A 72089-nucleotide genomic window follows, 5' to 3' on the forward strand; every position below is an offset into this window, starting at 1 on the left:
CTCTATATTTTGTTGTGTCATTTGTCTGGTACCTAACAGTGGTATCAGAGTCAAAGGTTGCTGATTGATCATTTTTTTTCTTCCGCTACAAGTTACTACATAAAAAAAATGGCAGCAAAGTATGAAATTCCAAAATTCAGTGGGAGTAATTTTTCTATATGGAAATTGAAGATAAAAGTCATTATGAGAAAAGACAATTGCGTGGTAGCAATTGAAGGTAGACCCACTGAAATTACAGATGAAAAATGGAAGGAGATGGATAACAATGCTGTTGCAAACTTACACTTGGTACTAGCTGACTCAGTTTTATCAAGTGTAGCAGAGAAAAAGGCAACAAAAGAAATTTGGGATGCTCTCACCAAATTATATGAAGTCAAGTCACTTCACAACAAGATATTCTTGAAGAGAAGACTTTATACTCTTCGAATGAGTGAGTCCACATCGGCAACGGATCACATCAACAATATAAATATGATATTTTCCCAACTCTCATCATTTGAATATATCATAGCAGAAATCGAACGTGCAGAGCTCTTACTTCAAAGTCTACTAGATTTATATGATCAGCTTATCATTAACTTAACTAATAATGTTTTGACTGATTATCTTTCTTTTGATGACATGGCTACTGCGGTTCTTGAAGAAGAATCTAGGCGCAAGAATAAGGAAGATAGATTAGAGAGCTCAAAATAAGTAGAGGCTTTGTTGATGATAAGAAGGAGATCAATGGAGCGTGGTTCCAGTGAAAGTCAAAGTAGACCAAAGTCACAAAGTAAGAAGCAGATCAACTGCTACAATTGTGGAAAGAGAGGGCACTTCAAGAAATATTGTTGGAATAAGAAGAGTAAAGAGAAGATTCCAGAAGGATCAAGTTCTCAAGGATGTGTTGCGAGCACCTCTGATGATGGAGAAATCCTGTATGGCAAAGCAACAATTGGTTATAAAGGCAGCAAACAACTCACTGATGTTTGGATTGTTGATTCAGGAGCAATATGGCACATGACTCCTCATCGTGACTGGTTTTGTACATATGAACCTGCCTTGGAAGGATCGGTGTTTATGGGAAATGATCATGCCTTAGAAATTATTGGAATGGGTACTGTCAAAATAAAAATGTTTCATGGTTCTATTCGTTCACTCAAGGGGTAAGACACGTGAAAGGCTTGAAGAAGAATTTGTTATCGATTGGACAACTGGATGAACTTGGTTGCAAGACCCATATTGAATGTGGGATCTTAAAAGTTGTTAAAGGAGCTCTTGTGGTAATAAAAGCATAAAAGATTGCAGCAAATCTATACATGCTTGTGGGAGATACTTTACAAGAGGCAGAGGCATCAGTTGCTTCAGCAAGCCAAGAAGAAATGACGATCACATGGCATCGCAAACTGGGCCACATGTCAGAACGAGGCTTGAAGATTCTTGTAGAACGTAATCTCATTCCCGGGCTCAAATCGGCAAACTTACCATTTTGTAAGCATTGTGTTACAAGCAAGCAACATAGATTGAAGTTTGGTAGATCAACTTCTCAAAGCAAGCACATATTGGAGTTGATTCACTCTGATGTATGGGAGTCACCAGAGATGTCCCTAGGAGGAGCAAAATTTCTTGTATCGTTTATTGATGATTACTCTAGGAGGCTATGGGTGTACCTAATCAAGAAGAAGTCAGACGTGTTTACGATGTTCAAAGAGTTCAAAGCAAAGTTAGAACTTGAATCTGGAAAGAAGATCAAGTGTTTAAGGACAGATAATGGAGGAGAATATGTCGATGGTGATTTTCTAACATTTTGCAAGCAAGCAGGTATTCAACGACAATTCACAGTTGCATATACGCCTCAGCAAAATGGTGTAGCAAAGCGAATGAATAGGACTCTCCTAGAAAGAGCACTAGCTATGTTGCAAACTACAGGTTTAGCCAAGTCTTTTTAGGCAGAAGCTGTTAAAACCGCCTGTTATTTGATAAATCGGTCACCATCAACTGCAATTGGGTTGAAGACACCAATAGAGATGTGGCAAGGTAAGCCACCTAATTATTCTTCTTTACATATATTTGGTTGTCCTGTGTACATGATGTACAATTCCCAAGAAAGAACAAAGTTGGACCCAAAGTCTAGAAAATATATATTCTTAGATTATCTTTACGGAGTTAAAGGGTGATGGTTTCAGTGGCTAAGAGAAGGGGGGGTTGAATCTTAGCCCCCTTTTTATGTTGCTAACACTTGCTGAACTCAGAGGAGACTTTTCTGTTTTAGCTCGTCTCTGGACACGAGACTTGTTGTTTTTGCTCGTCACTTGCCACGAGACATTTTAATTTTTGCTCCTGTGCAGTATAAAACAGAAATGGAGTTGGAGAGAGGAAAGATTACACCCAGATATATCCTGGTTCAGCTGCTAAGTGCAGTGCAGCCTACATCCAGTCTCCATCACAAACATGATGGAATTTCACTATAATCAATCTGATTACAACTTGTAAAGTGCTAACCCAACTTACAAGGGGATTCCCACAGAATCATGAAACACAACATAGATGAACAAAGGAACTCTAAGACATCTATGGCTTTTTCTTTTAATTTTGCACTCTCTGCCTTTTTTCGCTCTATGGCTTTTTCATTACAAACCTCACTGTTTGCCTTTTACCATGAGACTCAAGACATGACAAAATTAAACAGAAAAATACAAAACTGAATACATTGAAGGAGAAGAGAAAACTGTTAGCTCAGGTAGCTCTGAGAACTCTGTGCCTTACACTCTCAAATTTTCTCCTTGCTTCAAACAGTGGCTGTCCACCCTTAATATAGAAGAGGGGAGCCTCCACTTATTGAAGCCAAAACCAAACCAACTTCTTCCTCCCTCAACAAACTGGTTCGGCCACATAGAGAGAGAAGAGATAACCATGCATTAACCAACATGCAATTACCTCTAGTCCTTTCTTGATCATCACCCTTCATCAATCCGAGCTCTCCATCCTTGGCTTGCTCTCCAAGATGGAATTCTGGCCCTTGATGCTTCATGATGATGATGACTTCATCTGCTTCAATCTCTGCCTTCAACCATCACTTCGCCACTCTAGCTACTCCCTGTGGTGGTTGAGCAGAATCAAAGACAAGCCATGCTTCAAGAATCTCCCTTGCTGGCCGAGATCTTCTTCTTCCTTTTTGAGCATGGAAAGCTCAAGATAACCTCACCAAATCTGACCACATTTGGTAAGTATCTTAGCCACAGCTCATTTTTATTTTAGTATGTTTTCTTGCCATCATTAGCTTGATGGTCTTGATGCATGCAGCTTCTTCCTTTTCTTGGTTGAAGAACACTTCTTCCATTGTTTCCTGGACAAGGACCGAAGAAAGAAGAAGAAAGAGATGAGAGAGAATAAGATATTCAATGGTTTTTGATCAAATAATTAATGTAGCAAAGAGAAAGAATAAAAGTGCACTCATGTTTCCTACTCCCCTTTGCTGAGAGGCGTGCATTGTCATAATAGCCATCAAATCAATCTCCTCTCTCTTTCTTATGTTTCCAATGCATTAAATTAACTTTGAATTCCATCCAAAGTGAGAAGTGGAATCCGTTGGAGGCAAGTAGTAATACTTGGTTTCGGACCAAGCTTGGAAACATTTACCAACAATAAGATTGTGCTTTGTAACATTGGATTTTAATCTGGCCCAACTTTGTAATATTTGCTTTCCTGATGGATATTTTTCGGATCAAGCATAGAGCGCACAAGGAAGCATTTGTTTGGGCTTGTAGTAATAATATTTATTCTGGCCCAAATAAAAATTCAGCCTCATGGTACAAGAAACATGTAGCAAGGCTTATTGTTGGGCTTAAACCAGGATTTCATCTTTCGGCCCAACTAAATTCTGCACCACAAAATTATTAATTAACATATGTTAAGTGAAATCAAATTAATAATTTTGTAATTAAATATTTAAATAATGTTTGTTCATCATCAAAATTAAATAAGAGTTTTCCAAACTCATCAATCTCCCCCTTGATGACAAATATTATTAAAATTGAAATGGAAAGAATTTAGAGATTGAGTAAAGAATACTCCCTTTAAATTTGAATTTCTCCCCCTTTCTAAATGTCACATTGCTCCCCCTTGATGTATGTTTATTTTACCATGGGAAGCACTAACCTGTAACATTTTAAATCAAGCTTCAAGTAACAATGTTATTTAGCATGTTTTATGATGCTAAATGCTTGATTTATGAGCAGTTTTAATTGATAATCAAAACTCATTTGATATCATAAACTGATTTACTGCTCAAACTATTTCATACAAAAAATATCAAAATGTTTTTCAAATCCTTTCCTGTTAAAGATATCAGAGCAAAACAACATGATGGAAAAGTATTTGAGCAAACAAACAGGGCAGTTTTATTACATAGTTTAAAGGAACTGCCAAAAATAAGTTTTCAATATAACAGGTTTATCAATGATTAATCAACAGCTGGGCATCTAACATAATTATAAACCAAATACCAAATGACAATTAACTAATCATGATAGACTAAGAACAGTTTGAGCAACAAATGCAATATCAACATGCATTCTTTGATCAAGGGTGATCATGAATTTTCAATTTGAAAATTTCAACCCCTGTTCCCCTGTTTTTCAGCAGCCCCTGTTTCGTTCCAATTTCAATTTTGGAACCTTAAATTCCTCCCCCTTTTGTCATCATGGGGGCACCTGCACAAAACATTGTTATAGAAAACAGAATATGCCATATAACAGTCCAAAACATAACCAAATGGTGTCATCAAAGTATCACCTAGGTAGCTATTGTCAATTACAACCCTAACAAAAAACAAAAGAGCTAATTGAGCCAAATTGTGCCAATATCAAATAGTAACCAGAGAGTTAATCATCGAAAAGATTAAAGTAAGGTTCCTCCTCGGCGCCATCACTGCCAGCTTCTTTTTCAAGACTTTCCAACATTAGACTGACCCTCTCTTGACATTTCTTCCATGCCAATTCATTCTCATAAGCAAGTTTGCGGGCAGACTTGTGAAATTGAACCATGAGATCGGACATATTGGTGAATTCTGTGAGAATTTCTCTGAGGGAACCAGTCGTCTTTGAGGATTCTGGGCGGCCTTCAAAGTCATCATCAGATTTCTTTCCTCTTTTTGCAACTCCGCCTGCTCTGATCATGAAAACACGGTTCTCTACATCCTCATTGGTTAAATCTACCTTAAAGTACTCAAAAATGCATGTAAGAAACATTCCATAAGATAGATTGGCCTTTTTTGTACTTTTCACAGACTCCCACATGTGACGAATCATAATATAGCTAAATGAAATAGGAGTTGAAGTAACTAAAGCAAATATTATGAGACAATCAGATACAATTACCCTATTGTAAGAACCACTTTGAGGAGTGAGAATGTGAGTTATGATGCGGTGCAGCAGAGAGTTAGTTGGACCCAAAGCCTTATGAGTCGGAACAGTTCCATCTAGGCCAGACAGATTTTCACAGATTTGATGAATCACTTGCTTGTATGTAACTCCTACATGTGAGTCCCATTTATCACTCATATAAGCCTTTGGTCCTTCATCAATGTATCCAAGGGCAGAAGAGATTGTTTCAGAATCCAATATGATTTGAACCCGTTTCACATAAGAGTGAAGGCTGCCATCAATAAACCTTAGATTTGCATAGAACTGCCTAACCAGCCCTGGGTACACCATTTTATGAATATGAAGCAGAGGTGACCATTTAAGACCTTCAAACATGGGCTGTAAATCGAGTCCTTTGGATGCCAGAGATTTTAGATTCACTAGATAAGAGAGACACAAATGCCGTTTCTCCAGGACTTCATTGTGGAATTCAAAAGCAGCACACGTAGAGAACCTGGAAGGATCAAAATGTGAGTGTTGTTTGTGAAACTTGTTCTTGAACTCCATTGACCCAAGGTTTGCGGGTTCTCTGGTCTCATGGAACTCGAAACCCTTCGTCTTTTTGGAACTCTTTCCGGATGCATGTGGAGAGGTTCTTTTCGGCGATGATGGAGAAGGTGAGGTATGAGACTCCTCTACTTCCTCTTCAATGCTGGGCTCCTTCGCCTTCTCGCTCTTCCTTCTTCCAGAAGATTTTTGAGCGATAACTTTGCGCCTCATAGTCTCGGTCCGCTTGGAGGGGGTGAAAGAGAAGAGGAAGAGGTGGAATGGATGTGAATGTGGGTATGTGATTGGGGTGTAGAAGGTTTTTGAGATTGGCGAATTCTCTCACTCTTCCTTGGGGCTGTTTTCTTTTTCATAATGAAAGAGATCAATAGAGATGGAAGTTGGAGATGAAAAGGTGGCCGAATAGTGAGGTGAGTGATGGGAGGTTAGAGAAGCATTAAATGCTTAATTGGAGAGAGAATGAGAGAAGTTATTACCCATTAAGAGAGCGGTTATTATCCATGGGGGTTTCAAAGACTGAAAAAAGGTTTCCCTAAATAAAGGGATTAGTTGGAGGGAAAGATTTGATTTGACAACATGCTTCTTCCAACAAGATTTGATGAGACAACCAAGGGATTTTGTTGATTTAATTTTTTTTTTAAAAGAAATGAAACTAACAAAACTGTCATGGTGGGGTCAAGGAATTTTTGGTGGGGCCCATAAAATTTGAATTCTGCGTTGCCTCCCCCTTGACCACAGCTCTTCCATTCTGCCATTTATTGTTTCTCGTCCAAACCTACGAGCAAAAACTGAGCAGAGTCAAATATTCACAAATTTTCAATGAAACTTAAATCAAACATTCCCAAGCTTTTTCTCAAGGTACAGAATCTGTCTTCACAGAGGGGTTTTGTAAAAATATCAGCAATTTGGTCTTCTGATTTTACAAATTGAATATCAATAGTACCCTTTTGCACATGTTCCCTAATAAAATGATACTTTATCTCAATGTGCTTGGTTCTTGAGTGCAAAACAGGATTTTTTGAAATATTTATTGCACTCATATTATCACAAAATAGGGGTATACTATTGATTTTTAATTTGTAATCTTCCAATTGTATTTTCAACCAAATTAATTGAGTGCAACATGCAGATGCGGAAATATATTCTGCTTCAGCGGTGGATAAAGCCACTGTGGCTTGTTTCTTGCTTGACCACATGTTGAGTGAGCTTCCAAGGAAGCAACACATGCCGGACGTGCTTCTTCTATCCACTCTATCTCCCGCATAATCTGCATCACAAAATCCTACTGCACAAAATTCATCAGATTTAGGATACCACAAGCCATAATCACAAGTTCCCTTAATGTATCTAATGATGCGTTTAACAGCCGTAAGATGGGATTCTTTTGGGTGAGATTGAAATCTTGAACATACACCCACACTTTGAACAATATCCGGTCTAGAGGAGGTAAGGTACATGAGTGAACCTATCATTCCTCTATACCTTGTTTCATCCACATCTTGGCCATCATCATCTTTTTCAAGTTTTGTATTAGGATGCATTGGAGTGCCCATTGCTTTGGAATTTTCTAGGCCAAACTTTTTAATAAGTTCTTTTGCATATTTTCCTTGGTAAATAAAAGTACCACTAGGAGTTTGTTTAATTTGGAGGTCAAGAAAGAAAGTAAGCTCTCCCATTAAGCTCATTTCAAACTCACTAGTCATGAGTTTTCCAAACTCTTCACACAAGGAAATATTGGCCGAACCAAATACAATGTCATCAACATAAACTTGAACGAGAAGTATATCATCATTAGATGCTTTAATGAATAAAGTAGTGTCGGTGGTACCCCTTTGAAATTCATTTTCCAACAAGAAGGCACTAAGCCTTTCATACCAAGCTCTTGGAGCTTGTCTAAGCCCATAAAGAGCCTTAGATAATTTAAAAACATGATTTGGAAACTCTTTATGTTCAAAACTGGGGGGTTGTGCCACATACACTTCTCTATCAATAAAGCCATTAAGGAAAGCACACTTAACATCCATTTGAAACATTTTGAAACCTTTATGGGCGGCATAGGCAAGAAGCAACCGAATTGCTTCCATTCTAGCTACCGGAGCAAAAGACTCATCAAAATCTATACCCTCTTCTTGATCGTAACCTTGGGCCACTAATCTAGCCTTGTTACGAACAACTTGTCCATCCTCACCAAGTTTATTTTTAAAGACCCACTTAGTACCCGTTACCTTCATACCATCCGAATAAGGTACTAATGTCCAAACCTTATTCTTGTCAAATTGAGCTAGTTCCTCTTGCATGGCCTTGACCCATGATGGATCTTCAAGAGCTTGTTTGACATTGTTGGGCTCCATTTGTGACAAGAGAGCAAAGTTGCTAGGTTCGGTTTGCCTTTTGGTGGAGGATCTTGTTGTTACACCATGAGAGGGATCACCAATGATGAAGTCATGAGGATAACCCCTCATAGACTTCCATTCTCTAGGTTTTCGGCCAGATGTTGAACTTTGATGAGCTTCTGGTGGTCTTGCTGTTTCATTTTCTCGTGTCTGCTCAGGAGATAAAATGGAGGTTTCTCCTTCAATCTAACGAGACAGAATCGGGCTGACAGATTCTTCATTCTGGACAGATTTGGGATTTTCTTTGCTTGTTCCATCCTCTTCACAATCTGAATCAATATCCTTCACAATACTGGGAATTAAGTTAGAATCACAAAAAGTAACATGTATGGATTCCTCTATTGTCCTATGTTCCTTGAGATAAACTCTATAGGCCTTGCTTGTGGTGGAATATCCAACAAACATTCCTTCATATGATTTTGGATCAAATTTTCCAAGATTTTCCTTATTGTTAAGCACAAAACATTTGCATCCAAAAACATGAAAGTACTTAAGATTTGGAGGAGTTCCTTTCCATAGCTCATAAGGCGTTTTCTTTAACCCTTTTCTAATGATTGTTCTATTCAAAATATAACATGCTGTGTTCACAGCCTCAGCCCATAAGAATTTAGGAATTTCACTCTCACATAACATAGCCCTAGTCATTTCTTGAAGGCTTCTATTCCTTCTTTCAACCACCCCATTTTGTTGGGGGGTTCTAGGACACGAAAAGTTATGAGAAATCCCTAAGTCATCACAGAATTTTTCAAAATCTTGATTTTCAAATTCTCTTCCATGATCACTTCTCAAATGGGCAATTTTTAAATCCTTTTCATTTTGAATTTTCTTACAAAGGGTTGAAAAAGCATGAAAGGAATCATTCTTATGAGTAAGGAAAAGTACCCAACCAAATCTAGAGTAATCATCTACCACCACAAGACCATAATGTTTACCTCCTAAACTTTGAGTTCTAGTAGGACCAAAAAGATCAATATGTAACATTTCCAATGGCCTTTTGGTTGAGATTCCATCTTTTGATTTAAAAGAGGATTTTACTTGTGCCTAATTGACAAGCGTCACAAGTAAGATCCTTATCAAACTTGATGTTTGGGATTCCTCTAACCAAATTTCTTTTGACTAGCTTAGAAATTTGATACATGCTAGCATGTCCCAACTTTCTATGCCAAAGCCATTTTTCAGATTCAAAAGATGTGAAGCATGTTACATTTTGTTCTTTTAAATCCTCAAGAGTTAATCCATACACATTGTTACATCTTTTAGCTTCAAGAAGAACATTCCCAATTTTTTCACACACAACTAAACAAACAAATTTCTTAAAGATAACTTCAAAACCCAAATCACAAAGTTGACTAACACTAAGCAAGTTATGTTTCAAGCCATGTACAAGGAGAACATCATTTATACAAGAAGAAAAGTTTTTACCAACTTTTCCAACAGCCACAATTTTTCCTTTTGCATCATCACCGAAAGTGACAAGTCCTCCATCATAGTCATCAAGCTTTATGAAGAAGGTTGCCTTTCCGGTCATATGCCTAGAGCATCCGCTGTCCATATACCACACATTTTCCTTCCTTTTAGATGCTAGGCACACCTACAAAACAATGCTTAAGTAACCTTAGGTATCCAAATCTTTTTGGATCCTTTTACGTTAAACCATCTTCTATGTCCTAAGCCATTGTAATAAAAAACAATTTCATAAACCTTGTCACCAACCATTCTTTCACCGAAAAAGTATTGAATGGGAAAGTGTCCATTCCGATTGCATAGTCTACAAAACCTTGGAGTTGCATTTTTGTTAAAGTAGGTGGGATCTTGAAATCTTGTGTCATTAGAAGATGAAGCAATATTTTCAAAATGTGAATTTTCAGATTTATAAAACCCCAACCCAGCCTTATCATAAAGAGGTTTTTGACTAGCCAAGATGTGATTTAAACTTTCGGAACTTTGTGTAAACTTGGCCAAGTCTTCCTTAAGTCTTTTAACCTCTTTAAGCAACTCTTCATTTTGCTTAAAACAGTCCACATATGCAAGAACACAATGGTTACTTTCACAGCTCCTAACTTGGGCTCTTAACTGCTTATTTTCTTCAACAAGATCACAAGCAGTTTCAGCCTCTCTCACTTTTTCTTTTAGAAAACTGTTTTTGGCCTTAAGAATGGTAATTTGCTGTTCAAGTTCTTGATTTTCCAGCAGAAAACATCTTATTTTTTCAGAAAGGTGGTCTATCATAAGATGGAGATCTTCAGTGTTAGGGTTATGAAAGACTACCTGATCTATGTGGTCTGCCATGAGACATGTCTGTGACTTGGTCTCGGTTTCTTCATCATCATCATTAGAGTCATTCTCCAGGTCTTCCCATGTGGCCATCAGTCCTTTCTTCTTTCCTCTTTTTGGTTTTTCTTCCTTCTTCAGCTTGGGACAATCAGGTTTGAAATGCCCCATTTCCTTGCAATTATAGCAAGTTACCTTGCTAAGGTCTTTCTTTACTCTCCTTGTGCTGCTGCCTTTGCCTTTGAGCTTAGCCATTTTCCTGAATTTTTTTGCAAATAAAACAAACTCATTTTCAGAAGAGTTATCACTGGATTCATCATCCAGAGGGTTAGTCATAGAAAAAAATGCAATTCCTTTCTTTTTTGTATCTTTTTTCAAATAGGTATTTTCAAAAGCAAGAAGATTTTCTCTCAAATCATCAAGAGTTATGGAGTCTAAGCTACTGCTCTCAGAAATAATTAAAGCTTTAGTTTCCCACTCTTTTGTGAGACATCTCAACACTCTTCTCACTAGCACAGAATCAGAATGTGTAATTCCCAGAGCATCTAAGCCAACAATGATAGCATTGAACCGTTCGAACAGTTCATCAATGGACTCTCCTTCCTTCATTGCAAACATTTCATATTCTCTATTTAGCATATCTGTCCGAGTCTTCTTGACAATGGTGGTTCCTTCATGGGTGATTTGCAATTTGTCCCAGATTTCCTTTGCCGTTGTGCATCTTGATACCCGTCGGTACTCCTCGAAGCTGATAGCACAATTGAGCAGATTTATTGCCTTGGCATTTAACTCCACCTTCTTCCTATCTTCCTCGGTCCATCTTGCTTCTGGTTTGAGAGAAACAACTCCTTCTGCACTTGTGATAGTTGGAAATTGAGGCCCTTCGAGAATAATCTTCCAAAGTCTGTAATCCACTGCTTGTACGAATATCTTCATCCTCTCCTTCCAATAGGTATAGTTTTTCCCATTGAAAAGAGGAGGTCTGTTGCTTGATTGACCTTCAGTTAGATTATAGGACACCACATTTGCGCCACTGTTTTCTGCCATGAGGATCTTTACTCCAAGCTGCAAAGCTTGATCTCTTTGAGACCAAGCTCTGATACCAATTGATGGTTTCAGTGGCTAAGAGAAGGGGGGGTTGAATCTTAGCCCCCTTTTTATGTTGCTAACACTTGCTGAACTCAGAGGAGACTTTTCTGTTTTAGCTCGTCTCTAGACACGAGACTTTTTGTTTTTGCTCGTCACTTGCCACGAGACATTTTGATTTTTGCTCCTATGCAGTATAAAACAGAAATGGAGTTGGATAGAGGAAAGATTACACCCAGATATATCCTGGTTCAGCTGCTAAGTGCAATGCAGCCTACATCCAGTCTCCATCACAAACATGATGGAATTTCACTATAATCAATCTGATTACAACTTGTAAAATGCTAACCCAACTTACAAGGGGATTCTCACAGAATCATGAAACACAACATAGATGAACAAAGGAACTCTAAGACATCTATGGCTTTTTCTTTTAATTTTGCACTCTCTGCCTTTTTTCGCTCTATGGCTTTTTCATTACAAACCTCACTGTTTGCCTTTTACCATGAGACTCAAGACATTACAAAATTAAACAGAAAAATACAAAACTGAATACATTTAAGGAAAAGCGAAAACTGTTAGCTCAGGTAGCTCTGAGAACTCTGTGCCTTGCACTCTCAAATTTTCTCCTTGCTTCAAACAGTGGCTGTCCACCCTTAATATAGAAGAGGGGAGCCTCCACTTATTGAAGCCAAAACCGAACCAACTTCTTCCTCCTTCAACAAACCGGTTCGACCACATAGAGAGAGAAGAGATAACCATGCATTAACCAACATGCAATTACCTCTAGTCCTTTCTTGATCATCACCCTTCATCAATCCGAGCTCTCCATCCTTGGCTTGCTCTCCAAGATGGAATTCTGGCCCTTGATGCTTCATGATGATGATGACTTCATCTGCTTCAATCTCTGCCTTCAACCATCACTTCGCCACTCTAGCTACTCCCTGTGGTGGTTGAGCAGAATCAAAGACAAGCCATGCTTCAAGAATCTCCCTTGCTGGCCGAGATCTTCTTCTTCCTTTTTGAGCATGGAAAGCTCAAGATAACCTCACCAAATCTGACCACATTTGGTAAGTATCTTAGCCACAGCTCATTTTTATTTTAGTATGTTTTCTTGCCATCATTAGCTTGATGGTCTTGATGCATGCAGCTTCTTCCTTTTCTTGGTTGAAGAACACTTCTTCCATTGTTTCCTGGACAAGGACCGAAGAAAGAAGAAGAAAGAGATGAGAGAGAATAAGATATTCAATGGTTTTTTATCAAATAATTAATGTAGCAAAGAGAAAGAATAAAAGTGCACTCATGTTTCCTACTCCCCTTTGCTGAGAGGCATGCATTGTCATAATAGCCATCAAATCAATCTCCTCTCTCTTTCTTATGTTTCCAATGCATTAAATTAACTTTGAATTCCATCCAAAGTGAGAAGTGGAATCCGTTGGAGGCAAGTAGTAATACTTGGTTTCGGACCAAGCTTGGAAACATTTACCAACAATAAGATTGTGCTTTGTAACATTGGATTTTAATCTGGCCCAACTTTGTAACATTTGCTTTCCTGATGGATATTTTTCGGATCAAGCATAGAGCGCACAAGGAAGCATTTGTTTGGGCTTGTAGTAATAATATTTATTCTGGCCCAAATAAAAATTCAGCCTCATGGTACAAGAAACATGTAGCAAGGCTTATTGTTGGGCTTAAACCAGGATTTCATCTTTCGGCCCAACTAAATTCTGCACCACAAAATTATTAATTAACATATGTTAAGTGAAATCAAATTAATAATTTTGTAATTAAATATTTAAATAATGTTTGTTCATCATCAAAATTAAATAAGAGTTTTCCAAACTCATCAATCTCCCCCTTGATGACAAATATTATTAAAATTGAAATGGAAAGAATTTAGAGATTGAGTAAAGAATACTCCCTTTAAATTTGATTTTCTCCCCCTTTCTAAATGTCACATTGCTCCCCCTTGATGTATGTTTATTTTACCATGGGAAGCACTAACCTGTAACATTTTAAATCAAGCTTCAAGTAACAATGTTATTTAGCATGTTTTATGATGCTAAATGCTTGATTTATGAGCAGTTTTAATTGATAATCAAAACTCATTTGATATCATAAACTGATTTACTGCTCAAACTATTTCATACAAAAAATATCAAAATGTTTTTCAAATCCTTTCCTGTTAAAGATATCAGAGCAAAACAACATGATGGAAAAGTATTTGAGCAAACAAACAGGGCAGTTTTATTACATAGTTTAAAGGAACTGCCAAAAATAAGTTTTCAATATAACAGGTTTATCAATGATTAATCAACAGCTGGGCATCTAACATAATTATAAACCAAATACCAAATGACAATTAACTAATCATGATAGACTAAGAACAGTTTGAGCAACAAATGCAATATCAACATGCATTCTTTGATCAAGGGTGATCATGAATTTTCAATTTGAAAATTTCAACCCCTGTTCCCCTGTTTTTCAGCAGCCCCTGTTTCGTTCCAATTTCAATTTTGGAACCTTAAATTCCTCCCCCTTTTGTCATCATGGGGGCACCTGCACAAAACATTATTATAGAAAACAGAATATGCCATATAACAGTCCAAAACATAACCAAATGGTGTCATCAAAGTATCACCTAGGTAGCTATTGTCAATTGCAACCCTAACAAAAAACAAAAGAGCTAATTGAGCTAAATTGTGCCAATATCAAATAGTAACCAGAGAGTTAATCATCGAAAAGATTAAAGTAAGGTTCCTCCTCGGCGCCATCACTGCCAGCTTCTTTTTCAAGACTTTCCAACATTAGACTGACCCTCTCTTGACATTTCTTCCATGCCAATTCATTCTCATAAGCAAGTTTGCGGGCAGACTTGTGAAATTGAACCATGAGATCGGACATATTGGTGAATTCTGTGAGAATTTCTCTGAGGGAACCAGTCGTCTTTGAGGATTCTGGGCGGCCTTCAAAGTCATCATCAGATTTCTTTCCTCTTTTTGCAACTCCGCCTGCTCTGATCATGAAAACACGGTTCTCTACATCCTCATTGGTTAAATCTACCTTAAAGTACTCAAAAATGCATGTAAGAAACATTCCATAAGATAGATTGGCCTTTTTTGTACTTTTCACAGACTCCCACATGTGACGAATCATAATATAGCTAAATGAAATAGGAGTTGAAGTAACTAAAGCAAATATTATGAGACAATCAGATACAGTTACCCTATTGTGAGAACCACTTTGAGGAGTGAGAATGTGAGTTATGATGCGGTGCAGCAGAGAGTTAGTTGGACCCAAAGCCTTATGAGTCGGAACAGTTCCATCTAGGCCAGACAGATTTTCACAGATTTGATGAATCACTTGCTTGTATGTAACTCCTACATGTGAGTCCCATTTATCACTCATATAAGCCTTTGGTCCTTCATCAATGTATCCAAGGGCAGAAGAGATTGTTTCAGAATCCAATATGATTTGAACCCGTTTCACATAAGAGTGAAGGCTGCCATCAATAAACCTTAGATTTGCATAGAACTGCCTAACCAGCCCTGGGTACACCATTTTATGAATATGAAGCAGAGGTGACCATTTAAGACCTTCAAACATGGGCTGTAAATCGAGTCCTTTGGATGCCAGAGATTTTAGATTCACTAGATAAGAGAGACACAAATGCCGTTTCTCCAGGACTTCATTGTGGAATTCAAAAGCAGCACACGTAGAGAACCTGGAAGGATCGAAATGTGAGTGTTGTTTGTGAAACTTGTTCTTGAACTCCATTGACCCAAGGTTTGCGGGTTCTCTGGTCTCATGGAACTCGAAACCCTTCGTCTTTTTGGAACTCTTTCCGGATGCATGTGGAGAGGTTCTTTTCGGCGATGATGGAGAAGGTGAGGTATGAGACTCCTCTACTTCCTCTTCAATGCTGGGCTCCTTCGCCTTCTCGCTCTTCCTTCTTCCAGAAGATTTTTGAGCGATAACTTTGCGCCTCATAGTCTCGGTCCGCTTGGAGGGGGTGAAAGAGAAGAGGAAGAGGTGGAATGGATGTGAATGTGGGTATGTGATTGGGGTGTAGAAGGTTTTTGAGATTGGCGAATTCTCTCACTCTTCCTTGGGGCTGTTTTCTTTTTCATAATGAAAGAGATCAATAGAGATGGAAGTTGGAGATGAAAAGGTGGCCGAATAGTGAGGTGAGTGATGGGAGGTTAGAGAAGCATTAAATGCTTAATTGGAGAGAGAATGAGAGAAGTTATTACCCATTAAGAGAGCGGTTATTATCCATGGGGGTTTCAAAGACTGAAAAAAGGTTTCCCTAAATAAAGGGATTAGTTGGAGGGAAAGATTTGATTTGACAACATGCTTCTTCCAACAAGATTTGATGAGACAACCAAGGGATTTTGTTGATTTAATTTTTTTTTTTAAAAGAAATGAAACTAACAAAACTGTCATGGTGGGGTCAAGGAATTTTTGGTGGGGCCCATAAAATTTGAATTCTGCGTTGCCTCCCCCTTGACCACAGCTCTTCCATTCTGCCATTTATTGTTTCTCGTCCAAACCTACGAGCAAAAACTGAGCAGAGTCAAATATTCACAAATTTTTAATGAAACTTAAATCAAACATTCCCAAGCTTTTTCTCAAGGTACAGAATCTGTCTTCACAGAGGGGTTTTGTAAAAATATCAGCAATTTGGTCTTCTGATTTTACAAATTGAATATCAATAGTACCCTTTTGCACATGTTCCCTAATAAAATGATACTTTATCTCAATGTGCTTGGTTCTTGAGTGCAAAACAGGATTTTTTGAAATATTTATTGCACTCATATTATCACAAAATAGGGGTATACTATTGATTTTTAATTTGTAATCTTCCAATTGTATTTTCAACCAAATTAATTGAGTGCAACATGCAGATGCGGAAATATATTCTGCTTCAGCGGTGGATAAAGCCACTGTGGCTTGTTTCTTGCTTGACCACATGTTGAGTGAGCTTCCAAGGAAGCAACACATGCCGGACGTGCTTCTTCTATCCACTCTATCTCCCGCATAATCTGCATCACAAAATCCTACTGCACAAAATTCATCAGATTTAGGATACCACAAGCCATAATCACAAGTTCCCTTAATGTATCTAATGATGCGTTTAACAGCCGTAAGATTGGATTCTTTTGGGTGAGATTGAAATCTTGAACATACACCCACACTTTGAACAATATCCGGTCTAGAGGAGGTAAGGTACATGAGTGAACCTATCATTCCTCCATACCTTGTTTCATCCACATCTTGGCCATCATCATCTTTTTCAAGTTTTGTATTAGGATGCATTGGAGTGCCCATTGCTTTGGAATTTTCTAGGCCAAACTTTTTAATAAGTTCTTTTGCATATTTTCCTTGGTAAATAAAAGTACCACTAGGAGTTTGTTTAATTTGGAGGCCAAGAAAGAAAGTAAGCTCTCCCATTAAGCTCATTTCAAACTCACTAGTCATGAGTTTTCCAAACTCTTCACACAAGGAAATATTGGCCGAACCAAATACAATGTCATCAACATAAACTTGAACGAGAAGTATATCATCATTAGATGCTTTAATGAATAAAGTAGTGTCGGTGGTACCCCTTTGAAATTCATTTTCCAACAAGAAGGCACTAGGCCTTTCATACCAAGCTCTTGGAGCTTGTCTAAGCCCATAAAGAGCCTTAGATAATTTAAAAACATGATTTGGAAACTCTTTATGTTCAAAACCGGGGGGTTGTGCCACATACACTTCTCTATCAATAAAGCCATTAAGGAAAGCACACTTAACATCCATTTGAAACATTTTGAAACCTTTATGGGCGGCATAGGCAAGAAGCAACCGAATTGCTTCCATTCTAGCTACCGGAGCAAAAGACTCATCAAAATCTATACCCTCTTCTTGATCGTAACCTTGGGCCACTAATCTAGCCTTGTTACGAACAACTTGTCCATCCTCACCAAGTTTATTTTTAAAGACCTACTTAGTACCCGTTACCTTCATACCATCCGAATAAGGTACTAATGTCCAAACCTTATTCTTGTCAAATTGAGCTAGTTCCTCTTGCATGGCCTTGACCCATGATGGATCTTCAAGAGCTTGTTTGACATTGTTGGGCTCCATTTGTGACAAGAGAGCAAAGTTGCTAGGTTCGGTTTGCCTTTTGGTGGAGGATCTTGTTGTTACACCATGAGAGGGATCACCAATGATGAAGTCATGAGGATAACCCCTCATAGACTTCCATTCTCTAGGTTTTCGGCCAGATGTTGAACTTTGATGAGCTTCTGGTGGTCTTGCTGTTTCATTTTCTCGTGTCTGCTCAGGAGATAAAATGGAGGTTTCTCCTTCAATCTGACGAGACAGAATCGGGCTGACAGATTCTTCATTCTGGACAGATTTGGGATTTTCTTTGCTTGTTCCATCCTCTTCACAATCTGAATCAATATCCTTCACAATACTGGGAATTAAGTTAGAATCACAAAAAGTAACATGTATGGATTCCTCTATTGTCCTATGTTCCTTGAGATAAACTCTATAGGCCTTGCTTGTGGTGGAATATCCAACAAACATTCCTTCATATGATTTTGGATCAAATTTTCCAAGATTTTCCTTATTGTTAAGCACAAAACATTTGCATCCAAAAACATGAAAGTACTTAAGATTTGGAGGGGTTCCTTTCCATAGCTCATAAGGCGTTTTCTTTAACCCTTTTCTAATGATTGTTCTATTCAAAATATAACATGCTGTGTTCACAGCCTCAGCCCATAAAAATTTAGAAATTTCACTCTCACATAACATAGCCCTAGTCATTTCTTGAAGGCTTCTATTCCTTCTTTCAACCACCCCATTTTGTTGGGGGGTTCTAGGACACGAAAAGTTATGAGAAATCCCTAAGTCATCACAGAATTTTTCAAAATCTTGATTTTCAAATTCTCTTCCATGATCACTTCTCAAATGGGCAATTTTTAAATCCTTTTCATTTTGAATTTTCTTACAAAGGGTTGAAAAAGCATGAAAGGAATCATTCTTATGAGTAAGGAAAAGTACCCAACCAAATCTAGAGTAATCATCTACCACCACAAGACCATAATGTTTACCTCCTAAACTTTGAGTTCTAGTAGGACCAAAAAGATCAATATGTAACATTTCCAATGGCCTTTTGGTTGAGATTCCATCTTTTGATTTAAAAGAGGATTTTACTTGTGCCTAATTGACAAGCGTCACAAGTAAGATCCTTATCAAACTTGATGTTTGGGATTCCTCTAACCAAATTTCTTTTGACTAGCTTAGAAATTTGATACATGCTAGCATGTCCCAACTTTCTATGCCAAAGCCATTTTTCAGATTCAAAAGATGTGAAGCATGTTACATTTTGTTCTTTTAAATCCTCAAGAGTTAATCCATACACATTGTTACATCTTTTAGCTTCAAGAAGAACATTCCCAATTTTTTCACACACAACTAAACAAACAAATTTCTTAAAGATAACTTCAAAACCCAAATCACAAAGTTGACTAACACTAAGCAAGTTATGTTTCAAGCCATGTACAAGGAGAACATCATTTATACAAGAAGAAAAGTTTTTACCAACTTTCCCAACAGCCACAATTTTTCCTTTTGCATCATCACCGAAAGTGACAAGTCCTCCATCATAGTCATCAAGCTTTATGAAGAAGGTTGCCTTTCCGGTCATATGCCTAGAGCATCCGCTGTCCATATACCACACATTTTCCTTCCTTTTAGATGCTAGGCACACCTACAAAACAATGCTTAAGTAACCTTAGGTATCCAAATCTTTTTGGATCCTTTTACGTTAAACCATCTTCTATGTCCTAAGCCATTGTAATCAAAAACAATTTTATAAACCTTGTCACCAACCATTCTTTCACCGAAAAAGCATTGAATGGGAAAGTGTCCATTCCGATTGCATAGTCTACAAAACCTTGGAGTTGCATTTTTGTTAAAGTAGGTGGGATCTTGAAATCTTGTGTCATTAGAAGATGAAGCAATATTTTCAAAATGTGAATTTTCAGATTTATAAAACCCCAACCCAGCCTTATCATAAAGAGGTTTTTGACTAGCCAAGATGTGATTTAAACTTTCGGAACTTTGTGTAAACTTGGCCAAGTCTTCCTTAAGTCTTTTAACCTCTTTAAGCAACTCTTCATTTTGCTTAAAACAGTCCACATATGCAAGAACACAATGGTTACTTTCACAGCTCCTAACTTGGGCTCTTAACTGCTTATTTTCTTCAACAAGATCACAAGCAGTTTCAGCCTCTCTCACTTTTTCTTTTAGAAAACTGTTTTTGGCCTTAAGAATGGTAATTTGCTGTTCAAGTTCTTGATTTTCCAGCAGAAAACATCTTATTTTTTCAGAAAGGTGGTCTATCATAAGATGGAGATCTTCAGTGTTAGGGTTATGAAAGACTACCTGATCTATGTGGTCTGCCATGAGACATGTCTGTGACTTGGTCTCGGTTTCTTCATCATCATCATTAGAGTCATTCTCCAGGTCTTCCCATGTGGCCATCAGTCCTTTCTTCTTTCCTCTTTTTGGTTTTTCTTCCTTCTTCAGCTTGGGACAATCAGATTTGAAATGCCCCATTTCCTTGCAATTATAGCAAGTTACCTTGCTAAGGTCTTTCTTTACTCTCCTTGTGCTGCTGCCTTTGCCTTTGAGCTTAGCCATTTTCCTGAATTTTTTTGCAAATAAAACAAACTCATTTTCAGAAGAGTTATCACTGGATTCATCATCCAGAGGGTTAGTCACAGAAAAAAATGTAATTCCTTTTTTTTTTGTATCTTTTTTCAAATAGGTATTTTCAAAAGCAAGAAGATTTTCTCTCAAATCATCAAGAGTTATGGAGTCTAAGCTACTGCTCTCAGAAATAATTAAAGCTTTAGTTTCCCACTCTTTTGTGAGACATCTCAACACTCTTCTCACTAGCACAGAATCAGAATGTGTAATTCCCAGAGCATCTAAGCCAACAATGATAGCATTGAACCGTTCGAACAGTTCATCAATGGACTCTCCTTCCTTCATTGCAAACATTTCATATTCTCTATTTAGCATATCTGTCCGAGTCTTCTTGACAATGGTGGTTCCTTCATGGGTGATTTGCAATTTGTCCCAGATTTCCTTTGCCGTTGTGCATCTTGATACCTGTCGGTACTCCTCGAAGCTGATAGCACAATTGAGCAGATTTATTGCCTTGGCATTTAACTCCACCTTCTTCCTATCTTCCTCGGTCCATCTTGCTTCTGGTTTGAGAGAAACAACTCCTTCTGCACTTGTGATAGTTGGAAATTGAGGCCCTTCGAGAATAATCTTCCAAAGTCTGTAATCCACTGCTTGTACGAATATCTTCATCCTCTCCTTCCAATAGGTATAGTTTTTCCCATTGAAAAGAGGAGGTCTGTTGCTTGATTGACCTTCAGTTAGATTATAGGACACCACATTTGCGCCACTGTTTTCTGCCATGAGGATCTTTACTCCAAGCTGCAAAGCTTGATCTCTTTGAGACCAAGCTCTGATACCAATTGATGGTTTCAGTGGCTAAGAGAAGGGGGGGTTGAATCTTAGCCCCCTTTTTATGTTGCTAACACTTGCTGAACTCAGAGGAGACTTTTCTGTTTTAGCTCGTCTCTGGACACGAGACTTTTTGTTTTTGCTCGTCACTTGCCACGAGACATTTTGATTTTTGCTCCTATGCAGTATAAAACAGAAATGGAGTTGGAGAGAGGAAAGATTACACCCAGATATATCCTGGTTCAGCTGCTAAGTGCAATGCAGCCTACATCCAGTCTCCATCACAAACATGATGGAATTTCACTATAATCAATCTGATTACAACTTGTAAAATGCTAACCCAACTTACAAGGGGATTCTCACAGAATCATGAAACACAACATAGATGAACAAAGGAACTCTAAGACATCTATGGCTTTTTCTTTTAATTTTGCACTCTCTGCCTTTTTCCGCTCTATGGCTTTTTCATTACAAACCTCACTGTTTGCCTTTTACCATGAGACTCAAGACATGACAAAATTAAACAGAAAAATACAAAACTGAATACATTTAAGGAAAAGCGAAAACTGTTAGCTCAGGTAGCTCTGAGAACTCTGTGCCTTGCACTCTCAAATTTTCTCCTTGCTTCAAACAGTGGCTGTCCACCCTTAATATAGAAGAGGGGAGCCTCCACTTATTGAAGCCAAAACCGAACCAACTTCTTCCTCCTTCAACAAACCGGTTCGACCACATAGAGAGAGAAGAGATAACCATGCATTAACCAACATGCAATTACCTCTAGTCCTTTCTTGATCATCACCCTTCATCAATCCGAGCTCTCCATCCTTGGCTTGCTCTCCAAGATGGAATTCTGGCCCTTGATGCTTCATGATGATGATGACTTCATCTGCTTTAATCTCTGCCTTCAACCATCACTTCGCCACTCTAGCTATTCCCTGTGGTGGTTGAGCAGAATCAAAGACAAGCCATGCTTCAAGAATCTCCCTTGCTGGCCGAGATCTTCTTCTTCCTTTTTGAGCATGGAAAGCTCAAGATAACCTCACCAAATCTGACCACATTTGGTAAGTATCTTAGCCACAGCTCATTTTTATTTTAGTATGTTTTCTTGCCATCATTAGCTTGATGGTCTTGATGCATGCAGCTTCTTCCTTTTCTTGGTTGAAGAACACTTTTTCCATTGTTTCCTGGACAAGGACTGAAGAAAGAAGAAGAAAGAGATGAGAGAGAATAAGATATTCAATGGTTTTTGATCAAATAATTAATGTAGCAAAGAGAAAGAATAAAAGTGCACTCATGTTTCCTACTCCCCTTTGCTGAGAGGCGTGCATTGTCATAATAGCCATCAAATCAATCTCCTCTCTCTTTCTTATGTTTCCAATGCATTAAATTAACTTTGAATTCCATCCAAAGTGAGAAGTGGAATCCGTTGGAGGCAAGTAGTAATACTTGGTTTCGGACCAAGCTTGGAAACATTTACCAACAATAAGATTGTGCTTTGTAACATTGGATTTTAATCTGGCCCAACTTTGTAACATTTGCTTTCCTGATGGATATTTTTCGGATCAAGCATAGAGCGCACAAGGAAGTATTTGTTTGGGCTTGCAGTAATAATATTTATTCTGGCCCAAATAAAAATTCAGCCTCATGGTACAAGAAACATGTAGCAAGGCTTATTGTTGGGCTTAAACCAGGATTTCATCTTTCGGCCCAACTAAATTCTGCATCACAAAATTATTAATTAACATATGTTAAGTGAAATCAAATTAATAATTTTGTAATTAAATATTTAAATAATATTTGTTCATCATCAAAATTAAATAAGAGTTTTCCAAACTCATCAAAGGGTATCGCCTGTGGGATCCCACTGCCCGCAAGGTAGTTGTCAGTAGAGATGTGATATTTGTAGAAGATGAATTGCAAAAAGAACAAGAAAATGACAGCACTGTTAAAGAGATAACCACTGTTCAAATAGATGAAAAATATAGAGAAGGTGATCTTTCTGAAGCAGAACCACAGCACGAAGAACAAGAAGCAGAGGCTAATAACATAGAAGTTTGTCAATCCACTTGACAAAGAAGAACACCATCATGGCACTCAAATTATGTTTTAACAAACCATGATGCATAATGTCTTTTGACAGAAGATGGAGAGCCAACAACTTTTATGGAGGCTATGCGCAATCCAGACGCTTCTATATGGATGACAGCAATGCAAGAAGAAATTGAGGCATTACATAGGAACCATACCTGGAAATTTGTTGAACTTCCAGCAGGTCAGAAAGCCATTGGTAACAAATGGGTTTACAAGATCAAACGAGATAGTAATGATCAGGTGGAACGATATCGTGCAAGATTGGTTGTCAAGGGATATGCTCAGAAAGAAGGTGTTGACTTCAATGAAATATTTTCTCTAGTGGTGAGACTAACTACTATTAGAGTAGTTTTGGCTATGTGTACTATATTTGATTTACATCTAGAGCAGCAATTAGATGTAAAGACTACTTTTCTTCATGGAGAACTTGAAGAAGAGATATATATGCTCCAACCAGAAGGTTTTAAAGAACAAGAAAAAGAAAACTTGGTTTGCAGGTTACTAAATCTCTGTACAGTCTAAAGCAGGCGCCAAGGTGTTGGTACAAGAGATTTGATTCTTTCATTATTAGCCTTGGATACAACAGACTTAGTTCAGATCATTGTACCTATTACAGGAGGTCTGGTGATAATGATTTCATCATTCTGCTGTTGTATGTGGATGACATATTGGTGGTAGGTCCCAACAAAGATCAAATCCAAGAATTGAAGGCACAGTTGGCTAGGGAGTTTGATATGAAAGACTTGGGACCAGCAAAAAAGATTTTAGGGATGCAAATTCACCGAGACAAAAAAGATAGAAAGATTTGACTATCACGAAAGAATTATTTGAAGAAGATCTTGCAACGCTTCAACATGCAAGAATGTAAGCCAATTTCAACCCCACTTTCTATGAATTTTAAATTATCCTCAAGTATGTGCCCTAGTAGTGAAGCAGAGAGGATGGAAATGTCTCGAGTACCGTATGCATCAGCGGTGGAAAGCCTTATGTATGCCATGATCTGTACAAGGCCAGATATTGCTCAAGCAGTTGCGGTGGTAAGTCGATTTATAGCAGATCCGGGTAAAGAGCATTGAAATATTGTTAAGAGGATCCTGAGATACATCAAAGGGACCTCGAATGTTGCATTATGTTTTGGAGGATCGGAATTTATTGTCAATGGATATGTCGACTCAGACTTTGCAGGTGATCTTGATAAACAAAAATCTACTACAGGCTATGTGTTTACACTTGCAGGAGGAGCTGTGAGCTGGCTATCTAAATTACAGACTATTATAACTTTATCTACTACAGAAGCTGAATATATGGCAGCTACACAAGCATGCAAGGAAGCTATTTGGATCCAAAGGTTAATAGAAGAACTCGGGTACAAACAACAGAAGATTTCTGTGTATTGTGACAGTCAGAGTGCCTTGCACATTGCAAGGAATCCTGCCTTTCATTCAAGAACAAAATACATTGGAGTACAATATCACTTTGTTCAGAAAGTAGTAGAAGAAGGAAGTGTTGATATGCAGAAGATTCACATTAAAAATAACCTAGCAGATGCCATGATAAAACTAATCAACACAGAAAAGTTTGAATGGTGTAGATCCTCATACGGCCTATAGAATACATGAGCAATATGAATTTTGAAAATTTATCAAAAGGAAAAGTCTAGGGGGCCAGCAATTTTATCAAATTCTGGCCAGCATGTAACCATCAAAGAAGAGTGAGCCATTGGATGAAATCTCACATTAATCTCACACCATTAAAAACCTCATTGATGACTATTTGATGGCTATAAATCCCAAAAGTTGCTGACCCCCTAGCATTCCTCATATCAAAATTAGCTTTAAGTGGGAGATTGTGAAAATTAGCAAAGCTAATTTTAGAAAATAAATGAATAAATAATAACTAAATAAAATAAAAGGTAGTTTATAACCTTAGAATTTTAATGCTTGAAAAAGAGAAAAATTATATACCTCTAATTGACGAATGGTTCATATTGAAGAGACTCACCTATAAATTTAGTTTTTCTTTAATTCATTTCAATCAAATCATCCAGATAGAATAACATAATATTTCTTTGAGTAGTTTTCTCCTATATATGTAGAGAGAAGTGTGTTCTCCTTTTGTCAAGAAAGAGTATTATTGTAGTCTCCTTATGATAGAGAGAAGTTGTAATTCTCAAAGAAAGTTATTCAATTGTTTCCATATTTTATATAAATTTCTAATTTTTCATCACTATATTTTGCTGTGTCATTTGTTTGGTACCTAACATGCTACACCCTTCCTCACTGCCATAATAGGTCTCCCTCCCCTCCCTCATGTCACTTCTTCAACAATAATTTCATACACTTTTATTTCAATTAATTTCACTACTCTTCTTCTACTCCAACTCTATTATACCCTATCAAGTGTGCTCTCTTATGTTGGTATTATTCCAAAATTCCATTAAAGTAGCCTAAATTTGAAGAAGAGGGAAGTAACCTTCAATTCAAGTATTACCAATTATTAAGACATTAAGGTGATTCTTTAGTTTGATAATTATTTATATCTTTAATTTTTGTCATGTTTATAATTATGGGTATTAATAAATCCGAAAATTTAGTGTTACGGTAAGATAGAATTTGAAATTTTTTAGTATATAGGTTCTATTAGATCAATTGATGTTAAGATTAACTTATTAGAATTATTATTATTATATTTGTGGTATTAGAAACTCAAAGGAACCACTCTCCTTGCTTGTTGGAATCTGTGGAGTAGAAGTCCTTCTTTTAGATTTTAGTATGTGAGTAAACTTTGGAATTTTTTTCTATAATAAAATAAAAAATTTATTATTTCTCCAAACATGATTTTTGCACTTTAATTCTCCAAATACGATTTTTTTTTTGTATTTGGGCAAGTTCGTTGGACCCGGCGAACTCTATAAAAATTGGCAAGTTCGCCTTAACCCGGCGAACGCCACTCAAATTTTTTAACACACGCATTTTTAATCCATATCATCGTCTAGAAAATAGTATATAGATCTTGCCAATTTTTATAGAGTTCGCTGGGGTCCGGCGAACTTGCCCAAATGCTAAAAAAAATCGTATTTGGAAAATTAAAATTCAAAAATCATGTTTGGAGAAATAATAATTTTTTTTATTTTATTATAGAAAAAAACCTGTAAACTTTGTATCTATGGTTAAATTTTAGCATTGTATCATTTTTATAATTATTGAAAATAATTTTAAAATTTATTATTTAATTATTTACTAACTCATTTGTCAATATGATGTTTATGTCAAGTATTTTACAAAGAAAATCTCACTTGAGACATAATATTTTGCATTGAAACGAATGAAGTTATCATTTGAGAAATTAAACTACAATGTAAATATTATCTTACATATACACTTTGAATGTAAAGTTAGTATTGTATTGATGATGCACTTATTGATTTGTTTGACAACTTTTAGCTTGATCGTAATTTGTATGTCAAAATATTTTGGAAAGTTCTATGACAGAAACTAGCGGCAGTAAGCGCTAGACTTTGTGCACCTTGTCAGTATATAATTGTATTTTCAAGACCATATGAGATGAAATAGTTTCTGTCTGTTTCATATCCACAAAACTGGTGGAACATGTCTATTTCAGAATTCACACAAAGGAAAACAACCTAAGTGTGATTTCTGTTATTTTTATTTTTCTGAATTAGATGACCTTCCGCTTATATTTATATAAAATAAGAAAGTTTGAATGTTTGATGTCTATAAGTAATTATCTTTGTGTTTGAGTATATTTCTGTCACTATTATTAAAGTGGATTTATTTTGACTAAAAGTTAATTATTTATAGAATTGTCTCTCGTGGTCGTGGGGTTATGGATGCTCCGTTTACTCATTGAGTTGCAAAATTCACTCTGTTGTTCTTTCATTTTTTTTTTCAGATATGGGCCTTGATCCTAATCCAACTTCATCAGTTTCGCTCTAGTTTTGTTTGTGTTAGTGAGTCCTTTACTGTTCAAGGACTTGATATTTTGTGTAAATAGCTTTAAAGCTCTTTAGACTTATTAAACTGCTCCATATGACACAGGTCCGGTTTTAGTGACTTCAGTATGTTGCTTTGTAACTATTCCAGTAGATGAATCTAATAGACTATGATTTGCTATAAATATTAAAGTTGAATTTATGTAAATATGCTGAATATGTTTTAAATATGATGATGAGAATGTGTTGCCTTTTAGTATAATTTAAAATTTTATTTATTCTATTTTCGTAATATTGATTTTTGAGGCTTGCTTTGGAAGATTTTTCTAAGTGCCAGTCATAATAGACACAAAATACTAAATACAGTATCTCTATCTATATCTCATCTATCAAATACAATTTTATGTCTCTATTTTCCAGTCTTAATGTCCTATATCTATAAACAAACGCAATCTAATATATAAAATCTAAAAAGAAAAGATTTATTGCATAAACCTCTCAAAATATATCGGTCTACCTCAAAAGATATGAAGATTTAGTTCAAACACCTCACAAACAAAAAACATATCATCATATAATTTTTTAAAAAATAAACGTTCAAATCAACAAATGCATTTTAGCTCTAAAATTTAAGATAGTAAACTCATAATTTCTACCTCAATTCAAAAAACAGAGTAGAATTATAACTTATAAAATTATAAAACAGAATGTAAACATGATTCGTATATTTTAAAAAAATATATTTAAAAGTTTTGATAGCATAAAAATTAGTTTATAAAAAGTTTAGCTAATCAAAGTTACCAGTTACAAACATATCTTCAAAAGAAAACATTAAATTAAATCCAATGATTCAAGAATAGCAAAAGAAAAATATAAAAACTTAGAAGAAACCAACAGAAACAAGAATAAAAGATTGCAAGAAGCCGGAAAAAAAAAAGGCACAATATTTTGAATTAGGGTGGTGATATGTCATTAACGTTCCACATGCTTATCATTAACGGAAATTATTTTAACTCATTAATTTTAAATCTTTTAGGACTAATTTAATTGAAAAAATTATTTGGGAACAGATGTTACGAACGACTCATATTTGAAAGACTAATTTCATCATTAACCCTTCTGAATTGACTTGATAGCAACACCAACTATCAACGCAAGAATGAGGCGATGATGAGGGTAGTAGTCTAGTAGAGTACGAGGAGACTGGAAAGACAAAGGCATTGCTGCACCACAAAACAGGGTAGCAGAGAAGGAGACTCCAAAACTCTCCCAGACAACAACAACTGTCCCTTGCTATAATGTGACCATGTTAGTTAAGATTCATATATTTTTTTATCGGATCTTTTTTAATCTTTTTCAACAATATTTTATCTCATTAATGATATTTTAAGATTTAATCAGATTTTAGTTTCCTATTTTAATGTAGATATCTTAGTCTATTTAAAGTCTTAATCCTCAAAGTTCTCTTCCATGAAATTAAACAGTGTCAAAAAAGAAGCGTAAAAAACAATACTCACACTTCAATGGCTTCTCCTTCTCTCTCAGTTCCCTACGCTCTTCTTCCAAGCATTCAGCAAACACACCTCATTGATGATGATGATGATCCTATAACCATTGATAGAAGCATCTTCAGTTTATCGGAGAACAAGCGTTATGAGTGGACGAACATGTTGATGGGTCATGTTGGAGCATGGTGTGTTGGTTCTTCTCACGGTTGGATTGTGCTTTTGGATCAGAATGGAGTTCCACTTCTTCTAAATCCTTCTTCTTCCACTACCATTAACGTACCACCTCTTCCCCTTTCATTCTTGCACCCTGTCACATATTCTTACTTTGCTGAATACTTAAGGAAAACGTTCATAGTCAAAGCAACCTTGATGTGTTCTTCCTCTCCCTCAAGCTACATTCTTGCCATCATATATGGTTCAAACAACAAGATTGCTTATTGCAATTCTGCAACTTGGGTTGAGCTCTCTCATGATACGCAATCGTACTGTGACATTGTGTTCAGCAACAACTATCTTTATGCCTTAAAACAAGATGGTTCTGTTGAAGTTTGGAATATTTGTGGACAAATTCCTGAAAGATTGATTCTTTTAACACCAACTGTGGAGGAGACTGATGAAGATGAGAAACCATATTTAGGAGATAAGTTTTCAAGAAATTTGTACTTGGTGGTATCTGCAAAAGAAATCTTTCTGGTGATAAGGTTTATTGGGAATTTTGTGAATGATGACGGGTTGGTAGTAGAAGAAGGAGATCTTTTATCATCTGAGGATACACAACCATTGATTTGTCCTTATAGAACAAAGTATTTTACTGTTTATAAGCTTGATTTTGGCGACAAGAAGTGGAAGAAGATGAGATCTTTACATGATAAAGTTCTGTTCTTGGGTGCTAATGAGTCTGTATCAATGGATGCTAAAGCTTGCTTGGGGTGTGAAGGAAACTCAATCTACTTCACAGATGATAGGTGGGAAGAGATGACTTTGGACTACATGTATGGTGGACATGATTGGGGTGTTTTCAGTTTTCAAGAGAAATGTGTTAAGAGTCTCATACAATGTGCAAATAGGATTGATCCTCCACCAATTTGGGTAGTTCCATAGTATTTTAGGATTTGCCATTTAGAATGATATGGTTCTTTTGTAATGGATTTTTTTTTGTTTCTTCTCTATTTGACAATTCAAAAAATCATGTAAATAACTTAAGATTCACTAACCTTTTTTTAAGTACATATGACACATTACAATATATCTTTTTCTTTCGTCCTAGTAATCTATTCTGTCTCTTTTTGGTAGAAACCTGTTTATTATGTGGTACAGTAATATATTGTCTTTTAAGAACATATGACACATTGCAAGTTACCTTTAGTTTATTGTCTCACTTAATCGCTCTCTCTCTCTTCCACTTTTATACTAATATATCTCCCCGTTACTTATTCCAATCATGTTATTGAATAGGGTTGTAATTAAGTTAAAAATAATTAATGGTGCAGTGCATGAAATTCAACCATCAAAGTGTCAAGTTTATCAGACAACTTTGTTTTTTGTACGTGCATGTCCTTTTCTTCACAACCATGTGATTAGAGACAATAGTAAATAAATGAATGACATCATTTGAGTATAGTTTCTCGGCCTTAGCCCAAACTTCAGGACATGGTTGTTGACCAAGTGATCATGTCCTTGCCCTTCAAACGAAAATCACAGAGCAGCATCTCAGGATTTTAAATATGATGTTAATAATATATTAAGGAGCACTATATTCTTATATGTTTAATGTATTTATGATTCTTTGTCTATAATAATATATAGCATCTGTTGTGTAGTTGAGACATGGTTTCTCCCAAATCTGTCATTCTCTCCTCCCTTTTTCTTTCAACATCTATGACGACTCCTTATGCTGGTCCCCTCTACCTTTTATCACAAGCTTTCTAAGTCTAAACATGGTTAAACATTTCTTTGTAGATTTGCCTTGATGGGGATGACTATGTTGCTGTTGTGGATGAATTCATCAAATACAAGATGTGCAGGTATAAATTCCTTTATATAAGATCATAAAATGTTTCACACACTCTGATTGATAGATTTTTAGACAAACAAGTTTTGCGGGATATGGTTAGACATTCTGCCTTATCTGGATAATTTGGTGTAAACCTTGTGATCAATTTAATGGACTTCCCCTCTTAGACATGTTAAGAGATTGGAAAGCTATTATTCATTAATATTATTTATGTATGTATGATCCGATGATGTATGATGTACTTTTAATTTTTAAATATGTATATAAATGTTATGGATGCTAATTTTTGGGACAAGCAATTAAATCTATAGTTTTCCTTTTAAGTATACCACGGCTTGGAGCTTTGGAAAAGGAGGATCTTAATGTTGCAAGTTATGTGAATTGTTATAAATTTACCGATTTATGCATAAAGTGGACTAAGATGCAGTCTGCAATGCAAAAGTATCCTTAGGAGTTGATTGATAAAGAAATTTTATCAAAGAGGAGACGGTGTAAACCACGTGCTATATTTGGGGACAAAACAAGAGCATGCACTTCTGAAACTTCCCGTTTTTGTCAAAATGGATCTGTCTTTTGGTTTACCATAAATTTCAGAGTGCAATACTTTGTTGCTTCCGTGTTCTTAACAAGGTTGTTGGGATCTCAAACTTGTGTTCCAAAGTGTTTTGAGGGTAAAAGGAGTTTGATATTAGAAAGGAACAAAGAAAGTGTAAACCTTTTAAGTTATTGATAGCTTGGATTGGGAGCTATGTATAAGTAGCTTTGTTATCACATTATTATTTGTGAAATCCCTCCAAATTGAATTGCCAATTTTGCTCTGAATCAAAGCTACACTACATTAGACCAAGCTAGGTTTGACAGGAACATTTGAGACCATATAGGACTTTGGATTTCAATGAAGTTGTAAGCCAAAAACCACTAGCATTTATGTTGATATTTACTGTATTGCTTTATTGCTTCTTTGATTTTATTTTTATTGCTGCAGTGCTGGAATTGGGGTTCTCAATGCTGCAAGAAAAACAATGGCAAGGATGTTGGGGAATAATGAGATTGCTTATGAGAGTGCAAAGAGTCAATTTTGGGTCGTTGAGGCAAAGGTATTGTATTTCCTGGTACTTGTAGTTTAATTCGTGTTTTCCCTATTGGTATAAAATAGTTCTTTTTAGTTTCGTTAACTGATGATTTATACTTATGTTACATTTTTAGTTTAGTTCTTGTATTTTAAATACTTATTTTTATCATTAATTGAACCGATTACCTTGTTCCGCTGCAATCTAATAATCATTGATATGACATACATTTTAGAAGTTAATTTGTAAACATTTTAAAAGTCCAAAAATGTTTTAAAAATTCAGAAGGAAAAAAGAAAAAAACTCGCTTGCTTTCTATCATGATATGCCAAAATGCATTCATGGTTGAAAAGTTTCTAATACGCCTCCTCACATAATGGCCAATCCTTTTGTCTTGAGGCATGGACAAAAATGCATAGGTCCACAGGTACCTTGTATTAATATTGATTTTTATTCATAAGAATGGGAGAAACAAAAATTGAAATTTATACCTTTTTGTCTTAGAAGCTTTGATATTATGTTATGAACCATCTCTTCCAAAACTTAAAACAGTTAGGTAGTATATCTAATGGAAAATCAAACTTATTTAACCCTATTTTATTGTATATATTTAATGAGTTATTACATACTTGTTTTGCCTTTTTCATGATGAAAGCATTTTATTCTTTTATGACACTGGCATGCTTTAGATTCCGGTTTGGATTAGTCAATGATTCACTGTTTTTCATCTTAAACATCACCTCACTTTCCCTGTTTTAGCACTTTTGAAGATGTCAAAAAATATTAGCCCGTGAAATTTTAAGTTTTTAACTAGAGTTAGATTTTTGGCAGGTTTTTATGGATTACAATGTCTTATTCAGTTTGCTTATTGTTTTTACCAAATATAGGGGTTAATCACTGAAGGACGGGAAAATATTGATCCAGATGCCCTACCTTTTGCAAGAAATTTGAAAGAAATGGTTCGTCAAGGACTCAGGGAAGGAGCAAGCCTTGTGGAAGTGGTTCGTGAAAATGATCTCTTTACTTGATTTAGCAATTTTGAAAATCACAATATGAGATTGATCAATGTAATAATATTGACAGTTTTTCCCTCTAGAATGTCGAGACTAAGTTAGTATCACTCAGTTTTATATGGAAAAATTCATAGCACGAGTATGATGATCACAATAATTGTTCTCACTCCCAAGGTGCCATAAAATTGAAGAATGATGACGGCAGAATATTTGTTAGATTGCATGCTAATATTTACTGTGGGAGTTATTAGCTTGTAGACTCCTTATGTAAAGTTACAACATGCTTCTGTAATACTTATTTCTCTGAATTTTGTGTGTTTATGATGGTAAGAATTGCTGAGCTGCTTCCTTAATACATTCTTGTATTTCGATAGCTTCCAATGGAGAAGGTTGTACTTGTTCACTGAATTGTTCGTCAGCTAAAACTGGGGTGGAAATAAATGATGAGAGCAAAGGATGAAGCTCACAAATGGAGGGAGCTATGCATGAAAAATCTCTTAATAGGTGGTTCCATGTTTCTTCATCCCATTTACTATCATATTCCAATCAGAAGCTTCACCTCTCAACGAACAACAAAGGAAGCTTCATCCCATTTACTATCATGTTCCAATCAGAAGACTGATCTGAGTTTCAAATTAGCTTTCCATTGCACAATAAAATGTTGGAACATTATCTTTACTGATTTTGTCAGAAGTGAGACTTCAAAACCACACTTGAGATGCTTAAGTGACATACTGACATTTGATAACTTGCAGAGGTAACAAAGCATTTTGCAGCTTTAACTGTGGATCCGAGGAATAAGTGGAGAAAACTTGTTCTAACTCAACAGACAGCTCTCCTGGCTCAAGTTACCATGATCTCTTCTTCAAGGGTCTGCTTTGTTGGTTGTCATGATCCAATTTTCATGGTTTTATGATAGCTTTGGTAGAGTTCTATTCCTTCTGAATCTTGGTAACTTCTAGAAAGATAAATGCATTATAATGTTCACTAGATGAGACAGAAAGAGGCCACTGGTTTCATTTTATGTTTTGTCATTACTATGAACTCTTTGATTTGATCAATGCACGCAGCATATTGGCCATTGAGATTTTGAATATTTCATTGAACTATTCTTATTCTAGAATGAATATGGTTAAATTTCAAATCGATAAACATTATATCAGTTCACTATTTTTTAGCTATGGAAATTTTGAAATGGAACCTATTTATTATTTGAGGCCTAATTATGTGAAGAGAAGAAGGCTTACATTGAGATTAAATTACATAAGCCGTTTATCTCACAACAATATGCGCCAAAAATTGTTGTCAATATCTATTTTTATCATTATCAATTTGTTATAATTCATTTAAAAAATAAAACAAAAAATAAAAATATATTGTCTATTTTTGTCATTATCAATTTATTATACTTCTTTCTAAAAATAAAAATATTAAATGATTAACAATTTTTTTTATTTTGATCATATATTTGAATTAGCGCTAGCAAACTCTATACTTTTTAAGACGAAGTATTTGTGCTTGTTTGGGTGCCATGTCTCATGGCATTCTCCCAAGAAATATGCTATCATTGAAAACAAGGTGTCATCATTAACCGTTTTGAATTGACATGATAGCAACACCAACTACCAACACGAGGATACTGGAAAGACAAAGGCATAGCTGCACGACAAAACAGGGTACCAGAGAAGGAGACTCAAAAACTCTTCGAGAGAACAACAACTGTAGCGTGTCTTTACTCCCTTGCTATAATGTGAGCATGTTAGTTAAGTGTCAGGCCGTTGACGAGTTTGTTAAGATTCATATATTTTTTTATCGGATCTTTTTTAATCTTTTTCAACAATATTTTATCTTATTAATGATATTTTAAGATTTAATCAGATTTTAGTTTCCTATTTTAATGTAAATATCTTAGTCTATTTAAAGTCTTAATCCTCAAAGTTCTCTTCCATGAAATTAAAGAGCGTCAAAAAAGAAGAGTGAAAAACAATACTCACAATTCAATGGCTTCTCCTTCTCTCTCAGTTCCCTACGCTCTTCTTCCAAGCATTCAGCAAACACACCTCGTTGATGATGATGATGATCCTATAACCGTTGATAGAAGCATCTTCAGTTTATCGGAGAACAAGCGTTATGAGTGGAAGAACATGTTGGAGGGTCATGTTGGAGCATGGTGTGTTGGTTCTTCTCACGGTTGGATTGTGCTTTTGGATCAGAATGGAGTTCCACTTCTTCTAAATTCTTCTTCTTCCACTACCATTAAAGTACCACCTCTTCCCCTTTCATTCTTGCACCCTGTCACATATTCTTACTTTGCTGAATACTTAAGGAAAATGTTCATAGTCAAAGCAACCTTGATGTGTTCTTCCTCTCCTTCAAGCTACATTCTTGCCATCATATATGGTTCAAACAACAAGATTGCTTATTGCAATTCTGCAACTTGGGTTGAGCTCTCTCATGATAAGCAATCTTACTGTGACATTGTGTTCAGCAACAACTATCTTTATGCCTTGACACAAGATGGTTCTATTGAAGTTTGGAATATTTGTGGGCAAATTCCTAAAAGATTGATTCTTTTAACACCAACTGTGGAGGAGAATGATGAAGATGAGAAACCATATTTAGGAGAAAACTTCTCAAAAAATTTGTACTTGGTGGTATCTGCAGAAGAAATTTTGCTGGTGATAAGGTTTATTGGGAATTTTGTGAATGATGACGGGTTGGTAATAGAAGAAGGAGATCTTTTATCATCTGAGAATACACAACCATTGATTTGTCCTTATAGAACAAAATATTTTACTGTTTATAAACTTGATATTGGAGACAAGAAGTGGAAAAAGATGAGATCTTTACATGATAAAGTTTTGTTCTTGGGTGCTAATGAGTCTATATCAATGGATGCTAACGCTTGCTTAGGGTGTAAAGCAAACTCAATCTATTTCACAGATGATAGGTGGGAAGAGATGACTTTGGACTACATGTATGGTGGACATGATTGGGGTGTTTTCAATCTTCAAGAAAAATGTATTAAGAGCCTCATGGAATGTGCAAATAGGATTGATCCTCCACCAATTTGGATAGTTCCATAGTAATTTAGGGTTTGCCATTTCCCATTTAGAATGATATGGTTCTTTTGTAATTGACTTTTTTTTTTTTTCTTCTCTATTTGACAATTCAAGAAATCATGTAAAGAACTTAAGATTCGCGGACTTTTTTTAAGTACATATGACACATTACAATATATCTTTTTCATTCCTCCTAGTAATCTATTATGGTCTCTTTTTGGTAGAAACCTGTGTATGATGTGGTACAGTAATCACCTTTTCTTTTTTACTTCTAATTTAAAGAACATCATAAGCAAATTGAATTGAACAGTGTTGAGCATTATGCGTCTCTTATTTTTCATGCTTACAATAAATGAAGAAAACATTTGGTTGCTGCATCAATAGTTTAATAGTAGTTCCTTCATCAAATATCGTAATGCAGAAAGTTTCCTTAATGGTTGCTGCAAATATACAAACCATGATAATTGCCTATAAACATACAATAAGTTTTCTTAATGACACAGACACACTGCCATTAATATTTGGCTTCCTTTCTTCGACCAAAACCAGCAAACCTGATCAACAGAAAATTGATCCAAAGTTTCAGGACAATTCCAAACAATGAATTCCATTGGAAATTAATCATAGAACAGTGCATAACTAGATGTGTATTTTGATTTTGAACTATATTCAAGACAAAAGATTTGAGTTAAATCTATCAATGGATCCATTTGGACAACCTTTAAAAGTAAACATCCATTGACACCCCACAATATATTGTCTTTCATTGTTTTGATAAAAAAAATAATAATTAAGATGAGGAGAAGGATAATACTAATAGGGGGATAAGGGATCCCCTATACAAAAGCAAAAACAAAAAACTAAAGATTTGTTTATAAAGCATAGCTTTCCAATCTCTCAACATGTCTGAGAGGGAAAGTCCCCTATAAAGATAATCAGTTTTACATCAACTAGTTGCTAGGTGTCTAATTCTATACGACAATATATGTACTTGCTGGTTTTGGACCTACTTCTCGTGCTCTGTTAGATTTCTGAGTTTGTGGCATATTGATTAACTTGTGGTTTTATGGATGATAACCTAAGAAAGCATCTAATATAGGTTTAACTAATTTTTTAGGGGAGTAAAGTTCTTGTTTCTTATTTTGTTTTACCTTGTTATAATTGATTTTTGTTCTGCCATGCATTTGAACTGTGAAAATCTTCTGTACGTTTTAAATAACTAGTTCATCACAGAAGTGTCTTTTGTTTTCTTTATTTTCTCTTGGGACAACTTATTACAGCTGCAACTTAACTACGTAACGGTTTTTTTTTTTTTTATGTAGGAAATGGTCGCATTGGCCACTGCAACCAGGGAAACAACATGTACCTCTTTCCAGCGTTAGTTGGAAATTTTAATAAAATTTCCTCTATGTTGTGCTGTTGTATTAAATATGGTTAGTTTTCTCAATAAGTTATGTTTTTGTTCCAGCATTGGTCTTGATATGCTACAGGCTGCTGCTGAGCGCTAAATCTTTCTACATTTAATAAATTTTTTTATAGATTTGGCATGAAAAGAATTTGCTGAGCGGTATGAAAAGAATTTTAAGTACATATCACAATTCACAGGGCGTTGAGGTTATTAAGATTGACATATTTTTTAACCGGATCTTTTTTAATCTTTTTCAACAATATTTTATCTTATTAATGATATTTTAAGATTTAATCAGATTTTAGTTTCCTGTTTTAATGTAGATATCTTAGTCTATTTAAAGTCTTAAAAGTTCTCTTCCATGAAATTAAACAGTGTCAAAAAATAAGCGTAAAAAACAATACTCACACTTCAATGGCTTCTCCTTCTCTCTCAGTTCCCTACGCTCTTCTTCCAAGCATTCAGCAAACACACCTCATTGATGATGATGATGATCCTATAACTGTTGATAGAAGCATCTTCAGTTTATCGGAGAACAAGCGTTATGAGTGGAAGAACATGTTGGAGGGTCTTGTTGGAGCGTGGTGTGTTGGTTCTTCTCATGGTTGGATTGTGCTTTTGGATCAGAATGGAGTTCCACTTCTTCTAAATCCTTCTTCTTTCACTACCATTAACTTACCACCTCTTCCCCTTTCATTCTTGCACCCTGTCACATATTCTTACTTTGCTGAATACTTAAGGAAAACGTTCATAGTCAAAGCAATCTTGATGTGTTGTTCCTCTCCTTCAAGCTACATTCTTGCCATCATATATGGTTCAAACAACAAGATTGCTTATTGCAATTCTGCAACTTGGGTTGAGCTCTCTCATGATAAGCAATCTTATTGTGACATTGTGCTCAGCAACAACTATCTTTATGCCTTAACACAATATGGTTCTGTTGAAGTTTGGAATATTTGTGGACAAATTCCTAAAAGATTGATTCTTTTAACACCAACTATGGAGGGGAATTACGAAGAGGAGAAAGCATATTTAGAAGATAACTGATGAGTTTGGAAACTCCCATTCAATTTGATGATGAACAAATATTATTAAAATATTTAATTACAAAATTATTGATTTGATCTCAATTCACATTTGCTTAATTAATAATTTTGTTGTGCAGATTTTATATTGGGCCGAGAAATGAGTTTCTGGATTAAGCCCAATAACCAACCTTGTTGCATGCTTTAAAGGGCTAAAACTGAATTGTTAATGGGCCAAAATAAATTTGAATATTGCAAGCCCAAACAAATGCTTTCTTAATTCTATGCTGAATCCAAAATTCATCAGGAAAGCAAATGTTAACTAATTGGGCCAGCTTTATTTTTCAATACTAGAAGCCCAAGTCTTTTAGTGATGAATGATTCCAAGCCCGGTCCAATACTAAGAAAGCAAATTGGTTTCATGCTTCCAACGGACTCCATTGCTTGCTAAGAATGGATTTCAAATCTTAGTATGCTAGCATTGGAAACTTGAGAGAGAACTTGACTTTGATTTGATGGGAATCATTATGATTAATGCTATACGCTACTCAAAGCAAGGGAAGTAAAAAGCAATCTATCAACTTGTTTCACTCTTATTTAATTGCTTTTTACTTTAACTTCACATTCTCTCTCATCTCTTCCTTCTTCTCTCTTCGGTCCTTGTCCAGGAAATAATGGAAGAAATGTTCTTCAACCAACAGAAGGAAGAAGCTGCATGCATCAAGACCATCAATCTAATGATGGCAAGAAAACATACTAAAATAAAAATGAGCTGTGGCTAAGATACTTACCAAATGTGGTCTTTGGTGAGGTTATCTTGAGCTTTGCATGCTCAAAAAGGAAGAAGAAGATCTCGGCCAGCAAGGGAGATTCTTGAAGCATGGCTTGTCTTTGATTCTGCTCAACCACCACAGGGAGTAGCTAGAGTGGCGAAGTGATGGTTGAAGGCAGAGATTGAAGCAGATGAAGTCATCATCATCATGAAGCATCAAGGGCCAGAATTTCATCTTGGAGAGCAAGCCAAGGATGAAGAGCTCGGATTGATGAAGGGTGATGATCAAGAAAGGACTAGAGGTAATTGCATGTTGGTTAATGCATGGTTATCTCTTCTCTATGTGGCCGAACCGGTTTTGTTGAAGGAGGAAGAAGTTGGTTCGGTTTTGGCTTCAATAAGTGGAGGCTCCCCTCTTCTATAATAAGGGTGGACAGCCACTGTTTGAAGCAAGGAGAAAATTTGAGAGTGCAAGGCACAGAGTTCTCAGAGCTACCTGAGCTAACAGTTTTCTCTTCTCCTTTAATGTATTCAGTTTTGTATTTTTCTGTTTAATTTTGTCATGTCTTGAGTCTCATGGTAAAAGGCAAACAGTGAGGTTTGTAATGAAAAAAGCCATAGAGCGGAAAAAGACAGAGAGTGCAAAATTAAAAGAAAAAAGCCATAAATGTCTTAGAGTTCCTTTGTTCATCTATGTTGTGTTTCATGATTCTGTGGGAATCCCCTTGTAAGTTGGATTAGCACTTTACAAGTTGTAATCAGATTGATTATAGTGAAATTCCATCATGTTTGTGATGGAGACTGGATGTAGGCTGCACTGCACTTAGCAGCTGAACCAGGATATATCTGGGTGTAATCTTTCCTCTCTCCAACTCCATTTCTGTTTTATACTGCACAGGAGCAAAAATCAAAATGTCTCGTGGCAAGTGACGAGCAAAAACAAAAAGTCTCGTGTCCAGAGACGAGCTAAAACAGAAAAGTCTCCTCTGAGTTCAGCAAGTGTTAGCAACATAAAAAAGGGGGCTAAGATTCAACCCCCCTTCTCTTAGCCACTGAAACCATCAATTGGTATCAGAGCTTGGTCTCAAAGAGATCAAGCTTTGCAGCTTGGAGTAAAGATCCTCATGACAGAAAACAGTGGCGCAAATGTGGTGTCCTATAATCTAACTGAAGGTCAATCAAGCAACAGACCTCCTCTTTTCAATGGGAAAAACTATACCTATTGGAAGGAGAGGATGAAGATATTCGTACAAGCAGTGGATTACAGACTTTGGAAGATTATTCTCGAAGGGCCTCAATTTCCAACTATCACAAGTGCAGAAGGAGTTGTTTCTCTCAAACCAGAAGCAAGATGGACCGAGGAAGATAGGAAGAAGGTGGAGTTAAATGCCAAGGCAATAAATCTGCTCAACTGTGCTATAAGCTTCGAGGAGTACCGACGGGTATCAAGATGCACAATGGCAAAGGAAATCTGGGATAAATTGCAAATCACCCATGAAGGAACCACCATTGTGAAGAAGACTCGGACAGACATGTTGAATAGAGAGTATGAAATGTTTGCAATGAAGGAAGGAGAGTCCATTGATGAACTGTTCGAACGGTTCAATGCTATCATTGTTGGCTTAGATGCTCTGGGAATTACACATTCTGATTCTGTGCTAGTGAGAAGAGTGTTGAGATGTCTCACAAAAGAGTGGGAAACTAAAGCCTTAATTATTTCTGAGAGCAGTAGCTTAGACTCCATGACTCTTGATGATTTGAGAGGAAATCTTCTTGCTTTTGAAAATACCTATTTGAAAAAAGATACAAAAAAGAAAGGAATTGCATTTTCTTCTGTGACTAACCCTCTGGATGATGAATCCAGTGATAACTCTTCTGAAAATGAGTTTGTTTTATTTGCAAAAAAATTCAGGAAAATGGCTAAGCTCAAAGGCAAAGGCAGCAGCTCAAGGAGGATGAAGAAAGACTTGAGCAAAGTAATTTGTTACAATTGCAAGGAAATGGGACATTTCAAATCTGGTTGTCCCAAGCTGAAAAAGGAGGAAAAGCCGAAAAGGGGAAAGAAGAAAGGACTGATGGCCACATGGGAAGACTTGGAGAATGACTCTGATGATGATGATGAAGAAACCGAGACTAAGTCACAAACATGTCTCATGGCAGACCACATAGATCAGGTAGTCTTTCATAACCCTAACACTGAAGATCTTCATCTTATGATAGACCACCTTTCTGAAAAAATAAGATGTTTTCTGCTGAAAAATCAAGAACTTGAACAGCAAATTACCATTCTTAAGGCCGAAAACAGTTTTCTAAAAGAAAAAGTGAGAGAGGCTGAAACTGCTTGTGATCTTGTTGAAGAAAATAAGCAGTTAAGAGCCCAAGTTAGGAGCTGTGAAAGTAACCATTGTGTTCTTGCATATGTGGACTGTTTTAAACAAAATGAAGAATTGTTTAAAAAGGTTAAAAGACTTGAGGAAGACTTGGCCAAATTTACACAAAGTTCTGAAAGTTTAAATCACATCTTGGCTAGTCAAAAACCTCTTTATGATAAGGCTGGGTTGGGGTTTCATAAATCTGAAAATTCACATTTTGAAAATATTGCTTCATCTTCTAATGACACAAGATTTCAAGATCCCACCTACTTTAACAAAAAGGCAACTCCAAGGTTTTGTAGACTATGCAATCGGAATGGACACTTTCCCATTCAATGCTTTTTCGGTGAAAGAATAGTTGGTGACAAAGTTTATAAAATTGTTTTTGATTACAATGGCTTAGGACATAGAAGATGGTTTAACGTAAAAGGATCCAAAAAGATTTGGATACCTAAGGTTACTTAAGCATTGTTTTGTAGGTGTGCCTAGCATCCAAAAGGAAGGAAAATGTGTGGTATATGGACAGCGGATGCTCTAGGCATATGACCGGAAAGGCAACCTTCTTCATAAAGCTTGATGACTATGATGGAGGACTTGTCACTTTCGGTGATGATGCAAAAGGAAAAATTGTGGCTGTTGGGAAAGTTGGTAAAAACTTTTCTTCTTGTATAAATGATGTTCTCCTTGTACATGGCTTGAAACATAATTTGCTTAGTGTTAGTCAACTTTGTGATTTGGGTTTTAAAGTTATCTTTAAGAAATCTGTTTGTTTAGTTGTGTGTGAAAAAACTGGGAATGTTCTTCTTGAAGCTAAAAGATGCAACAATGTGTATGGATTAACTCTTGAGGATTTAAAGGAACAAAATGTAACATGCTTCACATCTTTTGAATCTGAAAAATGGCTTTGGCATAGAAAGTTGGGACATGCTAGCATGTATCAAATTTCTAAGCTAGTCAAAAGAAATTTGGTTAGAGGAATCCCAAACATCAAGTTTGATAAGGATCTCACTTGTGACGCTTGTCAATTAGGCAAACAAGTAAAATCCTCTTTTAAATCAAAAGATGGAATCTCAACCAAAAGGCCATTGGAAATGTTACATATTGATCTTTTTGGTCCTACTAGAACTCAAAGTTTAGGAGGTAAACATTATGGTCTTGTGGTGGTAGATGATTACTCTAGATTTGGTTGGGTACTTTTCCTTGCTCATAAGAATGATGCTTTTCATGCTTTTTCCACCCTTTGTAAGAAAATTCAAAATGAAAAGGATTTGAAAATTGCCTATTTAAGAAGTGATCATGGAAGAGAATTTGAAAATCAAGATTTTGAAAAATTCTGTGATGACTTAGGGATTTCTCATAATTTTTCATGTCCTAGAACCCCCAACAAAATGGGGTGGTTGAAAGAAGGAATAGAAGCCTTCAAGAAATGACTAGGGCTATGTTATGTGAGAGTGAAATTCCTAAATTCTTATGGGCTGAAGCTGTGAACACAGCATGTTATATTTTGAATAGAACAATCATTAGAAAAGGGTTAAAGAAAACACCATATGAGCTATGGAAAGGAACCCCTCCAAATCTTAAGTACTTTCATGTTTTTGGATGCAAATGTTTTGTACTTAACAATAAGGAAAACCTTGGAAAATTTGATCCAAAATCATATGAAGGAATGTTTGTTGGATATTCCACCACAAGCAAGGCCTATAGAGTTTATCTCAAGGAGCATAGGACAATAGAGGAATCCATACATGTTACTTTTTGTGATTCTAACTTAATTCCCAGTATTGTGAAGGATATTGATTCAGATTGTGAAGATGGAACAAGCAAAGAAATTTCCAAATCTGTCCAGAATGAAGAATCTGTCAGCCCTGTTCTGTCTCGTCAGATTGGAGGAGACACTTCCATTTTGTCTCCTGAACAGGCACGAGCAACTGAAACAGTGAGACCACCAGAAGTTCATCAAAGTTCTACACCTGTCCGAAAGCCTAGAGAATGGAAGTCTATGAGAGGTTATCCTCATGATTTCATCATTGGTGATCCTTCTCATGGCGTAACAACAAGATCCTCCACCAAAAGGCAAACCGAACCTAGCAACTTTGCTTTCTTGTCACAAATGGAGCCCAACAATGTCAAACAAGCTCTTGAAGATCCATCATGGGTCAAGGCCATGCAAGAGGAGCTAGCTCAATTTGACAAGAATGAGGTTTGGACATTAGTAACCTATTCGGATGGTATGAAGGTAACGGGTACTAAGTGGGTATTTAAAAATAAACTTGGTGAGGATGGACAAGTTGTTCGTAACAAGGCTAGATTAGTGGCCCAAGGTTACGATCAAGAAGAGGGTATAGATTTTGATGAGTCTTTTGCTCCGGTAGCTAGAATGGAAGCAATTCGTTTGCTTCTTGCCTATGCCGCCCATAAAGGTTTCAAAATGTTTCAAATGGATGTTAAATGTGCTTTCCTTAATGGCTTTATTGATAGAGAAGTGTATGTGGCACAACCCCCCGGTTTTGAACATAAAGAGTTTCCAAATCATGTTTTTAAATTATCTAAGGCTCTTTATGGGCTTAGACAAGCTCCAAGAGCTTGGTATGAAAGGCTTAGTGCCTTCTTGTTGGAAAATGAATTTCAAAGGGGTACCACCGACACTACTTTATTCATTAAAGCATCTAATGATGATATACTTCTTGTTCAAGTTTATGTTGATGACATTGTATTTGGTTCGGCCAATATTTCCTTGTGTGAAGAGTTTGGAAAACTCATGACTAGTGAGTTTGAAATGAGTTTAATGGGAGAGCTTACTTTCTTTCTTGGCCTCCAAATTAAACAAACTCCTAGTGGTACTTTTATTTACCAAGGAAAATATGCAAAAGAACTTATTAAAAAGTTTGGCCTAGAAAATTCCAAAGCAATGGGCACTCCAATGCATCCTAATACAAAACTTGAAAAGGATGATGATGGCCAAGATGTAGATGAAACAAGGTATAGAGGAATGATAGGTTCACTAATGTATCTTACCTCCTCTAGACCGGATATTGTTCAAAGTGTGGGTGTATGTTCAAGATTTCAATCTCACCCAAAAGAATCCCATCTTACGGCTGTTAAACGCATCATTAGATACATTAAGGGAACTTGTGATTATGGCTTGTGGTATCCTAAATCTGATGAATTTTGTGCAGTAGGGTTTTGTGATGCAGATTATGCGGGAGATAAAGTGGATAGAAGAAGCACGTCCGGCATGTGTTGCTTCCTTGGAAGCTCACTCAACATGTGGTCAAGCAAGAAACAAGCCACAGTGGCTTTATCCACAGCTGAAGCAGAATACATTTCTGCATCTGCATGTTGCACACAATTAATTTGGTTAAAAACACAATTGGAAGATTACAAATTAAAAATCAGTAGTATACCCCTATTTTGTGATAATATGAGTGCAATAAATATTTCAAAAAATCCTGTTTTGCACTCAAGAACCAAGCATATTGAGATAAAATATCATTTTATTAGGGAACATGTTCAAAAGAGTACTATTGATATTCAATTTGTAAAATCAGGAGACCAAATTGCTGATATTTTTACAAAACCCCTCTGTGAAGACAGATTCTGTACCTTGAGAAAAAGCTTGGGAATGTTTGATTTAAGTTTCATTGAAAATTTGTGAATATTTGATTCTGATCAGTTTTTGCTCGTAGGTTTGGACGAGAAACAATAAATGGCAGAATGAAAAAGCTGTGGTCAAGGGGGAGGCAACGCAGAATTCGAATTTTATGGGCCCCACCAAAAATTCTTTGACCCACCATGACAGTTTTGTTAGTTTCATTTCTTTTGAAAAATTAAATCAACAAAATCCCTTGGTTGTCTCATCAAATCTTGTTGGAAGAAGCATGTTGTCAAATCAAATCTTTCCCTCCAACTAATCCCTTGATTTAGGGAAACCTCTTTTCAGTTTTTGAAACCCCCCCATGGATAATAACCGCTCTCTTAATGGGTAATAACTTCTCTCATTCTCTCTCCAATTAAGCATTTAATGCTTCTCTAACCTCCCATCACTCACCTCACTATTCGGCCACCCTTTCATCTCCAACTTCCATCTCCATTGATCTCTTTCATTATGAAAAAGAAAACAGCCCCAAGGAAGAGTGAAAGAATTCTTCTTTCTCAAAAACCATCAACACCCCAAACTCACACTCACATCCACATACATTCTACTTCCTCATCCTCTCCCTCACCTCCAACCAAACAAACCGAAGCCATGAGAAGAAAGGTAGTGGCCCAAAAGAGTTTCGGAAGAGGACGAAACAGGAAGAACAAGGACCCCCAAGAGGAAGAAGAGCAAGAATCTTATACTTCTCCCATTCCATCACCTCCACCCTCATCATCGAAGCGGACTACTCCTGGAAAAAGCTCCCAGAAGAATCAGGGGTTTGCACTCAATGACACTACTGAACCTCCAAATTTGGAATCCATGGAATTTAGAGACAAATATGGCAAGACTCACTCCCACTTTGATCCAAGCAGATTTAACTCTTGCACCTCTTTTGAGTTTCATAAGGAGGTTATGGAGAAGCGTCATTTATGCACAACTTATCTTGTTAGCCTTGAAAATCTCACCAACAAGGGCATCAACGTCTCTCCTCTGTTTGAACTACTCAACTGGAAACCTTTGCTTCTCATTCAGAAACCAGTCTACCCTGGTCTTGTTCGAGAGTTTTATGCCAATATGCGGCTCATTGACGGCACCCTTCATTCCTATGTCAAAAGGGTTCAAATAGCCCTTGATGCTGAGACTATTGGAGCGGCCCTGGGCTTCAAGGATGAAGGACCACGAGCATACATGGTGGAAAAATGGGACACACAAGTTGGCGTTCCATACAAGACTGTTCTCAAGCACATTTGCGAGAACCTTTCTGGATTACATGGCACCATACCAACACATAAAGCTTTAGGACTGGTCAATTCTCTACTTCACCGCATCATCACACATATTCTGACTCCCCAAAGCGGCTCACACAACCGAGTAACATTTTCTGACTGTCTCATCTTATTTGCTTTGGTTACCTCTACTCCTATATCCTTCGGTTATATTATGATTAGACATATGTGGGATTCTGTTAGAAGCACCAGAAAGGCTAACCTGCCTTATGGTATGTTTCTAACTAGAATATTTGAATACTTTAAAGTTGATTTGTTGAATGAGGCTGTAGAAAACAAGGTGTCTTCAATTAGAGGAGCAAGAGCAACTAAGGAAACCAAAGGGCGACAAACTGCTGCATCGGATAGTGACCATGAAGGCAGACCAGAATCTTCCAAAACAATCAAGTCCATCAAACAGATTTTGGGAGAATTTTCGAACATGGCAGATTTGATGTATCGGGCAGCCAAAGAAACCCGTAAGCAAGCCTTTGACAATGAGAAAGCTTGGAAAAATTGCAAAGACAGGGTCAATCTGATGATGGAACATTTTAAAGAAGATTTGGGAGATGATAGTGTCGGAGATGCTGAAGAACAACTTAATTTTTCTGATGATTAGTGACTGTTTCTTCACTCTGTTTGATATTGGCTCCACTAGGCTCAATCTGTTTTTTGTATGACATGACTTGATACTCACTGCTCTAGGATACTCTCTAGGATATTGTAATATACTCTTGCTACTTTGCTTTGAATATTTTGCTATGTTTGATCATGTTTTGTGCAGGTGCCCCCATGATGACAAAAGGGGGAGGAAATTTAAGTTCCAAAATTGAAATTGGAACGAAACAAGGACTGGAAAAACAGGGGAACAGGGGTTGAAATTTTCAAAATTGAAAATTTATGATCACCCTTGTTCAAAGAATGCATGCGTTATTGCATTCGCTATATTGCTTGAACTACATTTGGTTTATGATGATGTTTGATTTTGATGCTTGGCTGTTGATTCATCATTGATAAATTTGTTGGATTGAAAACTTATTTTTGGCAGTTCCTTTAAATTGTGCATTGTATTAAAAACTGCCTTGATTTGATCATGTGTACTTCAAATATTTTTCACATCATTTTGTTTTGCTCTGATATACTAACAAGAAATGTTTGGAAAATATTTGGATAAATTTTTGTTTGTATGAAAAAAGGATTGAGCAGTAAATCAGTTTATGATATCAAATGAGTTTTGATTATCAATTAAAACTGCTCATAAATCAAGCATTTAGCATCATAAAACATGCTAAATAACATTGTTACTTGAAGCTTGATTTAAATGTTACAGGTTAGTGCTTCCCTTGGTAAAATAAGCACACATCAAGGGGGAGCATTGTGACATTTTGAAAGGGGGAGAAATTCAAATCAAAGGGAGTATTCTTTACTCAATCTCTAAATTTTTTCCCATTTCAATTTTAATAATGTTTGTCATCAAGGGAGAGATTGATGAGTTTGGAAAACTCCCATTCAATTTGATGATGAACAAACATTATTAAAATATTTAATTACAAAATTATTGATTTGATCTTAATTCACATTTGCTTAATTAATAATTTTGTTGTGCAGATTTTATATTGGGCCGAGAAATGAGTTTCTGGATTAAGCCCAATAACCAGCCTTGTTGCATGCTTTAAAGGGCTAAAACTGAATTGTTAATGGGCCAAAATAAATTTGAATATTGCAAGCCCAAACAAATGCTTTCTTAATTCTATGCTGGATCCAAAATTCATCAGGAAAGCAAATGTTAACTAATTGGGCCAGCTTTATTTTTCAATACTAGAAGCTCAAGTCTTTTAGTGATGAATGATTCCAAGCCTGGTCCAATACTAAGAAAGCAAATTGGTTTCATGCTTCCAACGGACTCCATTGCTTGCTAAGAATGGATTTCAAATCTTAGTATGCTAGCATTGGAAACATGAGAGAGAACTTGACTTTGATTTGATGGGAATCATTATGATTAATGCTATACGCTACTCAAAGCAAGGGAAGTAAAAAGCAATCTATCAACTTGTTTCACTCTCATTTAATTGCTCTTTACTTTAACTTCACATTCTCTCTCATCTCTTCCTTCTTCTCTCTTCGGTCCTTGTCCAGGAAATAATGGAAGAAATGTTCTTCAACCAACAGAAGGAAGAAGCTGCATGCATCAAGACCATCAATCTAATGATGGCAAGAAAACATACTAAAATAAAAATGAGCTGTGGCTAAGATACTTACCAAATGTGGTCAGATTTGGTGAGGTTATCTTGAGCTTTGCATGCTCAAAAAGGAAGAAGAAGATCTCGGCCAGCAAGGGAGATTCTTGAAGCATGGCTTGTCTTTGATTCTGCTCAACCACCACAGGGAGTAGCTAGAGTGGCGAAGTGATGGTTGAAGGCAGAGATTGAAGCAGATGAAGTCATCATCATCATGAAGCATCAAGGGCCAGAATTTCATCTTGGAGAGCAAGCCAAGGATGAAGAGCTCGGATTGATGAAGGGTGATGATCAAGAAAGGACTAGAGGTAATTGCATGTTGGTTAATGCATGGTTATCTCTTCTCTCTCTATGTGGCCGAACCGGTTTTGTTGAAGGAGGAAGAAGTTGGTTCGGTTTTGGCTTCAATAAGTGGAGGCTCCCCTCTTCTATAATAAGGGTGGACAGCCACTGTTTGAAGCAAGGAGAAAATTTGAGAATGCAAGGCACAGAGTTCTCAGAGCTACCTGAGCTAACAGTTTTCTCTTCTCCTTCAATGTATTCAGTTTTGTATTTTTCTGTTTAATTTTGTCATGTCTTGAGTCTCATGGTAAAAGGCAAACAGTGAGGTTTGTAATGAAAAAAGCCATAGAGCAGAAAAAGGCAGAGAGTGCAAAATTAAAAGAAAAAAGTCATAGATGTCTTAGAGTTCCTTTGTTCATCTATGTTGTGTTTCATGATTCTGTGGGAATCCCCTTGTAAGTTGGGTTAGCACTTTACAAGTTGTAATCAGATTGATTATAGTGAAATTTCATCATGTTTGTGATGGAGACTGGATGTAGGCTGCACTGCACTTAGCAGCTGAACCAGGATATATCTGGGTGTAATCTTTCTTCTCTCCAACTCCATTTCTGTTTTATACTGCACAGGAGCAAAAATCAAAATGTCTCGTGGCAAGTGACGAGCAAAAACAAAAAGTCTCGTATCCAGAGACGAGCTAAAACAGAAAAGTCTCCTCTGAGTTCAGCAAGTGTTAGCAACATAAAAAAGGGGGCTAAGATTCAACCCCCCTTCTCAAGAAATTTTTAAATTTTATTTTATTCTAATTTTTTTCTTTCCCACTTAACTTCATTTTCTTAATCTCAGATAAGAAAAAAGTGTGTTGTTTTCGTTAAATATATAAGTGATACTTTGACTTTCCTTGAGATGGAATTTACCTAAGCTTGGCACACCTGAGTTGATCTAAAGCTAGCTTCACCTTATTTATTTGTTTATTTATTTATCCATTTATGTTGTTAATGTGTTGCAAAGTAACTAATGCTTTGTCTTTGGGCCAACGGTAGCGACTAAATTGTTATGATTTCGTTTAGTTATGGAGTTACATTTAAATTATTGATATATCATTGACTCTAACGATTAGTTCTGCCTTACTTTTTTTACGATATTATTTGAGTTTCAGCTATAGATATCTAAATAATGCTCAGCTGCTTAACATTTTAGTTTTATTATGTTTGTTTATTAAACCTAAACGAGTTCTGCGAATCAATTTGTCCCTTTTATGTTGGAGAATAAATCTTACACGTGAGCTGCTGTTTATGCTGAGAAATGTTTGTGATTAAGATTCAAAGCGCCATCTTCTAAACTCAAATGAAAATCGTAGTGTAAAATGTGCTGTGGTGGATGATAACGTTGCCCATAGATTCAAGTGTGCTAAGATGAGAGGAGATTTCGATATACTAAGAAGCACTCATCAATCATTCAATTTTAGTGTTAATTCTTTATTCAAAAAATTATAGATGATTTTTATTAATTTATAATGTTTTTTATTATGATTTTATAAATTTCTTGAGTTATATAATTTTAAAAAAGCACTCAATATTTTTTAAATAAATCATTTGCTTCATCGATGTTATTTAACTAATATTTTAACTAAGTCACTAAATTCAGTTTTTTGGTACATCTAATTCTTATCATTTTTTACAAACATTATATCGATTAGTATTTATAGTATATTAACTTAATATATAATTATATAATATTAATATTTTTTTACTATTGGAGTATGTAATTAATAATTAAATATGCTAAGAAGCAAGATTTATTAGTGTTTATCATAGTTAACTTAGTGATGTAAATTTTAGGATTCACCAATTAAGAATAAGAGTTTTGTATAATTTTTTTTATTGTTTTGTATATTTATAATTTTTTTAGTTTTATTGTTTTTTATAAGTTACGACTTTAATTTTTAGTTATTTCTAAATTCTTGATTTACATTTATGGTGGTTAACTTAGCAATGAAAACTTAAGGATTCACCAGTAATATTATGATTTTGTAAATTATTGTCAAATTCAATGTGATTTTTTAGGCTTAAAATAATGAATATAATAGCATACAATTAATTTTATACTCTCTCTTTAAGTTCTAAGTTTTAGTGGACAGTCAGGACAGACCCATACTTAGGGTGTGTTTGTTTGAGGAGAAAATGAGAGGAAGGAAAGAAATTGGAAGGAAAACAACTATTTTTCTTTGTTTGGTTGAATGAAAAAGTCAAAGGAAAATAATGAATAGTGAAAAAAATAGGTGGGACCCATTAAAAAATTGTTCCCTCCAACAATGGATGGAAAATGGAAAGAAAATGTATTTTGTATCAATATTCTAATATTACTCTCTATTTTTTAATATATTTTAAAATATCTAAGGATAAAATTGTTTTTTTTATAACATTATATACTATTTCCTTCCTTCTCATTTTCCTTTCATCCAAACATATCTAAGAAAAATAAAATTCCACTCAATTTCTTTCCTTTCTCTTCTTTCCTTTCTATTTCTTCCTTTTCTATTTTTTTCCTTCCAACCAAACAAAGCCTTAAGAAAAAGAGAGCGTGTGCCCCCACAATTTTTTTATAAATATAAATATATATACTACTTGTTATATTATTTTTGTTTCAAAATAAAATATAAATAACTTTTTTGTATTTTATGTCAAAAAAATATTTTGTTAAATTTAACACATAATAATAATTATATTATTAAATTTGACTTAGTATAAAAATAAATAAATAAACTCAAAAGGTAATAATAATTAATTTTATTATATTAGTTAATTAATTGATAATTTTAAATTGAAACTTAATTTTTTAATTAAATATAACTTAAAATTATTAGTATTTTTCTAAAAATTATTTTTAAGATAAAAAGAATAATATCTATATGTTAATATACTGTAATTATTTTGGTTAAAAAATTTATTTATACCATAAAAATTATAATAAGTAAATTTGACAATTAAATATGAGATAATAAAAAGTAAAATAATTATTTAAGAACATATATAGAAAAATAATATTTATTCATGTTAAAAATAAAAAGAAAGTCATTATAAGTTATTTTTTTTGTTATTTTAAATATTATATTGTGTGTATGAAATTATATTTTTATTATTTTAAATATTATAATAAGTAATTGTGTATATATTTTTAGTTCTTATCAATATGTCTAGATAGTTCTAATTTAAAATTTTAAATATATCTAAACTAATTTGAATTGATCAAGTGATCAGTTTAGTTGTCTGTTTAAGTAAGTATTGGGGTTCGAATTCTATTTTGTATGTGTAGCAACTCATTGCCGGCCAATTGCAAACTCTTAACTAGAACTCAAATTCACCACGGATTAGTCCTTAATTTGTTGAATATTGTGGAAAACCAAAAAAAATATCTATACCTAAATTTTATTATATTTTTGCTCCCACTACTAAACTTTTTTGGGTTTGTCACTAACAGTTGTACACAAAGATAAATTATTTGGATAATATATACACAATTATGTTTCTATTTGATCTTAAGAAAAAATAAATAAAATTTGTATGATTAATTGACACCTTAAGATAGGCTAACGCCCAACTCAAGAAAATTTACTGCTATCAATTACAAGCAAATTTTAATGTCATATAATTTGTATAAAAAATATTAAAATATAACTAAAATTATTTGTATAAGTATATTAAAATATAACCGATATAGTTTAGTGATCGAAATCTAATTGTTCACAAGTTGAAAATAAAGGTTTGTATCATTCTTTTAGTTCTTTGTCCAGTAACTTAAGATATAATTATAAATAGTTAGTCTTTTTGTTTATTAAAATATATAATTTAATATACTAAAAAGCACTAAAAAATATTCATTACTGCACGATAGTATAATTTCAGTGTTAATTCTAATTTTTAGCACGATAGTACTAAAAATAAAGGGATACTACTCTACTTTTTTTTATTAGCTATTTAATATTGAGCCTTTAGTTCGATATCGCGTTTAAGTTTTATAGAAAATTCCAAAAGAATTGTTTTTAGTAATTAAAATCACATATCAAAGATCTTCAAATAATAATAATCACATAATTATTAATAATAATAATGCTATACAAATGAATTCAATATAAAACTTGAAGATAATACCTATCCCTCTGGATAAATCCATTTTTTGAATTTAATAACCCTAATTTCTGCTTCTAATTCAAATTCTTCCTTTTTTTTCCAGACTCATTCTCAGCCTCAATCCCCTCTCTCTCTCTAACTCACTTTCTCTGCCTTTTAAGTCCGTCACTACGTCGCTTAGTATCGTCCTAAAAAATTATGTTATGTTATTATGTTCGAATATGTTTTTATGTTTTCTCCTTTTGAAATATTATTTTTCATAACGAATATGTTATAAATTGTGTTGAATTATATTGAATCGATTATTTTATAATTATTATATTATGTCTTTTTGTGTTAGTTTTTTTCAAAAATTTTCAAAGAATATTCGTAGATACTCGAGAAGATCTGCGTTCCCTAAGGGGTAATTAAACAGGGTTTAGGGTTTAGGAGTGAGGGATGGGAAGGGGGTTTCTCACGCTCCCCTGAGTACTCATTACCATATCTAACTAGCAATGGGATCCAATTTGAGCCGATTTAAGAGGGACGCGTGGACTTCATCTGCGTTGGGCATTTAAGGTAATGAACCTAAGTCGGATTTGGGACCCTAACAATGGATTTTAGTTGATCTTGCTTGCATTGAGGTCTTAATAGGCCCAAATATATTTTGGATTAATATTTTAAGTCATTGTTATAGCAAATACTATACTATTTAATATTATAACACTTAGTATATATAAAAGTTGGATATATTTATAAGATATTTTTTAATTCAAATTAAAAAAATTAATTATCTCTTTTTTAGTTTTAAATATTATTTTCTAATGTAACAAAAAAGTGAAAATAACAATAATTACTCACATAATTAAAATAGATAATCTTAATATATACATGACATTATATATATCAAGGATTATTATATATGATATATAATTTTTTTTTCTTTTCTGTAATGATTATTTATATAATTTATTGAACAATTTTTTTCATCTTAATATTTAATAAATTTTACATGTAAAATATTATTTAACATACAAAATAAGTAATTTAAGTCATTATCTAGGACAATAAGTAAAATAGTGCAAATACTTATTTATTTATTAGTAGTGAAAAAATATGTAAATAATATAAATTGATATTTTTTTTAGTATAAAAGTAATAATAAAGGTTATGAATTAAGTTAATTATATAATTAAAAAATTATGAAGAATTTTTTAAATAATAATAAAAAATAATATCACTATTTTCACATATTACAAAGATTATGAAAAAAATTTAGATAATAAATTAATTCTCAATAAATTATACATTAATTCTGTCAAAAAAATAAATAATTAATATATTGGATATATATATATATATATATATATATATATATATATTATCGATTATTAAATTTATAATTAATTTTTAATCCAATTTTTGGTAATTAAAATTTAAATGATTGAAATTATTAAATGCTCAATATTTTGTATCAAACCAATTTATTTTTTTATTGAAATTAAAAAAAATGAGTTGTTAATCAATTCTAAATTTAAATTTTAATTTGAGTAAGAAAATAAAAAAATATTTTAAATTTTATTTCACTAACCATAATTAATTTCAAAATAAGAAATTACTTTGTACATCATATATATTGTAAAATAGTATGGTCATTTGCTATTTTTTAATGGTAAATATTGTCAAATAAAATAGTGTAAAAAATTAGAAAAAATATATTTACAAGTTTAAAAAATATTAATTTATTTTGCAATAGAATAAATTATATATTGAATAACAAAAGTTGTTATTGGTTTCTCTTCACACTAACTAATACTCAACAATGGTGTTTCGGTACACTATGTTACCAAGAAATATTAATTGATCGATCTAATAACTTTTGTAATGACATAAGTTTATGAATTTGAAAATTTAGAAATCATTTCATAAAATGTGAAGTTTTAACAAGTAACAATACTGATCATATTGTTTTGACTTCAAGAATGAATATGATACCAACAAATAAAATTGTCCTAAGTAAATTTCAATAAAACAAAAGTTCATAAGTATTGCTATTAATGGAAAATTAATCTATTTTAAAGACAAATACAATTTTTTTCTATGGATTTCCTAACTCGGCAAGTCGATGACTAATAATCCACCACATATTCAGTGGCGGAGCTTGAAACAAAATTTTAGGGGGCCAAAAATAAAATATAAAAAATACATCAATTCTTTGATTTTTCATAATTATTTTATATAAAAATTTGAGTATATATCTTGTAAAATATGTAAAAAAGAAGTTAGAAGGACAAATATTAAAATTTATAATATTTATTGAATTTTTTATTAATTTATACAAATACAATAATATTAATATTTATTGAATATTCTAATCTTTTTTCATATAAAAAATTAAATTAAATAAATAGTAAAATATAAAATAATATTAAATTAAATAAATAAAAAAACCTAGGTTTTTATATTTGAATTCAAAGGTTGAAGGAGTGTTGCTTGTTAAATAGAGAGTTGCGATATTAAATTAAATAAATAAAAAATACCTAGGTTTTTATAATTTTTATATTAAAATTTATAATATTTATTAAATTTTTTTATTCTTATCTTTTTTAGTTAGATAACTTTTTTATTTGATTTGATCATTAGATGATTTTTTTTATAATGATGATTTTTATCTTTTATTTTATTAGATAATCTTTTTTTGTTAGATAACTTTTTTGATTTGATGATTTTTATCTTTGATTTTGTTAGATGATCTTTTTTTATTTTTATCTTTTTTGTTAGATAACTTTTTTATTTGATTTGATTGTTAGATGATCTTTTTTTATAATGATAATTTTTATCTTTTATTTTATTTGATGATCTTTTTTTTATTATTATCTTTTTTTGTTAGATAACTTTTTTATTTGATTTGATTTTATCTTTTAATTTTGATTATGTTTTGAATGGTTAAAACTAAAAATTAATGTGCAATAAAAGCAAGAAATGAAGATTGAACCTGGGTATTTTAAGTCACAGTAAAGTATTTGAGTCAACTAAACTATTTTCTATTTTTTGAAGAAGTATTACTAATTTTTTTTAAAAAAGTTTGGGGGGTCATGGCCCCCCTTGTCTCAACTAAGCTCCGCCCCTGCACATATTGATGCTCTATTTATTAAGGGTCTGTCGCTAACTAATGGATTGTTATACACACAAGGCAAGATTCGAACTCTAAATACTTACTTAAACGGACAAATGAGATGACCATTCACCCAATCCAAATTGATTAAAACAAATATTAATTATTTTTAATATTTTTAAGTTGTAAAATATTTATAATAGTAATTACTATAGATATTTTTTATTTAAATTTTAATAAAAAAAATTTTATATAATTTTATGTATTATCCCGTACAGGACACGGAAACATATACTAGTTATTAATAATAATAAATGCTATACAAATGAATTCAATATAAAACTTGAAGACAATACATATCCCTCTGGATAAAATAAAAGTTAAAGTAACAAGGGCGAGAGAACTCTATAAAAACAACAAGTATCACAAGTAAATCTACTAATCGTCCGCAATTTCATACTGAATCTTCGAACCTGTCACTGAAAGGGTGAAAGATTTTGGGTGAGAACAAACCACATGTTCTCAGTAGGGAATGGAAATGCCGTAAAAGTAATGAATTTAATGCAAATAATTAACTTACTCAATAAAACTATTTTGTTAAACCTTTGGAAATACTTTTTACTTTTACTTTATATAACTAATTACCTTCTTTAAATTTTTGAACTTAAACAAATCTCAATCACAACCTCAGTTCTCAGTCACCTCAATATACCAACTAATAGCACAAAAAACAGATCAACACACAAACAAATTGCAATAAGACAAACAACACAATCACAGAGAAACTAGATAAGCAAACACAATCAAATGCTAATGTGCTAACAACATGATGCATGTCTATTCCTAACGCAGGCCACGAGCTCATTTGTCAGTTACCTACCCGCTCCCGACATTACCTGGGCACGAGTCCCAGATATGGCTTTCCCGATGCATATAGTGTGCTTATATAAGTCTTACATACAATGTGACTTTCAATGTGATTACATCTAAAAACAGTTCTCTGTGCGTAGGCGTCCCTACTATACATTTGGCACTAAGGCCCAAACAAAGTCGCAACTGCTCTCCTGTGGCAGACAATTTCTTAAAGCTTTTACTTTATCTTTGTCCTCTACTTTCTAATGGCAGAGACCCTTTTTAGTTAATATATACTTTTAATCTTTGTTCTATGCTCTTTTGTGGTAGAGATTTTTCTTAATAAACCGAACTCAAATCATTTTTATTTAAAACCAACACCACTCCTTATAATGTTTTCCAAACTTCCGAAATCACTTTACTTACAACAAGTTCTTCTTTCGTACAAAAATCAGCTCTTACTTAACCATGATTTTTTCAAACCAACTTCAAAACCATTTCAGATTTAAATCTCTTTCAAAAGACTAAAAGAATCATTTATTAAGTAAATCTCACGGCAGAGTCTCGAGACTTTAGGGAGCACGACAATCAAACGCGTTCTTTAAAATTAATAAACTCCTTTAATCATAATTCCTTGAAATGTAGTTCTTTAGTCAAAACTCTGGTTTCTCTCGGCCCGCAACGCGGCAGCCGCAACCTCAGTTCCAACCCACTTTCGCAGCAACCACAGCAACTCTACTCGCAACATATAATAATCGAAACTCAATCTTATAGCCACTAACGCCACAAAACCTCAATGACATATCGAAATAAAGATAAAGAGCCTTCGGAGCAAAATAACTCACCACACAAAGAAAGAAACTAAGCACGAAGCGACGGCGGCTCTAACAGTTATTCCGGCTACACCTGCGCAATACCCAGTAACCAGACAGCGGACCTAATGGTAGCAAAAACTCGATGCGGTGGCTGGCCCTCAGTAGCAGTGCCACAGCAACGATTCCAATTCCTCATCACGTGTCTCCCCCTTCGAAGCCCCTCAACGGTGACGCGGCGGATCTGACTGCGATGGGATCCTCAGCAGCAACAAGCAGAACGGCGGTAGCATGAACGGCGCACATGCAGTGGTGAGGACAAGCTGGGAGCGACGAACGGCGACAGCTCTTCACCCTCTTCGCGTCAGGTTCTCCTTCTCCTAGTGACCTAGCTGACGGCGACAACGAACCACAACCGTGGCACAGTATGCGACGATAGCGCGGTGGTTCCAAGCCCGCGACCTTCTCTCTCCACGTTGTCTTCTCCCTCACTCGCGAACTCTCTTTTTCTTTGCGGCTCTAGTCGACGGCGCTAGGGCAGCGGCTACGCAACGGCGACTTGGCAAGCGTGGCAGGATGAGGCTGAACGGCGGCAACGCGAGCTGGACAATGGCGACGTGGATAGTTCTCTCTCCTCTTGGCTCACCCTTCTTCCTCTTCTTCTCCGTTGGTTCCCTATCTTTCCCCATTTCTCTTTCTTTCTTTAATTTCTTGATTTTTCCTGTTGTTGTTGCCGAGTTTGGTAAAGACGAGGAGAAACATTGGCGGTTAGGGTTAGGCTAGAAGGGATTAGGATTAGTATTTTGGGAATTTGGGGTTTTGATTTGGGAATTAGGGTTTAGGTAGAGTATTAATTAAAAATTAAATCTAATCTAATAATGATATCGATAAAATACTATTTAATTATCAACTAAATATTTATTTTTAAATAAATATTTTAATTCAATTACTAAAAATAATAAAAACCAATTTTTTTATAATCATAAAATAAAGTTAAAAATCTAATTATTCAACTTAAAGTAAATAAAATTTTTATTATTATTTAATTATTAAAGTTTTAAATTATAAATAAAAATTGCTTAGTTTATATCTAAAGTTTCTTAAAATATAATTTTAATTAAATATAATAAATTATAAGTAATTATTATTTAATTTTCAAAAATTCAGAGTCTTACATTAATTCTTTAGTTAAAAAGTTATAGATACTTTTGATTAATTTATAATATTTTTTATTATGATTTTAAAAATTTATTTCAGCTATATAACTTTAAAAAAGTGCTCAATATTTCTTAGATAAATCATTTCCTTCGTCGATATTATTTAACTAATCTTTTAACTAAGTCATCAAATCTATTTTTCATTGTAACACCCTAAATTTTAGCACCTCATGATCGTACTAAAAACTCAGGCGTCACGTACCTCTAAACCTTTTAATTCTATACTATTTTTATTTAATATTGAGTCTTTGCGAATACAAACCGAAACCTTTACTTAAAAAAACGAAGATTCTTTATTTTAAACTACTTAACCACAAAGGTATATATATTCACATAGCATTAAACACATAGATTTATTTAAAGATCTTCAAATACAAGTTCTACCCCTCTAAAAACTAAAACAATAAACGACGAGGGGAAAATAAATTCTAACAACTCAACTCATGATCATAATTTTCTATACTCCTGTAACTTCGCACTAAACCTTCGCACCTGTAGTTGAAAGGGGTGGAAATAGGAGGTAAGAATTGAGGAGTTTTTAGTAGGATTAGTGGTAGATAATTAAATTTATATTATCACAGTTCAGACATTCGCAGCCCGAACACAAGGAGTGAGAATAATAACCAGTCATAGAAGTTCAAATTAACAAGCAATGAAAATCACAAACACACACAAACAATCACAAACAATTCACAATGCCGAACCAAATGCAAAATATGCAAACAAGGATGATGCATGCCTAGTCCTATCACAGGTAATGAGCTCATTTGTCGGTTTCGACCGGCACCCGACGCAATCCACTCGCAAGTTGGATAAGGCATTCCAACAACATAACCTCTGCAAGTTTCTATTTCTTGCAGACGCTGATTCTCATACTGAAGTATGTCGAATATGACCACTGCAAGTACTTATAGGCGCTGATTCTCCAGCTGAAGCATGTGACCCTTTCTCCTAGAAGCCATTCCATATTTACGGGCGTCCCCGCACAATCACAAACAAATCCCATGGCTTATTAACATTTATCTTTCGACACCTTAACCATACTATCGTCACTCTCTCGTGACCTTTCCATAATCACATGTGCCAATTTATCTTCTCTTTTTCTTTTAAAACCAAAACCACCTCTTTGTGACATTCACCAAAACCTTTAAAACAATTTCACTTAATCCAATTCTTCTTCCAAAAGACAAAGAAAAACCATTTATTAATTAAACCCCTCAACAAGGCCTCTAGACTTTAGGGGAGCGACAACCAATCTCATTTTCTTAAGTTCATTAGAAATTCTTAACAAACTTTGTTTTCTTAAATTGTTTTAATCAAATAAAGTTTCTAAATCAAATCAAAACCAAATCTTACAAATCAAAAGTTCCAAACAAATTTCAAAACCAAAATCAATCTCAATTTTATCCTTAAAACTAATTCTTTAACTTTTTCCATGACATCACAAAACGAAATCATTCAATCAAAATTCAATTACTTGTAAAATTCATTAAAACTCATCTGTATGAAATTTTTAAGTCAAATTCAAAAAAATATAAGCTATTTTTATATTTAAATCAACCTTAATTTAACCAAATTCAAATAATAATAATAATAATAATAATAATAATAATAATAATAATAATAATAATAATAATAATAATCAATTTAATTTTACCTAATAAAATAATTTTTAAGAAATAGTTCAGATTAATAGGATAAATATAGTTAAGTTAAACTTTAATAATCATAAAATTCTATTTAATTACTTTTAGTAAAATAATTTTTTTAAAAATAAAATTTCAACAAATATTATAATTCATAAATAATTTAATTATTTAATTTTCAAAAACTTAGAAGATTGGATTCATCGTATATCTAATATTTATATTTTTTTTACAAGTGGTATATTAACTTAATATATAAGTATATAATATTTTTTTTGTACTATTGGAGTATATCATTAATAATTAAATATACTAAGAAGCAAGACTTATTAGTATTTATAGTGGTTAACTTGGCCATGTAGATTTTAAGTTTACCATTATTTGAGAATAATGATTTATATAATTCTCTTATTGCTTTGTATATTTGTAATTTTTTTCAGCTTTATTGTTTCTAACAAGTTACGACTTGTAAGATCATGCATAATTTTATAAGTGGATATTTATTTAAAATAATAGATTTAATTCACAAGATTTATGAGCTTTTCTTTTGGTTTTGCCTTGTTTAATTATATTGAGTGAGTGTCCCGGAAAATAAATAAAATTTTGAATTAAATGACCAGACATGGTGCTACTCTAATAATGTTATTTAGTTCGAACTTTGTGTTGATCTCTAACAAATCATCTCCTAGGATATAGGATAATATTTATTTTATTTTTTTGCATGTTTAAAACAAAAAAAAATATTGGTTAACTTAGCGATATAAATTTAAGATTCACCAATAATAGTATTATTTTGAAAATTGTTGTCAAATCCAATGTGATTGTTTAGAAATAAAATAGTATATCATTAAATTTATACTCTCTCTTAAGTTTTAGTGGACAGTTATACACAAAAAAAATTATTTAGATAATCTATACACAACTGTATTTTTATTTGATCTTGAGTGAAAACAAATAGAATTTGTATAAATGATTGACACTTTAAGATAGACTAAAGCCCAACTCAAAAGAATTTATTGGTACCAATTACAAGCAAATTTTAGAATTATATAATTTCTATAAAAAATATCTTAAGATAACTAAAATTATTTGTATAAATATATTAAATTATAACTATTATTTATAAATAATTTTTATAAAGATATTAAAATACAACTAATATAGCTTAGCGATAGAAATCTAAAAGTTCACAAATTAAAAATAAGAGTTTGTATCATTTTTTTAGTTCTTTGTATAATTTAAGATATAATTGTAAATAATAATTTTTTTGTATATTATTAATATATTTATTTCTGTTGTAATTGTAATTCAATATTTCATATTTGATTATTACGTCAATTTTGGATAATATTTGTCATATTTTTTTTATACACATAATCAATAATTGGGATTTTTTTGAAGGGATGTTGAACCTGTGAATCAGTAATAAAATTTCGAAAGATGACCGTTTAAAAAAATTTAACTAACTAAATTTAAAATGAATTTAATTTTAATCTTTGTATTCAAGTATCCGAGATCTTTGAGGTTAGTCCTGTTGTGGTGAAATTTGTGCAATCTGTAACACCTACCACACTAAGTTTTATGCTTAAGTCATAAAACAGAGGTGGTGTGCAGGGACGGACTTAAAGGGGGGCGAGTAGTGGCCTCGGCCTCCCCCCAAAATTTTTAGAAACTATATTTATATATTTATATATGAGATATGTATTTAAAAATATAAAAAAAATATTATATAATTTAATATTTTTATATGTATTATTTTTTATTATGTGATAGATTTATGTCTTAATTATTTAATTCACTAATATTTTTCACTTAACTAATTTAATATCATATCCTCAAGTTTTTGTAACTTTCAAATTAGTTTTTATATAATAATTTCTATACTTATTTAAAAAAAATCATTTATTTATTTTATATTAACATATTTAAAATTATATTATTATATTAATAATAACTTACGTAGTTATATTTTGGTAATCACATTATGTACTTTAGATATTCTTTTCTTATAAAAAATACTTTTTTTTTCTAAATTTACGTTGTTGAAAGAAAAAATTTTATAAAAATATCTTATATCTTGTATTCTATAAAGGTATTGTATCTTTCAAATAATTAATAATTTATCATTTATTTTCAAATTTTTAAAAATTTTTGAAAGAATTAATTTTAATTAATAAGATATGTAATCATTTTTAACTAAACACGCTATAAATTATTGGTACTTTATAATTTTATAATGTACTATTGATATTGTTATATTTTTTTTTATGTAACTATCATATTAAAAATAAAATTGTAAAAAAAATTTATAATTATATATATATTTTTGATAATTTTTTTAAAAAATTAACTATAATAACTATATGTTAATTATTTTTATGAAATGAAAAAAATTTATCTAAAATTCGGCCCCTCCATATTAAATTTTCTGGATCCGTCCCTGGTGGTGTGGTATTACGACCTCTAAAATAAATTAGTATATATAATAGCAGAAAAATTATAATATGCTAGGAGCCTTGAAGAATAGAGGAAACAAAAATCGCGAAATAAAAGCGCAACACTCAAGGAACGAGTTAACTTGCGTGCTAAGGAAACCATAACTATAGAACATATGATAACATAAGTAGGAATAGAGTGCCAAAGATACAAAATAACAAGCTCCTAACTCAGCCTGCGAAGTCAAGACTGGCCGGAGAATATTTACACATATATACATACATATCCAAAATCCAAAAGTACATATACACAATCCTGCCTCTCCATAAACCTCTAGGAGGATCAAAAGAACAAGTTATGCGGAGAGAAAACTAGGTACATATATATACATCATAGCATAACAAAATAACCCTGTAACCACTCCGCTTCAAGAGTCTAGACGCCTAACGAGATGTCTCTCGACCTGCATCTGAAAAACAACAACATAGTATGGAATGAGAACCGGAGGTTCTCAGTATGGTAGAGGTGCCACACACATAATATATAAGGTCCTGGGAATACCAGAGGCAATCCTAGAACGTCGACACTCAGATTATAGAGCTTAAAGTATTAAACAGAAGCCATAAAAGGTGGCTTACTAAGGATATTTAAACCTAACTTAACCTTAAATCTAAATCCCATACTGCCATTCCTCCATACCTCCAACTACATCATGCATTTTCACAGAACATTATATATTAAATGCAAAAAACCTAAACCATACCTTGGCCGATTTCCACGTAACGACCAAAGCTATTTATTCAAAACCAAGACAGCCCCTCAAAACTCAACTAATCCGCTTCCTCCAAGTTCCAGTATTCACAATTTCAAACTCCAATTTATTTATTCACAACCTAATACACATTCATAACACATATATATCCAATTTAATACTCAATGCTCAAATCCAATAAAATTAAAATAGAGTTATCATATCCTCACCTTACCCAAGCTTCACATAAGCAAGAGTGAACGTTTTTCTCAAGCTAATTGGATCCTAAAACATCAAAGAACAAAGAAATTCAATACCTCCACTTAATTTCCCAAAAATTGGGAAAGAAGAGGCTGAGAATAAAATAACAAGTTACCTATGAAATTGTTCCGGTAGAAACGTAGAGCTCGACATGGTGGACGCGTGGCCGCAAACGGTGCAGCGATCGGAGCTCGGACGGATAAGTTACGGGAAATTGAATTTTGGAACGAGGGTTCGGAGGTGTTCCTCGTTCTTCCCCTTGGAGGCTTGCTGCAACGTCAAAATGAAAGGAAGGGGGAGAATTTGGGTTCATTTAACGTTCTTTTGGGCTGGTTTGGGCTCACGGGCTCGGTTCGGCCCGTTCAGTCTAATCTTGGACCGTTTTTTTCGAAATTAGTGTCAAAATTCTCGTTTCGATGAACTCTATCCTAATTTGATATAATATTCGCATTTCTAATCTTCCTTATTAAAAAAAATAATTTACTGACTAATTATCTACTAATTAATCGGGGTTTACACAATCCTATATAGATATATTTTTTATATGTAGCCATGATTAGGGTAGTCGCGAAAATCTAGAGTATAATGTATAATGTTAGGAATAAGTCGCTGGTAGAATTTTAAAATTCTATTTAATTGTTGTAGGTTGTTACTACGTAATTGTTAGTTTGGAATTCTATTTTAGTTATTGTAGGTTGTTACGACTTATAATCTTGTTGTTAGGTTTAGGTAGTTGCAAATTAAAATTAACTGAATAATATTTGTCTCAAAAACATGTGATTAAGGATGTAAATATATTTTGAATTGGAAATCTCTCTAAATTAGAAATAAATATTGATTTAATTTTAATATTTTGTATATTAAGATGATATAATTATATTATGGAAAAGCAGTATAAGAATCAAATAAAAAACATAAAGGCCTATTTAAAACCTGTAAAATAATGATCAGTAAACGTTAAAGACTCAATAAAAGTTTAAAATTTGTTTCTTTATAATTCCAAATATCTTTTTTTTTCAGAGGCCTCAACTTCTACTGCCCTGGCGAGTGAGTCATACCCTTACTCCACCCGACGCCATCGTCTCGTATCTGGCTAAGGCTGGATTCGGCGACACAGTGCCCCTCAGGGATTTTACTTTTGACAATTCCCTGATTTCGGCATTCGTGGAGTAATGGCGTTCGGAGACGCACACGTTTCATCTCCCATGGAGTGAGGTCACTATCACCCTGCAGGACGTGGCGTACCACCTAAGCCTACGCAAACATAGGCCCAGTTGGGGGTACCTCCATGACTTCGGTAGGTGGTACCACACGGAGACGTGGGCGTTGGTGGAGCAGCTGCTTGGTGCCAGGCCTTTGGTGGCTCCATAGTAGGCTGCGCAGAGGAAGGAATCGTTCACACTCAAGCTTGTTTGGCTGCGGAATCGTGTCTGCCAAATGCCCCCTACAGACGACCTGGAAACCCTCCGACAGTATGCCAGGTGCTACATTATGTTACTAATCGGAGGATATCTGATGACGGACAAGTCCAACAACTTAGTCCAGTTGCGTTGGCTCCCTCTTCTTCGGGACTTTGGGCAGTGCAGGGCATTGTCCTGTGGCTCGGCTGTGCTGACTTGGATGTACCAATCACTGTGTTTGGCGGCACAACGGGGCGTCAAAGACATCGCCGGCTGCACTCTGCTGTTGATGTCCTGGATCTACTAGAAATTTCTTCAGTGGTGTCTACCAGATAGAGGGATCTACTAGTATCCTATGGCTGCAAGGTAACAAATATTTATTTCTATAATTAGTTAAATCAATTTGTAACTTCTTACGACCTTTTACTAAACGAACTGCTTTTAATCTCTTCCACAACAAACACAGAGGCCCGCCTGTCACAATGAGTGACATGCATCTTCGGGATGCCTTCTCTATTCCTCTCAATGGCTGTCATGAGCCTCTGGGAGAAGCCATTTCTAGCCGCCATCTGTGACTGCGCCTCCCCGTCTTTCGTCACGAATAACTTCTGCAGCCTTTCGTACGTGATGCGCACGATGGCTGAAATCGGCAAGTATCGTGTCCCCTTCAGAACTGCATTAATGCACTCTGATAGATTTGTCGTCATGTGACCAAACCACCGCCCACTGTCGCAATGTTGCAGCCAAATCTCCTTGTTGAAACGGCCAGCCCAGTTCGCCATCGCCGAGGAAACTCCTCTCAAGGCATCTATGTACCACTCATACCCAGCATTGCTTGGACTGCAAGCAGCGTTTATAAGGTATCTCTTGTCCTCGACTGACTTGAAACGAGCCATGAAATTCGCAGCCATGTGCCTGATACAGTAAGCATGGAACGCTCTAAGGGGATGCCAACCGCTGTCATTGGATCTGAGGGCGGCCTTGATGGCCTGCAATCTGTCGGAGATAACCAGAAGGTCGTCTTGTGGGGTGACATGGCATCTCAGATTAGTAAGGAAGAACGATCATAACTCGGTGCTCTCGGACTCGACAATGGCAAAAGCAATAGGTAGGATGTTGCTGTTGCCGTTTTGTACCACTACAATAAGCAACACTCCATCGTATCTGTCATACAGATGCGTGTCGTCGACAGAAACAAATGGCTTACAATGCTTGAACGCCTCGACACATGAGGGGAAAGCCCAAAATACTCTGTCGAACATGCTACATTCGCAGACCAGAAGGTGTCCATCGTAGTACGGTCTCACCCGTAGGTCACAAATGGTTCCAGAAAAATAGCTCTGCAATGCCTGAAGCAGTTTCAATACCTTGTTGTATGACTCTTTCCAATCCCCGTAGATATGTGCAATTGCCTTCTGCTTCTCCATCCACACCTTTTTGTAGGAGGGTTTGAAGTGATAGCTAGCCTGGACCGCACCTTGCAACACCGGAATGCTGACGGAGAGGTTGGACTGTATCAAAGGCAATATGACCCTGCAGATAAGACTGCTGTCTAACTGACGATGGTCTTGAGACATGGTGGGTGCTAAACAACTGTGTGCTCCACCAACCCTCCGAATCTCCCTAACACAACAAAAGAGTATTGGTTCAGCCATATCTCAAACCTACTTTATATATTGCACAGAAGTACTCAAAAACACAATTAAAGTTGAACTTACCAGTATCCGAAGTTCTGCCAAAGGGCCACACAGAGGCTCCATGGACACCCATTCGTAGCTTGCCGGCACTGCACATGGTATTTTAGTCGGTCCGATTCGATCACCCGGTACTCATCACTCCTGTGAATGCTGTAATTCTTCACACCCTGTAGCACTGCATCTCGGCATTTAAACTTGTGGCCGACCCGAAACTCTATCCCATCGTCTAGGTTGTAATCCTCTTCTTCCGTGTCAGAAACAGAGTCCTCTTATGCATGGCGTCCATATCCAAACTACGATAGTGACTTGGCACTGCTAATAGAGCTGAAATTGGGTGAGGTGGAGGCAAGACATGGCGCGCCACATTTTGGGCGGGCGTCTCTAGTACAAATTCCTCCTCATCGTCCACTTCGAAAGAATCACTGTCGGCACTATCCGCCATGTATTCTTCGTCTGACTCCTCGTTGCCCTCTTCCACCTCATCCACTGGAATGGTGACATGAAGGGGTGGTGGTGTGAGAGATCGGTCGTCCTGTACATAGGTCGAGTGTACAGAACCACCACGACCAATATCTCCAACCTCGGCGGAAAGCTTCATCACCTACTCCGCCATGATCCTTCCATGGATGTCAGACATGAGTCGCACATGCTCGTCCCCTAGAAGAGGAAACAGTCGAAACCAAAAAACTCCATTACCCATGGGTGCTAGCAACCTATACCCCATCCTTCCGACCTCCCTCGCTTCTGTACCACCGAAGTTGCTCAATATCAAACTCTTCAACTCTGACAACGTACTTACATACTGAGTGCGTAACAGTATCGGATTCTCATACTCAAATGTCACCCCGTTGTTGCCATTTCTCATACGACCATTGTGATAAACACACACAACTATGTATACGCTGTTACTAGCCATTGTTGCCTTATTTTTGTGAGAAAAACGAGACAAAAAAAGATATAAAATATGTGTGGAGTATGCCAAGGGTTACATATCCTTTTATAACTAGTGATAATTTGTCTTCTTATATATCGTTTACACTGTAAACAAGATAATTTTGTATGTATCTCATTTACAGTGTAAACGAGATAAGTAAGAGATGCGGATTTCGATAATTTTTTTTAAATTATTTAATTATGTAATTATTATATATATTTTATTTATTAAAATAAAATCCCCCAAGTATCCGTGGAAGCACGGGAGAATGAAACCAGTATATTCTAATATCTACGCTTAATTGTAATAAATAGAAGTACTAAAGCCATATTTGATAAATAAGCATCACTCTAACTTTTTATATGGGTTAAGTACGATTTTGGTTCCTAACGTAGAGGCTAAATTTTTTTTTGTTTTTGATTTTTTTTTCCTACAAAATAGTCCCGAAAATTTAACTTAGTTTTAAAATCATCTTTTTTACTAAATTTTTTATTTTTATTACCAAATTACCCCTAATATATATATATATAAAGAAAACAGGAAAAATGGGAAAGGAAAGGTCGCACTTAGGGGGGTTGTTTCCAAGGAAGAAGAGGGGGAAGGCGGAAGGGGGAAGGGGGAAGAGAAGGTGGGGAATTTCCTCGCCGCTACCGTTGTTTTCTCGTTGCTACTGCGCAGATCTCGCCGTTTCCTTTCTTCCTCAGCACACACTCACACTAACGGCAAGAGAGGAGAGAGCAGATGGAGAGAGAAAGAGAAGAGAGGAATGAAGGATCTGGGGGAGATTGCATCCAGCTCGCCACACCTCTGCCCTCGTCGCGATTCGCAGCGCAGCCGACCACCACAACGCCCTCCTCGTCGCGATTTGCAGCCCGCCACCACCGCATTGATGTTCTCATCGCAATTCGCAGCGTCGCCACCACTGCCACAACCTTTTTCACGTGATCCGCCACCACCACAATAGCTTTCCTCCCCTCGCAATTCGCAGTCCACTGCCGCAGCCCCTCCTCTCCCACCACCGCCGCAGCCCTTCCCCTCGCGATTCGCAGATCACTTGCTCTCCCTCGAGATCCCTGTAGCGCTGTTTCAATTTTTTATTCCTTTTTTCTTTAATTTTTCAGATTCAAAGGAAGGTGTTTTGCTTCTGTTTATTTCATTGTTGTTGTTGATGATGCTTCTGGTTGGTTCTGTTTATTCCTTTTATTCCATTGTTGTTGTTGATGCCTTTGGTTACTTCTGTTTCTACCTGCTTCTGTTTTTGCTTCTGTTTCTGATTCTGCTTTTGTTGTTGCTCTGATTCCATTATCCATTGTTATTGTTGTTGTTGTTCTTGTGATTTTTGTTGTTTGATTGTTGTTGATTCTGCTTCTGTTTCTGCTTTTACTTGTGCCTCTGCGCCTTTGCTTCTAGTTGATTTTGGGAAAGAAGGGGAAAGGGTATTTTCGTCTGAAGGAGAATTTTAAAACTAAGTTAAACCTTCAGAACCATTCTATAGTTAAAAAAATGTCAAAAACGAAAAAAAAATTTCAGCCTCTACATTAAAGACCAAAATCGTACTTAACCCTTTTTATATTCTCTCGTATCAATTGTATAAGTGTTTTTTACTAACTTAAAAGATATACAAAATTTTAGTTTATATAGCATAAATTGTATTCATGCTTTTATGCAAAAAATTATATAGCGCTTTTTTTTTTTTTATTTTGAAGTTGAGATTGTTTAAAACCAACATTCATAAGGATATTAATTTTTTTTTTAATTATTTAAATAAAAAACCCTAAATTTGTTATTTTTATAAAATTTTTATTGGTCAGGTCATTCTGTTGATTTAAATTTTTATTGGTCAAGTCATTCGATAGTTAATAAAAATATAATAATAAAGAACAGAGACCCCACTCCATTATTCGGTTAGTCAGTTTGTGAGTTAATACTTAAAATGACCTCTAAAATTTGACTCCTAATGCAATTTAGACCTCAAACTTTCAATTAACTCAAATTGTATCCTGAAAGTTTGATCCGTACCTTAATTTGGCCCTTTTGTCATTTTTCGTCACCGAAAAGCTAACTTGGTAAATTTTACGAGTCATTTTGAGTATTAACTCGTTTTAATTCTACCCCAACCATCAAATTTTTAACAATCAATATATGGTCAACAATTTTTTTTCCAGTTTTATCTTTCTTTTATACCTACCATCATTATTATCATCACACTATTCTCTCTCTCTCCTCTTAATCATTGAAGCAACCATCACTGGCCAAACAAGCCGTTGGAACTAAGAATCCAATACATCACTACATCAAAAGAAGAATCCAAAAAAATAAAAAGAAGAAAGTTTTAAGCTTTATTTTTTTAATCTTCACCCTAATTTATTCAAATAACAAAATCAAGTTTAATTTTTTCTTTTTATTATTTTTTGATTTTGGGGCAAAGAATGAATGAGTTGAAAGAAAAATTGTTGAAGAAGCTGAAATCAATCAAGCCAATTGGGTCTCAAGTAAGTTCAAATCCTTTAAGTGAAAGCATTAGTACGTTGATTTTTTCCAAAAAATTCCAACTTTCAACCTAAGTTCTCTCTTTGTTTTCCAAAAAAATGTTTCCAAGAAAATAGTTGTTGTCCATCATTTCCAGAGAACTTTGCTACAATAAATTTTTATGGTGGCCAATCCAATTAAAAGAAATCAGAATCCCATGACACCAAAAAAAGAGAGTTAAGTCTCAAGAGTCTTGATCCGGCCATTACAAATCCAACATCATAAATCGGCTTTATCATTCATAACTCGACATTATTCACATTATTACCCAGAAAACTAGCGTTATAGTTCGGCATTACAGTCATTAATCGGCATTCAACGCCATTAATCGGCCACTTACGTTACAACTCAGCCTAACGGGCTGATTTATAAAAATGAAACGTCCAACCTAACGTTTCACTTTATTATTGCTCTTTAATACATGCAATAAAGCAGAATCATAACGGACTAATACATCTTCGCCTACAAAAGGTATGATCTTCTATCCTAAAGACACATTGAATTCTCAATACTTACTTAAGTTTCGGAGTGCCTTTGCAGGTACACTCCCCCCCTGTTTCTTGCTCAAAGCTCTACGCAATTGGACACCCTCTTGGAATAAAGCTCGGATTGTCACAAGGCTTAAAGGTCGGCACCGAAGATAATAACTCGGCGTCGACTCCTAGAGACTGAGCTCTCCCTCCAGGTATCCATACAAGAACAAGTCTAATTTCAGAAAGTGAGTTTAAGTCTCGCCGATTCTGTGCGCACATGGTGTTGCTGTAGGCCAAGTTGGAAGCTTTTCACACTTGTTTACCTAGCATTATGCAGATCAGGATCACCCAAAATTTCCTAGCACAAACAGCGGAAGATTTAGAAGAGGAGTGGAGGCAGACGGCCAATCCGAACACCGCGACGGCGAAGAAGAATCAGAATACGCAGAGCCAGAGTAGAGGCAGATGCTGACTCACAACTGTGACGACGACGGTAACTCAGAGGCCGAAGTAGAGGATGGCAAAGGCTAATAGAATAAAGAAGCACGAGAAGAGGCAGATCCAGAAGATATGATAGGAGGTCAAAAACAGGGACCAAAAGTCACGATGAGATTCCGGCTATGCGTGTGGCAATCAGTGTGTGAGTGCGTTGATTGTTGTGACCGGAGTGTGTGAGTACGAGACGAGAGAGTTGAGAGACTGAGGTGAGATTTTGGAGAGATTAAGACTTAGCTGCTAGAGTTACCTAAGGCTTGTTTCTGCTCCCCAATTCACCAAAAACACAATTATTTGAGAGAAATGGAGGTTATTAGATTTTTTTTTAATTATTAGAGACTAAATTAATGCATACAAAAATTTTGCTGCATCGTTAAAACTGCTAGAAATTAACTATATGTGCCACGTCAGTTTTTTTATGACAGAAATAGATGGAAAAGCCAACTTAAACTACGTCT

The 72089-nt window shown here is 34.8% G+C and overlaps 4 protein-coding genes and 1 long non-coding RNA gene across 5 annotated transcripts; 4 read left to right on the forward strand and 1 right to left on the reverse strand.

The window, feature by feature from the left end:
* The first annotated feature begins 28762 nt into the window (after positions 1 to 28762).
* On the forward strand, positions 28763 to 29848 carry LOC112777935 (putative F-box protein At5g55150). The gene has a single exon (XM_025822313.1). It carries the CDS (start codon positions 28763 to 28765, stop codon positions 29846 to 29848), a length of 1086 nt encoding a protein of 361 aa, XP_025678098.1.
* A 629-nt stretch (positions 29849 to 30477) lies between these two features.
* Positions 30478 to 33152, forward strand: LOC112776951 (NAD-dependent malic enzyme, mitochondrial). The gene is made up of 3 exons (XM_025821231.3): positions 30478 to 30771; positions 31747 to 31858; positions 32719 to 33152. Exons 1-3 carry the CDS (start codon positions 30764 to 30766, stop codon positions 32857 to 32859), a joined length of 261 nt encoding a protein of 86 aa, XP_025677016.1. The 5' UTR covers positions 30478 to 30763; the 3' UTR covers positions 32860 to 33152.
* Positions 33153 to 34844: 1692 nt separating this feature from the next.
* Positions 34845 to 35930, forward strand: LOC112777936 (putative F-box protein At5g55150). The gene has a single exon (XM_025822314.1). The coding sequence runs from the start codon at positions 34845 to 34847 to the stop codon at positions 35928 to 35930; it is 1086 nt and encodes a 361-aa protein (XP_025678099.1).
* Positions 35931 to 37728: 1798 nt separating this feature from the next.
* Positions 37729 to 38361, forward strand: LOC112777937 (putative F-box protein At5g55150). Its single transcript, XM_025822315.1, has one exon. It carries the CDS (start codon positions 37729 to 37731, stop codon positions 38359 to 38361), a length of 633 nt encoding a protein of 210 aa, XP_025678100.1.
* A 24945-nt stretch (positions 38362 to 63306) lies between these two features.
* Positions 63307 to 64390, reverse strand: LOC140182027 (uncharacterized). Its single transcript, XR_011877836.1, has 3 exons — positions 64219 to 64390; positions 64073 to 64127; positions 63307 to 63560 (listed from the first exon to the last, which is right to left on the reverse strand). It is a non-coding gene; the product is annotated as an uncharacterized lncRNA (long non-coding RNA).
* Positions 64391 to 72089: the final 7699 nt, after the last annotated feature.

The sequence above is a fragment of the Arachis hypogaea genome, chromosome 19 (genome assembly GCF_003086295.3).
Source record: "Arachis hypogaea cultivar Tifrunner chromosome 19, arahy.Tifrunner.gnm2.J5K5, whole genome shotgun sequence".
Taxonomy (NCBI): Eukaryota; Viridiplantae; Streptophyta; class Magnoliopsida; order Fabales; family Fabaceae; genus Arachis; species Arachis hypogaea.

Bases quoted from the DNA above. Each gene is read 5' to 3' on its own strand.
- LOC112777935 (XM_025822313.1), top strand. From the start codon at position 28,763: ATGGCTTCTCCTTCTCTCTCAGTTCCCTACGCTCTTCTTCCAAGCATT.
- LOC112776951 (XM_025821231.3), top strand. The intron at 31,859-32,718 runs GTATTGTATTTC...TACCAAATATAG, and splicing joins TTTGGGTCGTTGAGGCAAAG to GGGTTAATCACTGAAGGACG.
- LOC112777936 (XM_025822314.1), top strand. From the start codon at position 34,845: ATGGCTTCTCCTTCTCTCTCAGTTCCCTACGCTCTTCTTCCAAGCATT.
- LOC112777937 (XM_025822315.1), top strand. From the start codon at position 37,729: ATGGCTTCTCCTTCTCTCTCAGTTCCCTACGCTCTTCTTCCAAGCATT.